The sequence below is a fragment of the Mesoplodon mirus genome (genome assembly GCF_964341445.2).
Source record: "Mesoplodon mirus genome assembly, chromosome: 1".
Classification (NCBI taxonomy): domain Eukaryota; kingdom Metazoa; phylum Chordata; class Mammalia; order Artiodactyla; family Ziphiidae; genus Mesoplodon; species Mesoplodon mirus.
The window spans coordinates 216,283,468-216,355,556 of NC_138976.1; positions in this window are offsets into that span (position 1 = coordinate 216,283,468).

Here is a 72,089-nt window from a genome sequence, read left to right on the forward strand (position 1 = left end):
CTTACTAACCATCTAAAGAAGAAAAATCACGTAAATAGATGTAGGCAGGCATTTAAAAAAATTAAATGTCCATTTATAATAAAATCTCTCAGGAAATAGGAATAGAAGGAAACTTTCTCAACATTCATAGACAATATCTATGAAAACCTACAGGTGATGTTATATTTAATGTTGAAAGATGGAATGTTGTCTCACTAAGATTGGGAACAAAGCAAGGATGTTTACTGTTATCATTCTTATTCAACATAGCACTGGATATCCTAACCATGTGATAAGGCAAGAAAAGGAAAGAAAAGATACATAGATCAGAAGAGAAGAAATAAAACTGGCCATATTTGCCTATGACATGATTGTCTACATGGTAAATCCCCAAGCTAACAAATAAAACAAGCAAACAAAAAAACTACAAAAAATACCTCACAGAACTAATAAGTGACTTCAGAAAAGTTTCAGGATGCAAGATGAACATACAAAAATTAATTTTATTTCTATATACTAGCAATAAAAACATGAATTCCAAAATTAGAAATACAATATAAAGTCACTCAAAAACTATGAAACGAGTGTAAATCCAGAAAAATATATGTGTAGTACTTGTATGCAGAAAACTACAAAATGCTAATGAAATACATTTTTTTAATTCCTAAATAAATGGAGAGACACAGTGTTTATGGATTGGAAGACTCCACATTGAAAAAATTCTCCCTGAATTAATATACAGGTTTAATACAATTCCTATTAAAACCCTAGGAAGATCTTTTTACAGTTATAGGTAAGATTATTCTAAAATGTATATGGGAAGGCAAAAGAGCTACATTAGCTAAAACAATCTGATAAAGAGAATAATACATTGAGAGGAATTGGTCGACTCAATTTGAAGACAATTATATAGCTATAGTAAGTCAAGACTGTGTGGATAGAGACACATAAATAAATGAAACAGAAGCAAGAATGCAGAAATAGACCTACATAAATACAGCCAACTGATCTTTAACAGAGGCACAAAAGAAATTCAATGAAGGAATGATCACCTTTACAACAAACATTGTTGGAGCAATTGGACACAGGCAAAAAAAAAAAAAGAACTTTGACCAAAGGTTCAAATCTTACACAAAAAATAATTTAAATGTATCATAGACTAAAATATGAAACAAAAACTATAAAACTTTTAGAAATAAAAATTTTAACATCTGTGAGATCTAAGTCTAGGCAAAATTCTTAGGCTTGACATCAAATGCACAATACATAAAGGAAAAATTAGTAAACTGGATCTCATCAAAATGAAAAACTTTTCATCTGTAATAGACCCTGTTAAGAGAGTGAAAAGATAAGTTATGTCAAATATGTCAATACTACCCAAAGTTATCTACAAATTTAATCCAATCCTTATCAAAACTCTTAGTGATATTCTTTAACAGAAATATGAAAAACTCATCTTAAAATTCATATGGAATTTCAAAGGACCTGAATAGTCAAAACAATCCTGAAAAAGAAGAAAACACCTGGAGGTCTCAAACTTTCTGATTTCAAAACTTACTACAAAGCTAAGGTAATCAAAACAGTGTGGAACTGGCATAAAGATAGACATACTGATTTACAGGTTAGAATAGCAAGTGCAGAAGTAAACCATTGCATATATGGTCAATGATGTCCAATAAGGGTGTCAAGCCCATTCAATGGGGAAAAGATAGCGTTTTACAAATGGTGCTGGGAAAACTGGGTATCCACACGCAAAAGAATGAAGCTCAACCCTTATTAAAAATTAACTCAATGGGATCCAGACCTAAATATAAGACTTAGAATTATAAAACTCTTGCAAGAAAACTCAAAACTTCATGACATTGGATTTGTTAATAATTTCTTGAATCTGACACTAGAGACATAGAAAGAAAAAGAAAAAAGAAGAATAGACGAATTGGAGTTCATGACAATTTTAAATTTTTGTGCATCCAAAGACACTATTAAGAGGATAAAAAGGCGACCCACAGAATGGGAGAAAATATTTGCAAATCATATATCCAATAAAAGATTAGTATCTAGAATATACAGAGAACTCTTAAAACTCAACAACAACAACAAAAACCCCACAAATAACCAATTCAAAACTGAGCAAAGAACTTGAATAGACATTTCTCCAAAGAAAATATACAAATGGTCAATAAGCATATGAAGAGATGCTCAACATTACTAATCATTAGGGAAATGCAAATCAAAATTACAATAAGATACTACCTCACACCTATCAGGATGACTATAATTAAAAAAAGAAAGAAAATAACACGTGTTGGAGAGTATGTGGAGAAATTGGAACACTTGTGCACTGCTGGTGAGAATCAAAAATGGTACAGCTTCTGGAAAAAAAAACAAACTGTATGGCATTTCCTCAAAAAATTAAAAATAGAATTACTATATGAGCCAGAAATTCCACTGCTGGGAATATTCTCAAAATAATGGAAAGCAAGGTCTCAAGGAGACATTTGTATACCCATGTTCATAGCAGCATTATTCACAATAGCTAAAATGTGGAAGTAACCCAAGTGTCCATTCACTGGTAAGTGGATAAACAAAATATGGTAAGTACAGAAAATGGAATATTAGTCAGCCTTACAAAGGAAGGAAATTTTGACATATGTTACAACATGGTTAAACCCTGAGGACATTATGCTAAGTGAAATGCAGAAGTCACAAAAAACACAAATACTGTATGATTCCACTTACATGAGGCATTTAGACAGTCAAAACCATAGAGGCAGAAAGTAGAATAGTGGTTGCCAGGGGCTGGGGAGAGTGGAATAGTGAGTTATTATTTAGTGGGTATAGAGTTTCAGTTTTGCCAGGTGAAAAGAGTTCTGGAGACGGATAGTCGTGATGGTTGCACAACAATGTTAAATGTACCCAATACCACTGAACTATACACTTAAAAATGATTAAGATAATAAATTTTATATTATGTATATTTTACCACAATAAAAAATTAGAGAAAAATTAACTCAAAATAGATCACAGACTTAAATGTAAAACTAAAATTATAAAACTTTGAGAAAAAATACAAAGATTTTGGTATCTAAGGCTAGGCAAAAGTTCTTAGGCTTGACACCAAATGCACAACACGTGAAATGGAAAATTAAAAAATTATACCTCATCAAGCTGAGAAACTTTTCTTCTTCAACATACCCTGTTAGGAGAATGGAAAGATAAGCTATAAAGTAGTCAAAAATATTTGCAAACTGCATATCCAACAATGAGGACTAGTATCTAGATTATATAAAGAACTATCAAAACTCAGTGGTAAAAAAAACAACCTAATTAGAAAATGGGCAAAACACATGCAGAGACATTTCACTGAAGACAATTTGCAGGTGGCAAATAAGCACATGTAAAGATATTCAACATTGTTGGTCATTAGGAAATGCAATTTAAAAACAATGATGAGATATTACTATACACATATCAGAATCGTTAAAGTGAAAAATAGTGACAAACCAAATGATGATTATGCAGAGAAACTGGATCACTCATACATTGCTGATGAGAAAGTAAAATGAGTGGAAGAGTCACTCTGGAAAACAGTTTGGCATTTTCTTAAAATAAAACCAAACATGCAACTATCATAGTCCTGGATATGTATCCTAGAGAAGTTAAAACTTATGTGGACACAAAAATCTGTACATGAATGTTTACAGCAGTTTTATTCATAATAGTGAAAACCTGGGAACAGCCCAGGTTCTTTCAACATTATCATGGATACCACCCAGCGGTAAGAAGAAACCAACTCTCAATACACACAACAACCTGGATGAATCTCCAAAGAATTATGTGGATTGAAAAAACAAGTCGGGGCTTCCCTGGTGGCGCAGTGGTTGAGAGTCCGCCTGCCGATGCAGGGGACGCGGGTTCGTGCCCCGATCCCGGAGGATCCCACGTGCCGCGGAGCGGCTGGGCCCGCGAGCCATGGCCGTGGAGCCTGTGTGTCCGGAGCCTGTGCTCCGCGGCGGGAGAGGCCACAGCAGTGAGAGGCCCGCGTACAGCAAAAAAAAAAAAAAAAAAAAAAAAAAAAAGAAAAAACAAGTCAACCTCAAAAGGTTACATATTGAATTATTCCATTTATAGAATGTTCTTGAAAAAAATTATAGATATGGAAATAGATTAGTGGTTGCCAGGGGTTAAGAGAGGGTCACAGTAAGGAAGTGACTGTGTTATAAAAAGGCAACATGAGGGATCCTTATGTGATGCAAATGTTCTGTACCTTTACTGTATCCATGTTAATATCCTGGTTGTGATATTCTACCATAGCTATGTATGATATTACTATTTGAGGAAACTGGGTAGAAGGTATAAAGGGATGCCTCTTTTATTTAAAAAAATTTTCTTTTGCTATTGCATGTGACTCTACAATTAATTAAAAGTTTAACTTAAATCAATAGAAGAAATATGTCAAATCTGTTGTATAATATATCTAATGTGATGTCATCAGAAGAACCTGGGACTGGAGAGCAAGAGACATGGGTACAGATTCTTGCTTTGTCTATAAAGAGCTAATGTCATTTAAGACTTTTCTGCACCTCAGTTTTCTCATCTGTTAAAGGAAATACTTATGTTAGATCATCTGTAAATGTTTTCCTATTTCATTAGAGCCATGTATATGATGGGATAGCAGAGAGTTGATAGAGGTTGAGCCCAAAGTGGCCAGAAGTGCCAAGTGTCTTATGGCAACTGCACCACCTCCCTAGTGAAGCCATAAATACTTCAGAGAGCAAGGAAGGACATTCCCACTGATTGAGCCCCTGAGGTGGACCAAGTACATGGTAAGCAGCCCACTGCCACATAAGTGCTATCACTCAGCTCAAGCAGCAATAATGAACATGTTAATAGTTTTATTTCTGTTTTTCCGTGAGTAAACTCGGTCTTAGACTGTGTAATTTTGCAGTGAGTGTATGAGTTGGTAATTACAAAGTATGGATTAAAAACCCTATGTGCCACTTGCCAGCTGAATGGTAAATTACCTAATTTCTATAAGCCTTTGTTACCTTATTTGTAAAACAGAGATAAAAATAGTTCATGTTTCTGATGAAGTTTAGTTGAGATTATGCAAGTGAAGCCTTAATATAAAATCTAGTATATGATGAACATTCCAAAATGTATCAAGATTATCATCATCACGATCTCAGCTAACAAGTGGCAGAGCCAGAGTTCCAGCCTGGGACGTTCTGATGTAATGTTCACATTCTGATCTTCATTCCTGACAGCTAAATTCTCCCTCATCAACCCCTTGAAGCCCTTCCTGGTAGATGGGAAAGGGAGAAGGGAGAAAAGAGTTCCTCAGCTCCATGCATCTCAGCTCCTACCAGCTGTTCTGACTCACCCTACAAATGGTGAGATCCTAGAAATCAGCAGTTCTGCATAGCTCTTCCCATATCTCTCTCCCCTACATCCCTGACACTCATCCCCACCACAGTTGCATACCCTCATTTCATAGATGAAAAAATAAAAGACCAGAGAAAAGGAGAGGACTTGTGAAAGTTACCTAGCTGGTTAGAGACTAGAACCAGGGCTAGAGCCTCAGAGTTCCTTTCTGTCCTTTGTCCACTGCCTCTACCAGGAGCTGGTCTCATGATGAATCTCTCCTGGTGCAGGATGCACCCGCTGGTATCAATGCTGTGCAAGGCAGTTCAGGGAAGAGGAGGAAGATGAACACCAAACAGCTGGGGAAGACTTGGGGAAAGACTTGCGTTGGGTCCTGAATGAACTGAGGACATCTCTAGGTGGAGGTGAGCGGGGAAGACAGTACAGACCAAAGAGCAACTTAAAGAAAAGAATGGAGGTGGAGAGGAGTATATTTGGGTGAACAATGAGCAGACATGGTCCTGGAGCCCCCTGTTCACTTTGATCCCTAAACAGATCTCACCTCTGTGTGTTTTCCCATTTTCAAAACGAGAGATTTGCTCTCTGACTTGCTCTCAAGGCAGTGGTGAAGCAAGAATGAGATAGGAATTGGAGTTATCCTTACAAACTGGGAAGTGATGGGTCCCAGGGAGGGATTGCTGTCAGCAGGAGATGAGGTTGGAGAATCTTGACCACCAAGGTGTGGAGTCTGGACAGGAACCTCTAGGAACTAGGAGAGGCAAAGTTTTCCTCTAGGCGTGGCCAGCTCAGTTCCTGTCAGTAGAGTCCACGGTATCAGGTCCAATACCATGATCCGTGAGATCAGATGGTGGTACAGATCATCATGGCACACAGGGATGTCATCCTGAATTGAATGTCAAAGCCTGGGAGGAACCCTGGCCCTACACTCATTGTTACAATACCCCAGGCTCTCCCAGGCTCCCATATTAGTCCCCAAATAGAATAAAACTGAGGCCTCAGCAGTGCGTTTGAAGGTGCTTGGGAAACTGTAAAGCACTGTCCCAGTGGAAGGGATGGCAGCTTTGGGGAGCAAAGACACCTGGGACGAGGATGGCAGGTGTCAGCTGGTGCCAGCCCTCCTGGCGCTTCTCCTGGGGCGAGCGCTGGCTCCTGTCTCAAAAGGGATTACACTGCCGCTTCCAGAGAAGGCAGAGCACTGCTGCCCAGGCTTAACTGAGCTCACAGGCTGGTATTCTCTCCCATATCTTCTAATTAATAGTCAGGATTAACAGCTGCCGCTGCTGGGCCTAAGCCATCTAATCAGAGCCGCACAGGCTCCTGGGTGCTCAGCATTCCCTGCGCTGCTCCACAGCCTCCCCCAGCCCTTGGAGAAATGCATTCAGAGATTAAAACAACAAAAACAAGAAGAAATCCATCCTCCTCCCTCTCCCTAATGCCTCCTGGGATTGGAATTTTGCCTGCCTCTCCTCTCTCTGAGATGAAAGCAGAAGGTCCCACTCCTCTGGGACTGCTTGGTGGAGAGGGTTTCTGGAAGCTTCTCTGAGAAGGCATGGAGTACCAGCCACGCCAGGACCCAGGTAAAACACACTCTGAGAGAGTGGATCACCTGGAAAATAATGATAATAAAATAATAATGTCATTATTGTTATAGCTAACATTTGTTGAGCGCTTACTATGTGCCAGGAATAATTCTAAATGTTTTACATGAATCAATTATTTCACACACACAAAAGCCTAAGCGATACATATCATTATCATCCCTCTTATGTACACCAGGAACTGAGGCACAGAACAATTAAATCACTTGACCAAAGTAACACAGCTGATTAGCAATGGAGCTGAGATTTGAACCCAGGCACCCATATTCTCACGCAGCGCACTACACCCCTGTGGAAGGAGAAATAGGGGGCCCAGAGACATGTCTTTCAACCTCCCCTTCACTTTCCCGGATAGGCTCTGAGGCACCTCTACAGATCCTGGACCTCAGAAAAACATACTTTGTAATCTCTGTAGAAAGCCCTCTGCTGGTCGTGTCAGCAGGTCTCTGGCTGTTTCCCAGGGTCAGTCCCTGTTCTGCTGAGAGCTAGCCAAGGAGACAGCTGGAAGGTCCGCTCACCACCAGAAACCCTGAGTGAGTGATCAGGGATCCTGGGAAGGTTGCTCTCCCTCACCAGCATCCACACCCACAGAGACTCTTCCTGGTGGCGTCTCCTACCACCACCCATGGGTCACCCCCCTATTTCACAAGCCACACTCTCCATACAGATCTGACTCTGGGTTCCTCTTAAGGGACTCAACCTCCTTTCAGTGCCTCATCCACCTCCCCAGCCCATCCTCATTTTATGCATTCCCTCCACAAATATTCGAGGACCATCTTCCATATACCAGACCCTCTGCTAAGGGCTGATGGTAAAAAGATAACACAGTTCTCTGCCCTCAACCTACATTCCTGCTGAAAGCTCCGATTGTTCATACGCTGCTTCTCTTCCCCCTGCTGTGGCTCTCGGGGCTCCCAGTGGACCACTTCTCAGAAGAGATCTTCCTACTTCTCATCTTGTAGTTTTTATTTCCCCAGTGCCCCTCTGGAACCACACAGTTCTGGGGCCCTGTACCCAGCCAGCACCAAATGTTAGTCATTCTGAGTCACACTCACCTTGTAGACCTTCCTTTCAGTTGGTCAATTTGGCTAGCTACTGGAGCTAAGCTGTTACCTGTCAGTGGTGATTCTATGAGGTTGCTGGAAGAAGCAGGAAAACACAAGATTTGGTGTCAAATAGACACAGGTTTAGAGCCTAGTGAGGCTCCTTATTAGCTGTGGTGAACAGCCTCGAAGAGGGCCCCCTGATCCCCACCTCCTGGTATTCGTGCCGTTGTGTAACCCCTCCTTGCCCTGGAGAGTGGACTAGACTTAACTGACTTATTTTAATGAATAGAATACAGTAGAAGTGATGGGATGCCACTTCCAAGATTGGGTGAGGAAAAGGCTGTGACTTCCATCTTGAACACTCACTTTCCTTCACTTTAGAGGAAGTAGCTGCCGTGCTGTGAGGAGCACATTGGAAAAGCCCATGTGTCAGAGACCTGATATTTCCATCCACAGTCAGAGACCCTGATGTGCATGAGCTTCAGGATGGATCTCTACCACTCCAGCTGAACCCTGAGATGACTACAGCCCTGGGCAGCACTGTAACCTCATGGAAAACCCTGAACCAAGGACACTCAGCTCATCTGTGACCAGATCCTGACCCCCAGAAACTGAGATGATAAACAAGTGTTGTTTTACGCTGCTGAGGTTTGGGGTAATTTGTTATGCAGCAGTAGATAAATAATACACTAGCTGAGTGACATTGAGCAACATTTTTGTCTCTCATTTTATTATGGAAACTCTTCAAAGATATTAAAAAATAGAGAATAGTATAATAAAGCCCCATTCACCCTGTTTCAACAATTCTTCACACATAGTCAATCTTCTTTTATTTCTATCCCCAATGGGCAAATTGTTTAAGCTTTCTTGGCCTTAATTTCTTCTTCTCTAAAATGCTGTGTTTTAAAACTTTTACCCTTCAGCTATGACCTGAGTTAATGCAGGTAGTCTGACTAGTATGGTGACTTGGACATAGTATGAGACCAGTGAATGTCTATTTCTGCCTTTTCTTCCTTTCACATCTTAGATAAAACAATGTGCACGTGGGCCTCCAGTGACAGTCTAAAAGACTGACCCATTCAGACATTCTAGATGACAGCTTACTGGAGGTGACCTTACCATAACATGAGGGCAAAGACCTGGCACAAAGGTTTTGTTCAGACTCTTAATGGGTGCATCCTCATGGAAATTATCATGGAAATGTCATTCTCTTATTCTTCTATCCATGAAGTAATAACATACTTTCAGAATGATTATCCTGCCAAACCTGAACACTGGGTGACCAGGATATGGGCCCTTGCCTCCAAAGAACACAAAGTCTTACAAGGTCAACACACACTTTAGTAACCATTACAGCACTTCTGGGCTATAGGGAGACACACCAAGTCCTAGGAGATTGCCAATCTGAAATACTCCATTGGTACACTTGGAATTGCATAAGGGAAAAGGTGACATTCAGACTTACAGAGAAGGTGTTGCAGCAACAAGCAGAGAGGAGACGTCCAAACAGCCCCCGGGACCTGAGAGTGGGCAAAGTGGATGGCATTGCAGTGAAGTGGTGATGACAAGGAACAAGCAGAGGCAGCACGGAATTATGACTCCACAGAGAGGCTTGAGGCGGTACTGAAGATAGAATGGGGTCGGGCAGGGGGGATGCAGGATGGAAGGGAGGATTCCTCGGGAGTGTGTGGAGACAGAGAAAGAACCAGAGGAGAGAGGGAGAAATCAAAATGCAGGAGAAAGGAGATAACTGATGGGGCAAAGTCCAGAAGGTGACAAGTTGGGTGTCCTTTCCCCTGAGATCACTGTTGTCCTCAGAGTTTGGTGTATAAAGGATTCTGTTTTCCCAGTTAAGTGGAAGGCAAGATTATCTGCTGGATGTGATAAGGGTATCGAGGAGAAGTATTCACCATGAACAGTGAGTGTGAATTAGTTCATCAGGTCCCACCCCTGTGGGTCAACTACACTGTGAACAATGAGAAGTGGCAGGTTCCATGGACTGGGAAGAAGGAAGAGGTACATTGGGAGCCTGAGACCTCCCAGAAAGGTAGCTAGAGGAGAGAGACAAGGTGGGCACAGTACTGGGGGTGAGGATAGGACCAGTTGAAAAGAGAAGGGTGGGATGAATAAAATGGAGACAGGTTACAGGGAGACCTCATTTTCCCACAGAAAGGTGATGTGAAAATATGTCTTAAGAGGTAGCAAAGAGAATGATGCTGTGAACATTTCTAGGGCTTGAAACCCTGGTGACAATAACCCACTCTGGTTGGAGAAGTTGTATGGTGCTGGGAGGGGACCTAGGGGTACAGGACTGGGGTTATGCAGCCCTGGAAGCTGATTTACAGGGTGAAGAGGAGTGCAGGCCACTGCCTCCCACTATGTCTTTCCTTCAGCACTCTGGCACAGATGAGCCCAAGACGTTTTATAACTTTCAATCCTTTTTTTATGATGCTCGGAACTCGTTGCCATCTGCTAGGCAGGGCTTTAATGCAAACCTGAGTTTGCTTTTATGATTTCAATTAACCTAATAATAAAGCAGGGCAGGCAGGCTCCCAGAGAATCTTCTCCTCCCACCCACTTCCAGGCAAGCTTCCCACCCTCCTCCCCCAAAATGAAAGACCGTGATGGTCTCATCCTGCAACTGGAAACCCTTCCCCATTAACCATGTCCTGTCTGCACCAAATTAACCTTATTCTGTCGCTACCACAGTGACAGCTGGGGACCTCCTCAGAGGGGAAATTCACAGCTCCAGGCCCAAACTGGGGTCTGGCACAACAGATGCTATTTTACTACAGAGGCTCCTCAGGCCAGGAGGTGTTTCCTGAAGTCTGATGTAAAGGGAAGATCATGCACCTGAGACTGACATATGGCTTCAGATATCACTTCATGGCTAGACCACCTTGGGCAGTTGTCTGAGCCTCTCTGGGCTCACTTTCCTCAACTGTAATAAGAAGAAAACTACACACACCTTGAAGGATGTTATGAGGATTAATCACCTGACTCCTAAGAAGTCACCTTCTGGTTTCAATGGGAACCAGGGGTTGGTTAGGAAAGCGTGTACAGGATGATCAACTGTCCCAGTTTTCCCAAGACTGAGGGGTTTCCAGGGACTCAGGATGTTCAGTGCTAAAATCTGGAAAGTCCTGGGCAAACTGGAAGGAGTTGGTCACCCTAGAGGGGTTTCCTTGGGACACTCCACTGGTAAGCTGATAAGGTAGGATCCCAGTTCCAAATTCCATTCTCTTGCTTGCCATGACTTGCTTGGAAGTTCCATGAAGCTTTGAGTAATAGAACGAAATTAGGGCTTCCCTGGTGGCGCAGTGGTTGAGAGTCCGCCTGCCGATGCAGGGGACGCGGGTTCGTGCCCCGATCCCGGAAGATCCCACATGCCGCGGAGCGGCTGGGCCCGCGAGCCATGGCCGCGGAGCCTGTGTGTCCGGAGCCTGTGCTCCGCAACGGGAGAGGCCACAGCAGTGAGAGGCCTGCGTACAGCAAAAAAAAAAAAAAAAAAAAAAAAAAAATAGAACGAAATTATTCTCCACACTTTCTTCCTAAACTATAATTTAAAATAACATTAGGACCCTATGCATTTGCCTAGTGCTTCATATATAGTACCATCTGCACTTAACATTTGGGAAACCGGATCCCGGCAAGGTTGGAAAGTAAGCCAAAGCCACGTAGCAGCAAAAGCGCAGGGTTCCTGGTCTCGAGTGTTCACTTAATCGCTCTCCCTCCATTTCCTCAAAAAGGAGCTACATACCTACCTTGGTGAGAGTCAGAGATAATACATTTAAATGCCTTACATTTTGCAGGTGATCCATTAAATGGTGGCACTGGCTCATTATTGTTTTTAACCTAACACAATTGCTATGTGTATCTATAAAAGCGTCTGACATTTGGCCTTAGGTGCTCATTCATCCTTTCTTTGGAGGCAAATGTCCTGGTATTTTCTGCCCTTGTTTGATTAGGCTACTATCAGTTGGCATTTTTTCAAGTAAACACAGCCTTTGATTCTAATTTCCAGATTATCCTTTCTTGAAGCAGGGGTGAAATGTACCCTCCTATTTAAAGCAGTCACCGATTCATTCATTTCCTCTATGAGTGTTTTACTGGGCTTCCTGCTCCCAAAGTGATTTTCCTAGGTTAGACATTCCTCCACTCACCCAGAATACATTGGTCTCTGGTTTTCCTGCTGAAATCACCCCTAGGTTCAGAGTTTCTAGCTAAACAAAGCAGCACTCCTAGAAGGCTGCCACAGGGAGAGTACGGTTTGGATCTGGGAGCAGAGATCAACTTTAGGTCTCTTCTTTTAGTGATTGTTGTAGGTACAGTGCCTGAGGTTCACTATATGTTTAAGGGCCCACAAAAATGTTTTAATTTCTTTTCAAATAGAAAGAAAAAATGAATATAATTCAGCCTGGATGATGTTTGTCTTTATATCAACACAGTTGTAAAATATAATTATATGTATAATATATATTTAAATGTATTTAAATATATAAAAATATGTCAATAATTATAAATTATACTTATATATTTATATTTTAAATAATGATTATTATTTTTAATGGAGGAAGGAGTCCCTGAAGGCGAGATGCCTAGGGCCCACAAAAGTCACTGTGGCCCTGAGCTACGGTCATCTCAAGGCTGGAGCTCTGACCTATGTTGTATTTAGCAGAGTGGCCAGCTGCAGGAGTTATTAAAGTCTCTAAAACATACCTGGCATCCTGCAAATGGAAGGTGCATGGAGGCTGCAGAACAAATGAATGAATGAACGAATGAACCAATGAAGGAACAAAGAAACATTTATGAAGGTGCAAAGATGAATCAGTTGTCAGGTCCAGAGTTAGAGGAGATGTACTGCCCTGAAAATTTAGAGGGAGAGGCGACCTTTTGTGCCCAGGCTGGTCTAGAATTGTTCCCACACTTCTTACCTCATCCTTCTTAACCAGACTTGGAGCTGCTTTTTCAAAATCTTACTCTGAGGTTGGTATTTAAAGCATGCATCTTTACAAGTCACAAACAGCCATTTAGCCTAGTTATGTGTATACCAGCAACTCAGATGAAAAGAACTGGCCCTCAGGCTAGTAAGTGCCAGATCTAAACCCAGGGCTTCTTGCTCAGATCTGAGTCTTTCCATAACTGTAAGCTGCCTTTTGGGAGGCAGGTCTTCCTAAAGTTTTCTTCTCTTGATTCTATACATCATTTCACTCGGCTTAAAGACAAGAGCCAGTTTCAACTTAAAAAGAAAAAGAAAAAAAAGCAAAGCAATGGCAACACAGAAAACAAAACACAAATATTTTCTGAAATGGATCTGTTAAAATTCACAGATCCTTGTTATCAAATGATGTAGCTGAGAAACAAAAATGAAAGCATTTACTTTCCAAGCAGTGATGACACCCAGACAGATGGCAGAGTCTACAAGTGTGAAGAAGAGTTGTTTTTCCCTCCTGTTTGGACATTTGGGCTTCTCCTGCTGCCCCTCTGAGAATCTCTTAGAGACATCCTGCCTACTTACTCACCTGCCCTCTGCCAGGCTCTACCCGGGAACCTTCTCAACGCTAACAGCCCCAAGAGACCAAGGTCTTTGGAGCTGCTTTAGCTTCTGTTTCCAGCTCTTCTCATGACCACTCCTTTCCCTCATATCCCCACTCTTACTCCCACTCTGTTCCAGACCATATTTGGTAAAACTTAGACACCCCAGAAGGCCATGGTGAATGATGCTAACATCTCTGGTGGTAACTAGGCATTGAAAGGAACACATTAAAACTAAATAAATGGACCAATTTGCACTAAAACGCCATTGTAAATAAGCAACTTCAGAAGCGAGAAGGTCAGGAGCTGTTTGTTCTCATTCCTAGTAAGAGTCAGAAACAAACTTGGTGCACATCGATATTCAATAGGTGCTGGAAGTAACAGATTAAGATCTATGAAAATTAAGGGATACTTTAATGAGTTATGTTGAACAGACACTAGAGAAATTGGCCTGGAGGGAGACCTCAGAGAGCTCGGTAGCCCTTCCTGTGCTTGGGTACATAGTGTGTCTCTCAATAAGTGGGCTTGGTGAACAAATGCCCAACTTTCCTTTTAAGAGTTCTTCTTGGGTTAGAACTTAAGAGGCCACCTTTGTGGTTTTCCTCTGCCGCAATCTGCACAGTCTGAACTAAGAACATTATTTTGTCTCCATGTGCTTCAGTTTTGTTATCCCTACAATGGGAACGATTAAATTGTGCTTCATATCTTAAAAGTTTGTGAGGAGGATGAAGATGATAAGAATGCAAAAGAACCATATGAATAGGGGGAAAGTTCCCAGGATTTGGGAGACAACTGTAAAAGAATCCAGGCATGTGACCTACCTTGGGTTATTTATTTTACTTCTGGGGGCTCAAAGTTTCCTCATCTGTAAAAGGATCTCAGACTTGTCAGTGGTTCTCAAACCTGGCTGCACGTTAGAGTCACTTGGGGAGCTTTTAAAAATTACTGATACCTGGGTACCTTCTCAAGCCAAATAAAGTAGAATCCTCCCTGGGGGTGAGTCCCAGACATCAATCTACTTTAGAGCTGCCAGATGATTCTGTTGTTCAGCCAGGGTTGTAAACTGCTGAAATTTTCCCTCTAACATTTTGTGACTCTCTAATTTGTTTTATAATTGCTTGAGATATTGGGTTGGCCAAAAAGTTCATTTAGGTTTTTTCCATAAGAGCTTACAAAAAATCCGAGTGAACTTGTTGGCCAACCCAATATATCAGCCTTGATCCAGAGCCCTTCCCACCTTAAAGGAAAATATCCCCCAGATAACAGTAGAAGGTGGCAGAAGGGTGAGCCATGAAGCCACATGCTGGAACAGTAGATGCCATCTGTTTCAAGACTGTAGTCCATATAAAAAGCTGGACAGGATCCTTGGCACACTTAGAGCCGTATTTTTCAGTATTGTTTCTTAACAATGGATGGGACTTTATATAAATGAAATCATACAGTCTGTAAGCTTTGGGGATTGGTTTTATTCACTCAGCATAATTTCCTTGAGATCCATCCAAGTTTTCCTATATTAATAATAGTTAGTTCCTTTTTATTGCTGACTAGCTTTCCATGGCATACTAGTGGGATATACACAATATATCTAACCATTCACCCACTGAAAAATATTTGGAATGGTTCCAGTTTGGGGCTCTTATGAATAAAACTCCTATGAACATTTGTGTATAGGTGTTTGTGTGAATATAAGTTTTGCATTTTGGGGGATAAATGTCCAGGAGTATAATTTCTGGGTTGTATGATAAGTGCATGTTTAGCTTTGTAAGAAACTGCTAATCTGTTTTCCAGAGTGGATGTACGATTTTATATTCTCACCATCAATATGTGAATAATTCAGTTGCTCTGCATCATCACCAGCATTTGGTGTTGTCACTATTTTTTATTTTAGTCATTCTGTTAGGTATGTAATATCTCATATGGTTTTAATTGCTAATGGCTAATGATGTTAAGCATCTTTCGTGATTTTAATTATTTGAAAAGTTGAGTTTTTTTAAGGATATAATTATCATGTTGAATGGTTCATGGGTGCTCGAAAAAAACCCTGTGTTCTGCTGCTGTCAGATGGTGTCCTATGTATGCCAATTAGATACTGTAGATTGGCTATGTTGATAATTTCTTCTTTAGCCTTGCTCATATTCTTTCTAACTGTTCTATCAATTGCTGAGAGTTGGGTGGTAAAGCCTCCAACTATAATTGCAGATTTTCTATTTCTCCTTTCTTATCTATCAAATTTTTGCTTCATGTATTATGAAGCTCTATTGCCTGGCGCATATACATTTAGAATTTTTATGTCTTCCTGGTGGATTGATCCTTTTATCATTATGTAACGTATTTTGTACAGTAATTTCCTTCTGAAGTCTACCTTATCTGATATCAATATGTTAATTTAGACAACATACTAATATATTTACATAACGTATATTTTATAGCATATTAATATATATAAAATTATCGAGATGATATAATTATAGAGACAGATAATAGATTATGGTTGCCAGGGGTTAGGGAGGAGGATGTGATAGGGAGGTAGCTGTGGCTATAAAAAGATGAAGAGGGATCCTTGTGATAGAACTGGCCTGTGTATTGACTCTGGTGGTCACATAAATTGACTCATGTAGAATTTATACACACTATAAATGACATAGAACCAAATGCACACAGACATACACACAAATGAGTGTACCTGAAACTGGTGAAATCTGAGTAAGTTTGATTGGTTGTATCAGCATTAATTTCTTAGTCATCATATCATTTTATAGTTTTGCAAGATGTTACCACTGGGAGAAATGAGACGAAGGATAAACTGGATCTCTCTGTATTATTTCTTATGGTTGCATATGCATCTCAAAACAAAAAGTTAAGAAAATTAATGCTTAATTAATGTTCTTCTGCTTTTATATACCTTTGAAATTTTCTATAGTAAAACATTTTGAGAAATTGATGGGAAATTAGAATAAATTCTACTCCTTTACGTGTTCCTGTTTATGTTTTCCCCATTCGTTTGGTTCTGCAGATACTACAGGAAGACATTAGCCTCGGACTTTTTGCATTTACCCCTGCTACCTCTGCCTTTTTAACATGCCACGCCAAAATCCTATGCAACCATATGTTAAGTCTCAAGGAGTCCTTGGCCTGAGCAGAGGCCCCACTACCTAAGTAGGCTTCGGTTGGAGGGAGACTTGCCTGGGGACCTCTCACAGCCATGATCATTCCCATTTGGTGCTGTTCTCATACTTACTTCTTTCCTTGCTTGGCTTTCCTTCTCTTTTCACCAAGCCATGTAAATATGGAGGAAAGGACCTCAAGATTTAGACCCTAGAGATGTAGACTCTGGATCGAACCTCACTGCTGAGTCCAGATTAAGCAAGTCACTCGCCTTCTGAGAGGCGTTGTTTCTTGACTGTCAAATAAGGGTTCTTGTACAACCACCTTACAGGGTTGCCTTGAGAAACCAGTGAGGAGTCATATTAAAGAAGCTCACAAACTGCAGTGTGCTGTGAAAATGCACTGTGGTCATTTATGTTTAGATACTTCTCATGACTCTTTTATAAAAAGCTCTTTGATTCCCTTAGCGTGCACAGATAGCCTGGACTGTACTTCTGTAACTTGGGACTATTTGCTGGTCATTGCATGCCTGTTTCCCCAGCTGAAATGGTGCACCAGAGGGATAAAGCCAGGGCTTCTATTTTGGAGCACTTGTGGCAAAGCACATTCTCCTCAAAGCCATGAATAGAGTCCAGGGTGGGTCAGCTTGTGAGAAGTGGCTACTGATCTCCTTGACCTCGGGACTTTCCCAAAGGAACAAAAATGTCAGGTACAAGGTGCTCAGACAATGGGCAGGCTGGGAAGAAAGAGATGCTTTCAGGAGAGAAACAATGAGTTTGGAGAGATACTTAAGGGAATTGGTCCTTAGTGGAAGGCCTGGCTGTGCCCCTGGACAGAGGGAGTGAGGGTGAAGGAGGCTCAGGAGAGGTGTCTTAGGTCCCCCCCTCCGCCAAGGAGAAGCCGATTCCTGTGCTTCCTCCCAGGTTCAGCCCAGCTTCCCCTCCTCACTCTCTCCCCTCTGCCAGGCCACAAGACTGACCACACTGTGTGGTTCTTGCCCTTTGGTGCCTTGCTCTGTACGTGCCTTGAAGGCAGAGGCTGTAGCTTTCACATCTGTATTTCTCTTGCCCAGACCATAGTAGGTACTCAGCAAACATCTATTGAGTGAGTAAATGAATGAATAAACAATGAAAAGGGCAGGGAAGAAATGAGAAACAAGGAAAGACGGAAGAAGAGCAGAGAGCTTAGGCGATCGTGGAGAGTGGACAGGTGGTGGGGAGAGCTGCCAGCTGGATTCTGAAGCCCTCCCGTCTCTTCTGTTGCCCTCTCTTCAGCTCAGCTCAGTGGTGTTCCTCATCTACAGCCCCAGAGCCACTGGATCCATGGATCTCCAGCCAGCTGGACAGACTGACAGCATAACTCACAGTGGCAACTACCAAATCCTCACACCTGGGGTCTGAAAGAGCAGCCACTTACGGGTCCTTCTCGCCCACTCTGTTCCTCCCGGCATCCTCTGTTACCAGGCTCCCCCAGGGTCCAGTGCTCTCCCTGTCCATCCTGCCGCATGTGGGCTCACCCTGAGCCTGGCCCCTCTGACTCTCTTCCTGCTGTGCCCTATGGCTCTCAGCCCCGGGTTCTCTCCAAGCTGAGGCATGTGATCCCTGCGGGGACCTCGGGGCCTCACCCGCATCCTCTCAACTTTAGTAACTGGGTTGGATCTCTTTTCTCTAAGCTGGGGGTCTGCTCACACAGGTGAGCACATTGGTTACAAGCACTGGCCACGCAATTCTAGGCTCAAATCCTGACTCCATCACTGGGTATGCTTGTGACCACAGGCAAATTAAATAATGTCTCTGGGCCCGCTTCTTCCTGTTCCATGGAGCTAATCACAGCCTCTGGTCATAGGGTTGATGTGAATATTACCAGACCTAATGCAGGTAAAGTGCCAACCTAGACCTTTTGACGTAGTGAGCATTCAACTGATACTGATTGCATCATTTTATTGTTATCATTGACATATAGCCCAAAACCATCATCACTGCCTTCCTTGACTGGACATCCTATTGGGGATGGTGATTGGTGACCCAGATGTCCCATAGGAGGCATCACAGCCTGGTCAACCTCCCAGTGGTGAGAACACTGGCCTCACCACCGAGGCTGGTTTTGAGATTCCCCAAATATCACTCACTGACCCAAATTACAACAAGGCCAAAAATGGTCCGACATCAGACCCAAACCAGGCAAAACTCAAAGGATTTTGCAAGTCTCCTCCTCACTCCACCCCCATACACACACATGCATGCAGCTGTGCAGGGCTGTAACCTCGTAAGGAGGCAAAGGGGAGCGTGGGTTTTAGGCAGAGCCTACTCCAAGGCAGTGCCTATGCCCGGATGTGAGGACAGACATAAACAGAGGAGGCAGGAGAGGGAGGAGCAGGCTGTGTCCACTTGCCCTGGTCAGGAGAATCTGTCACTAGAAAATGAAGTGATTCAAAAGGCTGTGAGCCACAAGAGACTTCACTTCTAGGGGCTGTTGGGAGGAGAAAATCACTCCAAGAAACCTGCTTGTTGGACAGCTAGCACAAAAGCCGAGTGCAGGGGCGCAGCGGCCCGGGACCCCCAGTGCCACCTTCAGAAAGGAAGTGGAAGAAGAACTTCCTCCCTTGCACACACCCTTTTTTTCCTTCCTCTGGACAAGGTGAAGTCAGAGGCTGGCTCCCTGACAACAGGAGCTGCTTTCCATGACAACCCAAGATGCTGCCATCACATCAGAGCAAGAATTACCATCCGCTGACGTAGCCTCGGGCAGTGCGTAAAAGGAAATCAACACCACATTAAAGGGAAATGAGTATTTGTTTTGAAATGTATTTAAAAGCTCTGGCTGGTTAACTATTTAAGGACCAGAGGGTATCTCAGCTACCATGGAAACCTCTGGCTCTGTGATTCCTTCCTGGACCCATTAGACAACCGCCTTCAACAACACACACAGACACACTCACACACACATTCACATATACTTACACAGGTGCACACTCTTACACACATGCACACGTTCACATACATGCAGTCACTCACACAGACACACTCACATACTCACTCACACACACACACACACACACACACACACACACACACGGTCTGTCAACCCCTTCAGGAAAGGACAGTCTGAAATGCTGTGTTTTCCATCTCTCACTTTGCATGTGATGCTCAGAGAAGCCACAAGGACAGGAAGAAACCCATGACTTTTGCAAGATGTCCCGGGGACATCCCTTTGATTCCAAGCAAGTTGCAAATAGAGTCGGGCACAGAATGTCTCCCTTTCCAAACCACAGCCAGACACTCTTATGGACAGGTAGTACAACTGCCTCTGCTACCTTTCTGTCACAGAGCTTAGGGTTATGGAAACAAGGGACCAGACATGCTAGGGACTAGAATCCTAACACCCCTTAGTAGCTGTGTGACCTTGGTCAGGTTCCATAACCTCTCTGAGCCATAGTTGCCTCATTTGTCAAAAAATAGAAAAACACCTTTTTTATTTGGATTATCTCCTTTGATCTTCTGAACAAGCCTTGAAACAGGTGTCATTTCCATCCTCATTTGCTAGGTGATGAGGAAGCCCTAGTTCAGAAAGCATGAGAAACTTCCCCTAAGTGATACACATGAACCTAAGTGTTTCACTGCCAGAGGCCACATCTCTGTACCGCCTGCTCTCTACCTACGGATTGCTGTGAGGACTCTAGGCCCTGGCATACAGAGTGCGGGTCTCTCCTCCCCTCCCTGTCCCTTTTTTGTCCTGTAGGGTATGGAAGTATACCCCATGCTCAGGCCGGAGGTGGGTGGAGCCTCACGCTGGCTTCAGAGGAAGGGGTCTCTGGCTCAGAGAGCACTCAAGTCCAGGGCCTAAAGTTTCCTTTCAAAGGAACTTTCCAAGAGCCAGAGTGATGTGCCCCTCATACACTGCTGTGGCCCTGCACCACTGAACTATATAATTGCATATTTGTTCCTATTGGGTCTTGAAATATTAGGGCCCAGTGTATAATTCCAGGGCTCCTGCACTGAAAATATGGCCATGTAACTACAAAATAAAAAGACAAATAATGTGGCCAGGGCTGCAGCCTGTACCACACTCCTTAATTAATGGGAAATTGTACTAAGAACAGATAGAAAATGGTCAAACCTCTGGTGACCAGCCTTCTCAGAGGATCCTTAGAGGGATGGTGATGCCTCTTGAATAATCCTGTATCGAGTTCTACTGTGTCTTTCATCCTGCCTTGTCTGTGGGCATCTTTGATGATTTTGTGCTTGGCTAGCAAGCAGTGGGGTGGGGGCAGGGCTACGCTAGCAGGGCAAAGGCTGAGATGATGTCACCAGGGAGATGTTGGGCCAGCAACCTAGTGGGTTTTCATGTGTCAGGGACCTTCACCTCCAGACAGAGAACACAACCAGGGGTCAGAATGCAGGAAAATGGAGAGAAATCATTGTGCACGTGGATGTATGAGGTCCAGAGAAGCAAATTACTGAAAATCTCATAGGCACAAAGAAAAGAGCCCCAGAGTCTAAAGCACAGAGGGAAGCAGGGAGGTGAACTCTGATCAGTAGGGGGAGGCAAGGAGAATGAGAGATGAGAGCAAAGCAAGGGGATTCGAGCCTGAGCAAACACAGTGCCAGCCAAGGAGTTCATTACACTCTCCCTACTGGAGCCCCGGGGAACCCCGCATGTGGCTTTTCAAAGACCCAAGACCAGAAGGATTATCTACCTAGGAAGTGAGAGCAAGTGTCCAGAGAAGGAAGCAGTGGCCAGGATCCTGCATGGCAAGACACAATGGGTCAGAGAGTCATTTATCTATGTATCGCTTCAATAGCCCATTCTGGGTACCAGGCACTACACTGAAGAAGTTACACATATAACTCAATCAGCACACCATCCTGCCACGTGTGTTCTATTTCTGTCTCCAGTTTACAGGTGAGGAAGCCAAAGCACAGAGAGGTTAAGTAGTTTGCCCAAGGACACATAGGAGGTAAGTGGTCCTGCTGGGAAGGAAACCCAGCAACCCGGCTTCAGAGTCTGGACATCAAAGTCAAGAGAGAACCATATGAGATGCTCCCAAGGGCAAGTGGATAGACTGAAAGCCGTGCCTCCTGTTGACAACAACCTGGACACATGGAGGGGTCAGCACAGGACAGCCACTCAGGGTGATGGGCAGACATAACACAGCCTCTCTCTCTCTCTCTGTCTCTCCTTCATGCAAGTAACGAGAAGGAGGGAAGGAGGAGTCGAGGAAATACATGACAGGCCTGCGAAATCGCATCTAACTAGATGTTTCGCAAACTCGTCTATACCTTTCAGCAGCTATTTCCACCATTTAGGCTTATGTGGCACATGTACTGGGTGTCTGTTAAACGAGTCCTGAAATGCACCTTTCCTCACTTAAGAGCACCTGTGGGAAAATGCAATAGGGGCTCCAGTTTGAATCTTGCTGCCTTTTCTGCCTCGGTTGAAAAGAAGAGACAACTTTGTTCTGAAGACAGTGAATTGCTGGGTAATGCGGTGTTGGGACAGAGTGGGGTGTACAGCATCATAATCCATGGCTTCTGTGTCCCCAGAAGAACCTCACTTGCACAAGCTTTCCTCATGGGTCCCTCATCCAGCACGGGCCCTGCTAGTTGTGGAGGTCACTAGGGCAGGAGGATCCCAAGGTCACTGCTGTGCAGTGAGGTCAGGTCTCCAGGGAGCTGGCAGTGCAGGGGGCTGGAGAACCTTGTCCCATGGCAGTAAGAGTATCTCTTCCTTCCTCAGCTGGTGCCTGGATGGGGCCAGGGCTACCTTCCCATTTACTGAATTATATATCTAGAGATAATCCCTTGGCCTCTCAAGCTTTCAGTCTTGGGACATCTCCTGAGACACCTGAGGGAAGATGCCCAAATGCAACCTAAGATGCTTAAGAACTGCTTTGATCTATTTCATAGATTAGGTCCTCCTACTCACAGCTTTGCATAAGGTTATCCTGAATGATAATAGCACTGAGATATCACAAGTAGACTTCTTTTCAGGGCTAAACTCTGTATCTGTGTGTGTGTGTGTGTGCATGTGCAGGTGTAAGAACACAGATGTGTATAAGAATGGAGAACACACTGAGCTCTGCATGGGAAGACCTGGATTCCAGATCTGTGTCTTGTTCAAATGATTTCCTATGTCCACTTTCCACCTCGTAAAATTAGCTGCCTTATGAATTTCTCAAATATCTCCTTTAGGTTTTCAGGAAGTATCTGTTATTCTAGTGAAACCACCAGGTAACCACGTCACTTGGGCCATCTCCCTAACATTTTCTAACTTCTGTGTTCTGATCTGTAAAATGGGGCTGAGAGTATTTACCACACAGGACTGTAGTGATGAATAAATGTACAGGAATGTCCTTTTTTAGCCATAAGTCAAGAGAAAGTGCAGCCTGGGTGCCTGCCTATGTGCTCACACAGATCTTCCCCGGAGACCCAACAATTCCGGTCATGCCTGGCAAATTTCAATCACAGTGTCAGGCACTCAAGACCAAGCACCAACCCTCAGCTCGCTTAGTCTCTATGAGTCTCTAGACCAGAGAGTTGACATCTGAAGCTAGTGACCTCCTATCAGGGGCCAGGGATCCTTCTTCCTAAAACTGGGCCAGGAAGGCCCTTCTCCCTCATTTGTACCCAAAAGGACCATTTCTCCCAACGGAGAAACTAATGGGGGAGAGAAAGGCATTTGTGTGGGGTAAAGGAGGGATGTTTCCTCATTCTCAAGGATCCAAACAAGTCCTTTTATTCATAATGAGATCCCTACCCCCTGCATATCTCTGTTTTCATCATCTGAGGTCTTGTTGGCCCTTTCCCAGAAGCAGGTCACGTACTCAAGTGAAAATACCTGTACAAGTTACTAAACAAAAATCCAATTAATTAAGCTGCTGGGTGAGAAACGAAATTGTTGTGAACAAAGTATGTCAACTCTACGAAAGGCTATTTTTAAAAAAGGTGATGGCTCCAGGTTTTCATGCGGAGGCTCAGCTTGCCAAGGCTTTTAAGGGGCACAGGCACAGTTCTTCCAGGAGGCTGAAATCTTAAAGGTCATCAGGTCGTTCTGGTTCCAGGGGAGGAAAGCACTTACATGTTACAGGCCCTCCAGGGCCCTGAGACGCTGGGGGTAGAATCAGCACATCCTCATCCAGACACAGCTCTGCCCTGTTTACACCTCAGATGTCTCCCTTGACAGAGAAGATGCATATGAAAGGAGAGCACGGCAAATTATTTGTCAGGTCAGTTCAACAGGGCCCGCAGAAGCCCTGCGTCAGAGACCTTTTCCAGGTAGTGTGCAGACGTGAGAAACCACATGAATAATTAAACACTTTGTATTGAAGCTCCTTGTTCTTTGATGCTTCAAGCCTTTTTTCACACATGTTAATTCCCATTCATTTCTGCACTCTTCCTTGGAGCCAGTGCGGGTCAAGAACAAACAGGATTCGCTCCATTCTACAGAGGGAGAGAAGGAGGCACACAGTAGAGAGGCAGAGGGCTCACAGTGACCCAACCATACAGGACTGTACAGTCCAGGACTTAACCAGAAAGCACAGCCTAAATGGGCCCATCCACAGTTGTATGCATTTGGGTAGGAAGAGAAAAAACAAAAACAAAAATGTCATGGAAACATCATGCAAAATTGTGTGAACCCTGAATGGGGGTGCAAAGGGGCCTGAGACTATAAAAGCAGTGAGGGGTCCCCTATGAGTAGGAAAGGGTCCCGAGGAGGTGGACCACGTTCTAGCTCCCCTCTCACCCTGTCCCTCTTATTCTTTCTCCTGGAGTTTTCCTCCAAGTTTCTCTCTACCAACAATGCCTATTGAACTCAAAATTCAATCAAAGCTTCCTTCTCCCAGAAAGCTCCTTTCAACAGAAGTGGGAAAGGATCTATAAAGGTTGGCCAGCTGAGTAGCTACCCAAACAAACTTAAACCAACCCTGCGGGCCTGTGCCATCCAACACAGTAGCCATATGTGACCCTAGAGCTCCTGAAACATCTGAATTGAGATGTACTCTGTGAAAGATAGCCCAGATTTCCAAGATTTCCTATGAAAAAAAAAGGATATGAAATATCTCAATCACTTTTGTATTGATTTCACATTGCACTGGTAGTTTTGATATTTTGTATTGAATAATATGTATTAATCAAGATTAATTCCACCTGTTTCTTTTGACTTTTTAAAAATGTAGCTATTTGAAAAGTTAAAAAGATGTGTGGCTTGCATTTGTAGATGGCATTTCTTATTTTTTTTTTAATTTTACTTTATATTGGAGCATAGTTGATTAACTATTTTGTGTTAGTTTCAAATATACAGCAAAGTGATTCAGTTACACAAATACATATATCTATTCCTTTTGAATGGCACAGCCCTAGGTGCTTCTGCCTAGTCTCTGAGAAATCAGTGATCAGATCTCCCCAGGGGCAGCTGATTTGTCTGGGTCAGCCCATTTTATCTAGGTGACTCCCTGTGATTCGGATGGAACAGTAGTTTCCATCCTCAGTGAAAGAGAAAACCAGGCTCAGAGACACAGAGGAGCATGCTGGAGGCCATGGAGTCCTGGAGGTCAGACCAGGGCTGGGTTTCACATTTCCTGGCTCCCAGACCTGTGCTTCTTTCCACCAGACACAGGATTTCCTTTGCTGTTAAAAGTTTGGCTCTTGGGCAGACTGGTTCAAGGTGGCAGAGTAGAAGGACATGTTCTCACTCCCTCTTGCAACAGCACCAGAATCACAACTAACTGCTAAACAAGCATCAACAGGAAGACACTGGAACTCACCAAAAATGATACCCCACATCCAAAGACAAAGCAGAAGCCATAATGAGATGGTAGTGGGGGGAGCAATCACAATAAAATCAAACCCCATAACTGCTGGGTGGGTGACTCCCAAACTGGAGAACACTTATACCACAGAAGTCCACCCACTGGAGTGAGGTTCTGAGCCCCAGGTCAGGCTTCACAACCTGGGGGTCTGGCAACGGGAGGAGGAATTCCTAGAGAATAAAACTTTGAAGGCTATCGGGATTTGATTGCAGGACTTCGACAGGACTGGGGGAAACAGAGGCTCCACTCTTGGAGGGCACACACAAAGTAGTGTGTGCATCGGGACCCAGGAGAAGGAGCAGTGACCCCATAGGGGACTGAACCAGACCAACCTGCTAGTGTTGGAGGGTCTCCTGCAGAGGCGGGGTGTGGCTGTCTCTCACTGTGAAGATAAGGAAACTGACAGCAGAAATTCTGGGAAGTATTCCTTGGCGTGAGCCCTCCCAGAGTCTGCCATTAGCTCCACCAAAGAGCTGGGTAGGCTCCAGTGTTGGGTCACTTCAGGCCAAACAACCAACAAGGAGGGAACCCAGCCCCACCCATCAGCAGACAAGTGGATTAAAGTTTTACTGAGCTCTGCCCACCAGAGCAACAGCCAGCTCTACCCACCACCAGTTCCTCCCAACAGGAAACTTGTTCAAGACACTTAGATAGCCTCATCCACCAGGGGGCAGACAGCAGAAGCAAGATGAACTACAATCCTGCGGCCTGTAGAACAAAAACCACATTCACAGAAAGATAGACAAGATGAAAAGGCAGAGGGCTATGTACCAGATGAAGGAACAAGATAAAACCCCAGAAAAACAACTAAATGAAGTGGAGATAAGCAACCTTTCCAGAAAAACTACTAAATGAAGTGGAGATAGGCAAACTTCCAGAAAAAGAATTCAGAATAATGATAGTGAAGATGATACAGGACCTTGGAAAAAGAATGGAGGCAAAGATCGAGAAGATGCAAGAACTGTTTAACAAAGATGTAGAAGAATTAAAGAACAAACAAACAGAGATGAACTATACAATAACTGAAATGAAAAATTCACTAGAAGGAATCAATAGCAGAATAACTAATGCAGAGGAACGGAGAAGTGACCTGGAAGACAGAATGGTGGAATTCACTGCTGTGGAACAGAATAAAGAAAAAAGAATGAAAAGAAATGAAGACAGCCTAAGAGACCTCTGGGACATCATTAAATGCAAAAACATTTGCATTATAGGGGTCCCAGAAGGAGAAGAGAAAGAAAGGACCTGAGAAAACATTTGAAGAGATTATAGCCGAAAACTTCCCTAACATGGGAAAGGAAATAGCCCCCCAAATCCAGGAAGCGCAGAGAGTCCCATACAGGATAAACCCAAGGAGAAACACACTGAGACACATAGTAATCAAATGGCAAAAATTAAAGACAGAGAAAAATTATTGAAAGCAGCCAGGGAAAAATGGCAAATAACATACAAAGGAACCCCCATAAGGTTAACAGCTGATTTCTCAGCAGAAACTCTACAAGCCAGAAGGGAGTGGCATGACATATTTAAAGTCATGAAAGGGAAGAACCTACATCCAAATTACTCTACCCAGCAAGGATCTCATTCAGATTTGATGGAGAAATCAAAAGTTTTACAGACAAGCAAAAGTTAAGAGAATTCAGCACCACCAAACCAGCTCTACAACAAATGCTAAAGGACCTTCTCTAAGAGGGAAACACAAGAGAAGAAAAGGACCTACAAAAAAAAACTCCAAACAATTAAGAAAATGGAAACAGGAACGTACATGTCAATAATTACCTTAAACGTGAATGGATTAAATGCTCCAAACAAAACACACAGGCTTGATGAATGGATACAAAAACAAGACCCATATATATACTGTCTACAAGAGACCCACTTCAGACCTAGGGACACATACAGACTGAAAGTGAGGGAGGGAAAAAGATATTCCATGCAAATGGTAATCAAAAGAAAGCTGGAGTAGCAATACTCCTATCAGATAAAATAGACTTTAAAATAAAGAATGTTACAAGAGACAAGGAAAGACAATACATAATGATGAAGGGATCAATCCCAGAAGAAATTATAACAATTATAAATATATATGCACCCAACATAGGAGCACCTCAATATATAAGGCAACTGCTAACTGCCATAAAAGAGGAAATCGATAGTAACACAATAATAGTGGGGGACTTTACCACCTCACTTACACCAATGGACAGATCATCCAAACAGAAAATTAATAAGGAAACATAGCTTTAAATGGCACAATAGACCAGATAGATTTAATTGATATTTATAGGATATTCCATCCAAAAACAGCAGATTACTCTTTCTTCTTAAGTGTACACAGAACATTCTCCAGGATAGATCACATCTTGGGTCACAAATCAGGCCTCAGTAAATTTAAGAAAATTGAAATCATATCAAGCATCTTTTCTGACCACAATGCTAGGAGATTAGAAATCAATTACAGGGAAAAAATGTAAAACACACAAACACATGGAGGCTAAACAATACGTTACTAAATAACCAAGAGATCACTGAAGAAATCAAAGAGGTAGTAAAAAAAATACCTAGAGACAAAGGACAATGAAAACATGACAATCCAAAACCTATGGGATGCCAAAAAAGCAGTTCTAAGAGGGAAGTTTATAGCAATACAAGCCTACCTCAAAAACAAGAAAAATCTCAAACAATCTAATCTTACACCTAAAGGAACTAGAGAAAGAAGAACAACAACAACAAAAAAACCAAGATTAGTAGAAGGAAAGAAATCATAAAGATCAGAGCAGAGAGAAATGAAAGAAGACAAACAAAGAAAACAATAGCAAAGATCAATAAAACTAAAAGCTGGTTCTTTGAGAAGATAAACAAAATTGATAAACCATTAGCCAGACTCATCAGGATGAAAACGGAGAAAACTCAAATCCACAGAATTAGAAATGAAAAAGGAGATGTAACGACTGACACCTCAGAAATACAAAAGATCATGAGAGACTACTACAAGCAACTATATGCCAATAAAATGGACAACCTGGAAGAAATGGACAAATTCTTAGAAAAGTACAAGACTAAACCAGGAAGAAAAAGAAAACATGAACAGACCAATTACAAGCACTGAAATTGAAACTGTGTTTAAAAATCTTCCAACAAACAAAAGTCCAGGACCAGATGGCTTCACAGGAGAATTCCATTAAACATTTAGAGAAGAGCTATCCACCAACATACCCCTGTCTTACTCCCAAGCTCCCTAACTTAGCATTGAGTAGAAAGATAAACTAGATTCCCTTCATGTATATGCTGAGATTCTGAGCTGTGTGTAGCTGTGGTCTGTGGGTCACCAACCTGCTGACCAGGCAGAGTTCTGCCAGAGGAACAGGCAACCAGCAGCCAGCACCCTTCTATCAAGCACCCGAACCTTTGCCTGGAGCCTTGAACATCTGGATACTCTGAAAAGAGTACAGACAATGCCCTTGGTGGCTCCACCTGCCCAAGGCAAGGGGCAGCTGGGACTTACAGGTTTTTCAGCAAGCTCCAAGGAGCTCTTCATGAGCTAGACCGTCATACTCAATTATATACATTCTAGTTGGTGGGTCCTATTTAAATTCCCAGAGTGACTAGTTTTTATGCTGCCAAGACTCACTGCATCAGCTCTCTCTTCCAGGACGACCCTTTCCCCACTGGCTGGGACAGGAGACTACAGTATGTTGACTACTGTTCTTCCAGGTAAGTTTTCTGAAGGCATAGATGAACACATTGGAGAGTCCACTCTTCTCCAAGAATGCCTCCTGCAGAAGCCTGACCTAGTTGATTCTCACAGCAGTCTGTCACCACTTCTACCATCAAAAATTATCATTCAGGAGTAGACTGAAGAAGTTATCCCATTCTCCCTAACGATCAGAGACTGCTTTGCGGGAATACATAAGAGGAATAGATCATCTCTGCTCTTCAATTCCATCAATGTTCTTTCTGGACACCCACCCAGGAGGAACAACGACCAGAATCCTGAATTTCTGAATGCACCAGAAGACTGGGAGGGTGATTGAACTCTTGGAAGTATATTTAGTCCATCTGAAAATGGTGAAACACCCATGTCTACCTTGTAGCTCACCTCTTCAGAGAGAGGGTAACCAAAGAAATGGAGTGTAGAGGAGATGACCACGTACCCAACCAGTGAGTGACTATACAGGAGAAAATGAATAGGCTCGTGAATGCCAGGCTGAATGTATCCAGAGAGGAGTGAAGTATCACAGGAGGAAATGAAGTAAAAGAAGGACTTAGATTGTTAAGTCTCTGAAGTTGACAGAAAGAGACAGGGGGAGCCTGTTGGAACCCCTTCCAGGGGTTTTGAAATATGTTTAGAGATTCTCAGGGCCACAGTATGCTCAGTAGTCACAGACAGAAAGGAAACTTAGATTATTGGAGACCTTGCTTAAAAGTCACTTCCTTTGTGACAACTTCCAGACCCACAGAGAGAGTGAGTTGCTGTCACCCCTGTCATACACTCACAAAGTGCTTCTCCCTGCCTGTGCATAGCACTCAGCACACTCCTTTATGAGTATCTGACCTGAGGGCTACTCGCCAACCAGATGATCAGAGGGTAGAGGTCACGGCTAATTGATCTTTATATCCCCAGTGCTAGGCACACTGGAGGTATTCAGTGAACGCGTGTTAAATGGATGGAGGAGTTCATGGAGTGACCTGCAGTGAATAGCCAATGGTAATAGAGCCAAGGAAAGAGCAGAGGGTCTCACAAACAGGCGAGGCAGGGAGAGAAAACGCAGCTCCAGGACTGATGTGTGTGTTTAGATAGAGTCTTTGTGTGAGGGAAACTTCTGCAGGCTGTGTTTCACAGCTGGCACTCTCAGGAATGATCAAACCTTTCCAGGAGGGTAACAGCAACTAAAAGGAAAAAAATATGGTCGTCCAAAGAAAATTGAGAAAGGACCAGAGCCAGGGAATCTCTATCCAAATTTCTGTCTGGAAGGTTGGCAGGAAGATACACATCACCCAAAGTTTGACAAAAATGCTCTAGAAAGGGAGAGGGTCTGATTCATTTTTCCAGGGTTCAAGTGAGAAAGCAAGTACCATGTAGACAGTATAATTTGAGAGAAGCTTCCTGTTCCAAACATCCTTTTCTCCCAAGTCATGTCTACCTCTTTTTCTTTGTGTGAACACATATGTATTAATTGAGCACATGGGGACCCAGCTCTGTTAGACATAGCAGGATACAAAGAGGAGGGGGATACCCTCTGCTTTTCTATTGCTTACAAACCCCCTCACCTAGCCAGACTCCTTCTACATCAGGAAAAAAGAGGATACCTTACCATCAGAAGATCATTTACAGAAAAGGCAGGGACGGAGTAGAATCTCTTCTCTCTTCTTATTGGTGCCTTACCTACTAGTTTAACAGAGTCTGAGGGTATAATTTGTGGTGGAGAAAACTCTAGTGCCAATTTCTGCTTAGTTGGGATCCATATAGTATATTAGACAGGGAAGGAGCAGGCTCTAAATTTGCGGTAGACCCAGGATGGGAGATGGTGAAATCAAGATGAAGTAGGTACTGTCTACTTGAACAGAGTAGCAACTTCACAGTTGCATCCTGGGTCTTCCTACTGAAATCCCATCACAGAGCAGATCAGGAGAGTGCTGCAAGCTGTCTCTCCATCCTAACACTTCCCAGGTGTATGGTCCTATGTTCATTCAACAGATGCTTCTTGAACACCCAGGATGTGACAAGTAAATTGTAGGAGCTGGAAATACAGGTGTGAACAAAACAGACAAAAACATCCACCCTCATGGATCTTACACTCTAGTGAGTGGTGATAGATAATGAACAGATAAACAAGGGAAGCCTTATAATGGATGAGAGGGTGATGAGAACAACAGAGAAACACATCATGGGGCAGGTAGAGAGGGAATGGAGGGTGTGGCAAATTTAAAAAGAGCAGTAAGGCCAGGCTTTGCTCATAACATGACTTTTGAGCAGGGACATGAGGAAGTAAGAGAAAAAACCATAAAACATGCAGGGGAAAGAGCAACTCCAGGCAAAGGGAACAGCAATGTAAATAGAGTACCCAGGCCTGATGCCATAGAAAAAGGATTTGCGTTGAAAGTAGCCATTCTCAAGGTTGAGAGATTATAATGATATTCTACTCTTCATAACAACGAATTTAAAGTATTCAACCATCATCTCATGTCTCCCAGAACAATCCAGTCTCACTTTCTCAACTCTCCACCTTAGTTCTTCAGACCCTGCTGGACCAGGCTTCCAATTTTTTTTTTTTTTTTTAGTTTCTGCTTTATAACAAAGTGAATCAGTTATACATATACATCTGTTCCCATATCCCTTCCCTCTTGCATCTCCCTCCCTCCCACCCTCCCTATCCCACCCCTCCAGGTGGTCACAAAGCACCGAGCTGATCTCCCTGTGCTATGTGGCTGCTTCCCACTATCTATCTACCTTACGTTTGCGAGTGTATATATGTCCATGCTTCTCTCATTCCACCTCTAGGTTGCTATCAGGGCCATTCCAATGCCAGTCATGAAGCACAATCATTTGAAGATAGAATTGGGCTCAGATGTGAGAGGCAAAGACTGGGCCATTAAAAAAGACTCTACAAGAGGAATCTGACCTCAGAAACTGATGTGGGAGGGGGAAGGGTAAGCTGGGACAAAGTGAGAGAGTGGCATGGACATATATACGCTGCCAAATGTAAAATAGATAGCTAGTGGGAAGCAGCCGCATAGCACAGGGAGATCAGCTGGGTGCTTTGTGACCACCTAGAGGGGTGGGATAGGGAGGGTGGGAGGAGATGCGAGCAGGAAGAGATATGGGGATATATGGATATGATAGCTGATTCACTTTGTTATAAAGCAGAAACTAACACATCATTGTAAAGAAATTATACTCCAATAAAGATGTTAAAAAAAAACAATGAAAGCTGATATGGGATCCAGTTTCCCTCTCACTGAGTCTATCTATCCCTCCAACCCCATTCACTATATGCCCTGCTGCTTCTTGCTCCCTGGATACAGGTAGGACTTACCTGGCTCTATAAAGTCTTCCAGCTTTAGCATTCTGGCTCCTCAGCTAGGACTAGATCTGGTTCTGCATTTTCTCCCCATCCTCAGGGCTATCACATTGTTTTTCATGTATCCTTTCTAATCCCGACTCACTTAACCAATTCAACACGTGGTCTTCATTTCCATCTCCATAACCCATTTTGATTCCTCTTGATTTCAAGTCCATACTAATAGAAGCCACCTGTTAGAGTTCATTCTACCTGTGTACATTTGGGCAGGCAATTTCCTCTTTCTTATCTCCACATGCTTCAACCAGTAGAATGAGAGTGTTGGACTTGAAAATGTTTAAGTTCTTTTCTTGTCCTGCTACTCTCAGATTTCAGGTCTAATTCCCATGTTCACTGTTTTGCTCACACTGCTTTCCGTCATTCACTCCTCAATCTTCATGAAGCCTCTGCTCTGCACTAGGCACTGAGTCATGCCCTAAATAGATGAAGATGAACAGGACACAGTCCTTCTTCTAAGAGAGTGCACCAACAAATCAGCCACTGATAGGACATGGCACACTGAGTGCTATGAAATGGGGGAACACCTGCTATGGGAAGGAAAGAGAAGAAAGTGTTTGGGCAAACTTCTCCAGTGATGCCTGAGCTGTATCTTTGAGGCTATGTAGGAGAGAACTAAGGAAGTAGAGAGAAGAAGTTGTTCCAAGCAGGGGAGACAGTTTATGCAGACAGACATGAGAGAACACTGACTATTTAAAGAAACTCCAGTAGAAGAGAAAGCTTGAGGCACAAGGTACATTGGAAGAGATGACATTCAAGGGGTAGGCAGGGGCCAAATCATGAAGGTTCTTGAACGTCATTTTAAAAAGAGTTTGGTTATTAACTTAAAGGGAATGGGAATCTTTAATAAGGAAGCTGGTAGGGGGCCAGTGGCAAAGAGAATAGTTAGGAGATTTTTTGTTAGTTATCCAGGTAAAAGTAATAAAAGCCCAGACAGAGAAGAGACCAGGGAATTAGACAGTTTTTGAGCTTTTTAGGAGAGAGAGAATCAGTAGGACATGGTGACCAGTAGGCTTGGGGGCAGAGAGAAAGAGAAATCAGCTTTCCAGCTAAGTGACTAAGTAAATACTTACTGCCTGTAAGAGACAGGGGTTGTTACAGAATAAAGAGAATGTTTCAGTAGAAGAGATTGAGTTCAGATGTATCCATGCTAAATTTCAAGAACATTTTCCTGCCTGTAGCCTTCCTACTTTTTACTGCATTGTCCCTGACTGTCACCTGAAGGTCACACTCTGGTAACTATCATTATCTCTATTCTGTTAGCATCTGGATATGATTCGTTCTTTTCTTTTCTTTTTCAAAATGCATTTTACTTTGTTTTGGTCCCATATGTAAATCTTTCTTGAATCTTGGGGAGAGCACACTGTCTGCTTCAGCCAAAATCCCTTACTTCCAGGTACTGCATGGTACCCAGTACAGGGTTCAGCCCAGCCTGTAGCAAACACTGTCTAAATCCCTGCCTTGTCAGTGCCCCAGGAAGGGCTGGCGTCAAAAGCCTCAGGAGATAATGTAGGCAGGAGAGACAACACTCCCCACCCCCACCCTCCACCCCCCGCTCCTCACTTCAAGAACACATGTCCCCTAGCTTGGAGGGCAGAATCGAGCTGCTCATTTCATGTTCACTCTTTCAAGTTGCCAGTTTGAAATTTGACGTTCAAAAGCTCACAGGCTGTAGTAGGCGATCAATCCAAATGGAAATATATGAGGGCTGATGGAGCAAGGAAAACTTGTTTCTGAGGGTCGGGATTTTTTTTCCTTATGATTTTTCTAGCGCCACACAGAAGTATCTTTCTAATAACAGAGAGAAAACTTGTGAAGATGGATGGGATGATGAACTCCACTCTCTCATTTGTATGAACAGGAGTGGAGCTACTTGAATGTGAGTGCCTGGGCGGAGTGAGGGCTGTGCCGGCAGCATGTGGGATCTGGTGGGGAGCAGCAGACAGGTACATCTTAACTCTGCAGCCGGCATGGGGGGATGGGAGGGAAGGGAGAAGAGGGTAACAGACATTAGGGACGGGGGGAAAGCATGGGAGGAGGAAAAGAAAGAAGGGGCACTCTGAGCGACTAGGAAGGGAGGTGTTTGAGTCTGTGTGTCCCTTCCGAGAGGGAGAGAAGGGAAAGGAAATTAACATGCACTGAAAAACTGTTCTGTGCCAAGATCTCATGTATACAAGTATTTAATTCTCTCAACCACTCTGAGCTAGCTTTTGCTATTATTACTATGTCATTATCATCATCATTATTATTATTCCAGGATGTCCTCAACTGCTTTCTCCCTCAAAGGGTCTCCAGCAGGCTTGATTCAGGCACCACCTCACTCACTTTGAAGTTTATGTCCCTCTGACCGTTGGCTTGGGCTGATAGTGTGTTCTGCAGCATCGTAAGGCAGGGGGAAGATGCCCATATGGAATCATTCATTCGGGGAATGAGCAAAGTCTGAGGCCAAGCTCAGACCACAGTCACTCCCCTGAGTGGCTGTCAGAGGAGGCTCCGGCTGCCCAGGGTGGCTGTCCATGCAGGACCCCCAGGGAAAGGACAGCCAGTCCCTGTGGGCAGTCTGACTTACAGCCTCTGGATGGCTTATGGGACCCTTGTGGGACCCTGCTACCTCCGGGTTTTGCTGGGGACCTGGGAAAGGACAGTCCTCCAGCTCCCTCCATGGCCTCGTGATGACCTCACAGCCCTTAGACTCCACAGTCTTACCCCATCCCTCTTCCTCTCCCTTCCAGAAGCCTTGGAAAGTCCAGCAAGAAGGTCTACCCTCTCCACCGTTTCTCTAGGACATTGATCTGTACCCACCAATCCCATTCCTGTCCCTCCTCCACAAAAGGTCGACATTTGTCCTCTGTAGACCTTCGCTGGAGTGGCCCAACAGTGATGGTGATTGATCAAAGGCATTGAAAGATAGAGGCAAGAATACTTGAAGGTTTACATATTACACATGGAGGGCTTCTCAGGAGCTGTGCATGGCAGTGACACTCATTGGTGGAGGGGTGTGTCCCCAGTCCAGATTTCCACAGTCACATTGCTGCTGCTGATATTATCACATAGGGTAAAGATTCTAGTAGCACCTGGACGAAGCTTCCTTTGCCCTCCCATCAGAGCTGTTTATCCTCTGCTCACCTTGCTGATGCTTCTGGAAACTGTGCTTCCCACCTGACTGCTCACCAGGAGCAAGTAAATAGACACAGCTCCAGCACATGGGCAAGTCAAAGGTCATGTTTCCAAGGTCAATTTCCAGGGTGCCATCACGACCCAGCAGGCCCCAGCATGGCCCTTCAAGAATCTTATTCAGACACCCCTGATGGCCTAGGAAGCCCAAGGCCCTACTAAGCCTGAAGCAGCTTTTCTTGTTTCTTCAAAAGCTTGGGGGATTTAACTTCCAATCTTCTGATAAAGAAGAGAAAGGGGAAACAATACAAACTATTCTTTAAAATTCTTTTGTCGTGGTGGTAAAATGTGCATAATATAAAATTTAACATTTTAATCATTTTTAAGTGTACAGTTCAGTAGCATTAAGCACATTCACACCTTTGTGTAACCATCATCACTATCCATTTCCAGAACTTTACCATCATCCCAGACGGAAACTCTATATCCATTAAACAATAACTTCCCATTCCCCACCCCACCCCAGCCCTTAGTACTACCATTCTACTTTCTGTCTCTATGAATTTGACTATTCTAGGTACCTCATGTAAGTGGGATCATACAATATTTGCCCTTTTATGTCTGACTTACTTCACTTAGTACAATGTCTTCAAGCCTAATCCATGTGGTAGCATATATCAAAAGTTCATTTCTTTTTAAGGCTGAATAATATTCCATTGTATATCACATTTATCTATTCATTCATCTGCTAATGTTGGGTGGAGTCTACCCTTTACCTATTGTGAATAATGCTGCCATGAAATTGGTGTATAAACATCAGTTGCAGTCCCTGCTTCAATCTTTTGGGAACATACCGAGACAAGGAGTTGTGGTATCATGTTGTAAAAGTGTGTTTAACTTGTCAAGGAACTGCCATACCGTTCTCCATAGCAGCTGCACCATTTACATTCCCACCAATGGTGCACAAGTTGTCTGGTTTTTCCACATCCTCGCCAACACATTATTTTGGTTTTTAAAAAAATTTTTAGAAAAGCCATCCTAAATGGTGTGATAAAGCATTTTTAATAATCATATCTCACATGCTGGTTTTATTTTACAAATGAGAAGATTAAGGCTCAGCGAGGTTAACTGACTTTCCTGCAAACATCAAGTTGCCAAAAGGGTAGCAAGAGCTCTTTTTGACCCTACAGGCCCCTACCGGACCTGTCGAGTCTCCTCTCTGCTTAAGCCTTAGTTAGAGATTTAGAAGGTCTTAGAAAGCGTTCAAATAGAGATTTGAATATAATATGAATACAGTATGTATATTATCCACACATTTCAAGCTAGGTTGTCTTCTGAGCAGAGCCACCACTCAACAGGAAACAACTTTTCTTAGCCAGCAGATGATCTAACTGTTGGTGAAAGAGAGATAGAAAGTGCTCATTTCCCACCTAAGCCCTATGGAGCTCCTCCTCAGGAGACTAGGCAGTGCCTCTCCCACCACCAAAACCAAAAACAGATAGTGAAGGGGCATAGAGGTGACCTGCTCAGCAAAGTGGTACTCTTCGTCCCTGTTGGGTGATTGATAAAGACGTGACAAGTTCTAAGTAGCCATGTGGAATGGTGCCACTTATGGAGCTTCTACTAAGTGTCCAATGTCTCACCTCAGTCCTATAATGCCACTCTGGCAGGCACCTTTATTATCTCTGATTTACACATGAAGACAACCTGTGCTCAGAGCAACGGAGCGACAGGTCACAGCACTTGATGGCAAAATGGAGCCAGGATCTGAGCTCTGATCTGTCTGGTTCTGAAAGCCACTTTCTTTCCATTTCACCACTCTTCTTGCAATGGGGCATGCGTAAACCCAGGAGCACCAAACTGTGGGGTAGGAAGTAAGCAAAACCATGGGGTCAGCATCATGGGGCTTCCTGGAGCATCCTCTTCCCTCAAAGTTTTGAGAAAAACAGCAAAATGCGAAACATTACTTTTTATGTTAAAAATATACATTATGGAGTAGAATGCAAAATTCACAAAAATTTTCTAAGATAAAACACACGACTTCACCATTAATATACAATATTTGTTTTTCTCTTTCTGACTTACTTCGCTCTGTATGACAGTCTCTAGATGAACCTGTTTGCAAGGCAGAAATAGAGACACAGATGCAGAGAAAAAAACCTATGGACACCAAGGGAGGAAAGCCGGGGGTATGGGGGTGGGATGAACTGGGAGATTTGGATTGACATACATACACTAATATGTATAAAATAGATAACTAATAAGAGCCTGCTGTATAAAAATAATTTATAAAAATTAATTTAATTTAATTTAATTTAAAAAACATGGCTTCAAAGAAATTTTACACTGACAGCTAGCTGCCTTAGGCAATACTCCCAGACCCCTGGGGGTATGTGTTCATGCCTCTGCTGTTAGGGTTCCTTCCATGGAAAGCTTGGAGCTATGTTGCCCTACATTAGGGCGTGAGAAGTTGGGTTTAGGAGACCTATCAGCCTGGGTTTGAAGGCTGGTTCTCATTTGCCAGCCACAGGACACTGAGCGTTGTTTTTTTGTTTTTGTTTTTCCTAAACATCTTTATTGGAATATAATTGTTTTACAATGGTGTGTTAGTTTCTGCTTTATAACAAAGTGAATCAGCTATACATATACATATATCCCCATATCTCCTCCCTCTTGTGTTTCCCTCCCACCCTCCGTATCCCACCCCTCTAGGTGGTCACAAAGCACCTAGCTGATCTCCCTGTATTGAGCATTGTTTTTGAAATCTTAGGCAATTTAACCTCTTTGGGTTTCATTTTCCTCATCAGAAAAATTGTGCAAAAATACTACAATTACTTCATACAGTTATTCTGAGGATTAAGTAGGGATTAAGTAAGTTACTATGAGGATATATATATGTATATATATTTGCGCACGCGTGTGTGTGTGTGTGTTTATAAAGGTGTCTGGAACATAGTAAGCACAACATAAGGGTTCTTCTTATCATTGTTTACTCTGAGCCTGTTTACTTATTTATAAAATTGGAAAACTATCATATACCTTGTAAGAGTGTCATGAACATTAAATGAGATATTACATCCAAAACACAAAGCATAATGTCTAGCAGATAGCAAGTACTCCACAAATGGTAGTTATTCTGATTACTATCACATCAGTATTGTTTTGATGGCATTGGACCACTATTCTTGGGGAAGTTCAAGATACAATCCTAATCTGTTGATGTCAGTTTCATGGATTTCAACTTGCTTAATATTTCACACACTTTCTAAACAGGTATATATAGAAGATAGAATTCTTGGCTCTTTGAATCGTAGATTTGAACAACTTTGGCATGTCTAAAATTGTTCTGAGAGGTGGTGTTTTCTGTCTGATGCAAAGGAGAAATATCAGGCAAGACATGCCCTTAGTCCTATCTTTCCCAAACTTCCAGGGCCTTCTCAGCCTTCAGTCTCCTCCAGGAAGACTTACAGGATGACCCCTCCACCCCTTGTCACATACAAAACCTTTTAAAGCTGTATGTGATCATGTACATTTTCTTTGCATCTGTCTTGTCCCTTCAATTTGGTTGTGAGCTCTCTATGGAAGGAATAGAATTTTCACCTATGGTACGCAAAGTAGGGATGGAAATCCCCAAACCATGAGCCCTTTTTCTAATTGGTCAGCACAAAGAAGGGGTCATTTTTTGTAATTTTTGCCATTTTTCTGGCCCAAGGGGAGGCCTCCTTCTAACCTGCACTAAACATCCTACATAACAGCAGAGATAACAGAGTTGACAGTGCTGGGAACACTTGGAGTGCTTCATAAATATTTAAAGATGGAGCCCATCAGTTCTGAGTCTGGGTTTTGGATTCCTTTAGCATCATCAGAAACCAAAGGGATAACAGGCTAAAAGCTCACAAGATGTCCGGGAGGGAGCAGAACCCGAATCTTCAGACTGGGAAGCCGTACATCTTCCTTTGGGGATTATCACTATGAATGAAACAATAATCTAGAATTGAATGTCTGGGGCTTCACCACCTATGGGTATAAGTGGACAGGACCTGTCAACAATAATCCCCAAGAGGCGGTGGTGATTGGACCCTGACTGCAGGGCACCATCGCGTCTTCGTTCTTGAAAGTCTTCCCGTTGTACCTGAGAATCCCTAGAGTACACCCCCCCCAACCATGCACAGGAGCTGTTTCACCTGGGAGAGGTGCCTCAATTTCCCTGTGCAGCTTGGGGGAGACATCTGCTCTCTCTGAGCCTGCAGGGTGCTGGGGCTGCATGTGGTCTGGAGGGACCAGGTGGGTAATGGGAGGAAGAATACCTCATACCTAAACCCCAGGCTTCTTAGCAGAGCTATCTGAATCCAGATAGACAAAGTTCAGCCTCTTTAGCCTTTGGATCTAACTGCCCCCTCCTCCCTTACTGAAAGTCAATCACTTGACATCAACAGGAGGAAAATGGACCTGTCTCCACTGTTCTCTTCACCACAGAGGGCCCGTATCTCCTCTGGTGCCCTGGCCCGTCACAATAACAATAAGAGATGCAAAAACAAAAAGCTGGTATCTAGAAAGCGAAGAAAATTCTTTTCTCAATATTTTATAAAAAGTCCTAATATGGGGCAAGTATGCAAACTGCAGGCTCCCCGGACCCTCATCCCACTGCTTTCACAAAGACCAAATAAATCCGGGCTCTGCTGGGCCACTTGGCTGCAGTTAATTTGTTTATCCATTTCCACCCCAGAAAACACATATATTATCTCAATTGATTCTTATAAGAACTTTGTGTTGAGGTCAGTGTTTTTCTCCTACGTACACTGCTCAGAGCATAGAAAAGAGTATCAAATTAAGGAGGCTTAAGCGTCAAGTGCAAAGGACAGTTCCCAGATGGGAGCTGGAAGTGTCTAAAGCTTATGCAGAAATATCAAGGGAATGAAGTGTTTGGCTCCTGGGCCAAATGTGCATGTGAGCATGTGTGTGTGCATGTGTGTATATATACATGTGTGTAAGTGTGTGTATATTTGTGTGTGCATGTGTATATGTATGTTTGTGTGCACATATGTATGTGTATATATGTTTGTGTGTGCATGGGAGCAGGCGTCTGCATATGTGTGTGAGTGTGTGTATGCATGTTTGTGTGTGTACGAGCAGGGGCACTGAGGTCTGGCCGAAATGCCCTCTTGGAGGTCTACGCTGAGAATGGAGAAGGTAAATTGTAAAGAATCCGGGGCTTAGAGTGGTTTCATTGTTTCCTACCATAACAAGGGCCCTCAAAAACTCCTGGGCACTGTGGCCCCCTTCCTCTGGCCAGGGGACAAGCAATCCTGGCATGGTTTACCTACCTTCTGGTGAAGGTTCCAGGAGCTGTTTCTTCACTGACCGTCTTCCCAGTTTCCATCCAAGAGAGAGGCCAGATGGAGGAGGTCAGTGGAGGGGCAGCCATTCCTTTGGCTGTCCTCCAGGCTGTCAGCCTTAAACGATCAACACAGAGGAAGGAGGAAGAGCTTTAACTAAGACGATGTCAGATGCTCGGGGAGACGGTGAACAGGGGAAGGAGTGGAGGAGCCTGTCCCCTGCTGTGGAGCAGGTGTTGGCTGCCATGTGAAGGTGGGGAGAAAGGGCTTGAGTGGGCATCTCTGAGAGGCAAGGCAGCAGAGAGAATGGCACGTGCTCAGCATCCAAGGGCCCCACCTGCTCCTGAGACCCCCTGAAATCAGTTTATTTTCTCCCACATCCTTCCTAGGATGGGGAGGAACCTTCTGATGCCAGATGGCTGACCATCAGGACCAGCAGTGAGGATACACAAAGCAAGTCCTAGGACAAGTTACAGAATAAGGGAAGAAGCAAGGAAATAAAGGTGGAACGTGAGAGCAGGTCTTGTTCTTTCCACACCCACCACCTTTCCTGGCAGTTATTAAGCACTTAATGAGGGCTGAGATAAAGGGCAGTGAGTTGGGCCATCAGGGAAACTCTAGGAGGTGGGATTCAGGATACAAAGAAGAGGAGAGGGAGGAAGGCAGAGAAGAAAGGACATGTTGAAAAAACTGCAAGCAAAGCAAGGGGGAGTTGTGGGGGAAGTACAAAAAAATAAGGCAGAGAAGAGGTGTGTTGGGCAGGCCTTCAGTGGTGAGCTGATCTAGCCTTTAATCTGATAGAGGAAGGTACCACAACCCACAGCAGTGAGCACGTGCAGAATGCTTTGTGATGGAGAGACCACGGACACTGGAATTCCCATGGAGCCCCTTAGCAGCTGTGGGACCTCAATCCACTAACCTCCCTGAACCTCAGTTTCTTTAGCCATAAGATGAAAATTGAAGAACCCCATCTTAAGAGTTACTGTGAGGATTATGAGACATCATGGCCATGTAAGTAATAGCACAGAACAACCCTAAGGCAAGGGTTCAAAGGTCAGCTCAGGCATCATGTTATGTTTCCAATGCCACATAACAAATTGCCATACATTAGTGTGTTTAAAAACCACTTACAGGACTTCCCTGGTGGCGCAGTGGTTGAGAGTCCGCCTGCCGATGCAGGGGACACGGGTTCGTGCCCCGGTCCGGGAAGATCCCACGTGCCGCGGAGTGGCTGGGCCCGTGAGCCATGGCTGCTGGGCCTGCGCATCTGGAGCTTGTGCTCCTCAACGGGAGAGGCCACAACAGTGAGAGGCCCGCATATCACACACACACACAAAAAAACCCAAAAAACAAACAAATAAAACATTTATTTGCTCACAGTTTCCATGGGCCAGAACTTCTAGCACCACTTAGCCGGGTCCTCTGTTCAGGGTCTTGCCAGGCTGCAGTCACGGTGTCCGCTGGGGCTACAACCTCATCAGAGCCTGGGGTCCTCTTCTAGGCTTGCTGGGTGTTGGCAGAATTCAGTTCCTTACGGTTGTAGGACTGTGGCCCTCAGCTCCTCGAAGCTGCCCAGAGTTCCCTGCCATGCGGCCCTCCCCACACTTGGCAGGGCCATGCAGGACTCCTAAGACAGAGTCTTATATAAGGCGGCATAATCATAGAATGACATCCCATCACCTTTGCCATATTCTATTGGTTAGAAGCAAGTCTCGGTGTGTTCCTCCTTGGGGAAGCAACCTAAATGTCCACTGACAGAGGAATGAATAAAGAAGATGTGGTACATATATACAAAGGAATATTACTCAGCCATTTAAAGTTATTAGCCATAACTAATAAGAACCTACTGTATAGCACAGGGAACCCTACTCAATACTCTGTAATGAGCTATATGGGAAGATCATCTGAAAAGGAGTGGATATATGTATAACTGATTCACTTTGCTGTACAGCAGAAATTAACACAACATTGTAAATCAACTATACCCCAATAAAAATTAATTTCAAAAAAAGAAGCAAGGCATGGGTCCCCCTGCACTCCAGGAGGGGGGATTATACAGGGACGTGACTCTTAGCTGTCACCCTAGGGTCAGTCCCCGGGCAAGTCAACCTTCTTGGGCCTCGTTTTCCTGCTTTGTAAAGTGACACCATAAGGCAGTTACTATAGTTAAATGAATTAATATCCATTAAGCTCTAAGACAATGACTGGTCCATAGTTTGTATTGCATGCATTTATTAAATATTTTAAAAATAAATTAAAGTTAAACATATCTGTCCTGCAGCAAGCATTCAAAATAAAGGAGTGATGTCTGAGGTCAGGTGGCTGTGCTAAAGGTGGGCCCAGAAACCAGCCCCCCTTGGATATGTGCTCCATCTCTCCCGGCTGCTCCTCTCTTAGGGAGCAGAGGGCAGAAGAATCTGGGGATCTGAGGTGAGGCACGTACAGGGTTTTTCTCCTTTTGGTCAGTTGTCAGAGTGCATTCTTTCCTTCTGGGGCCCCAGGATTCTCCCGCACACTCCGTGTGTGGGCTCAGAGAACCCCTCCCCAGCCTCCCCCAGACCCTGTGGACACAGCCCCCCACCTCCCTACCTCCCTTTTCTTTCTGAGACAGCCAGGCCCTGGCCTCCCAGCCCTTCCCTTCCCATCCCTCCAGCAGAAGGTCAGACAGCCCCCTCCCCCAGAGCTCTCCCTCTTTTTAATCTAATTTATGCATAGCATTTCTCATATTTGCAAAACACACACACCAAAAAAAACCTTAAAACGAAGAGGCTGTTTTCCATTCCTGAGGTGGGCTTGGCTTGCTGCCACGCACCCTCCCATGCATATATTTGAACAAGTTTGATTCAGTGTAGCTGACACAGAAACCACTTAGCTGTTTCTCCTACATCATCCTAAGTTAATACTCCTGACAGGCTGCAGGAGGCCTTTCAGCAATTTTTCTATTTCAGCTTTTTTCCTCTGCCTCCCTTCCCCCTCCGCAGCCTCCCGCACTCCCTCCCCCTGCTGGAAAATTTGCTTCCACTCAAAAGCTGACCAAAGCTTTGCAATTTGTAGCCACTGCATCTTAAGACCAAATTGAAAGGCAAGCAGCGGCTATAAATGGGAACAGCACAGCCCCGCCTTAAAGGACTGGATTCTATTTGTGCTGGAATGGCGGGGCGGCTGGGCGGGGGGGTGGGATTTAACTGTTCCAGAAAGATAAGAGATTTGCCCGCTCCACTCCCTTCACTGGGGAGCTCTGACTCCGGGGGCTGCTGCAGCCTTAGGCAGTCTCTAAAGTTTACCTGCTTCAGCTTCCTTCCGAGCTGGTCTGGCCTTTGTGTCCTGCACTGGGCACTCGGAGAGATTTCCAAAGCCCAAAGGGAGAGGGCTGAATGGTGCTATGTAAATACGTCTATATTCTCCCTGTGCATCTCTCTCTGTCTCTTTATCTCTGTCTTTGTCTCTCTCTCTTCCCCCATCTCTTCATCTATTTAGCTCTTTCACACACGCACACGTGCGCACACACACACACACACAACCAAGCCTTGTGTAGGGGCCCTGATGCACACTTTTGCCTTCACTCCTTCCATCCACCCCTGACCCGTTCTCATTTCCCAGTGCATCAAGCTGCCCTCAGAGTTCATGTTCAGCAGGATAGTCTGTGTGTGTATGGGATGGGGGTTGGTTGCAGATCGACCACTGAACTCTGGTTCACCCTAAAGTGTCGCCTCTTGCCTGGAGAAAGTGGCTGTGGCCCTGTCGGGGCCACTGAGTCCTAGGCTGGCCCCCTTTCAGCCCTGGCTGAAAGCTGACCCCTGACTCCGTAACCCCACACCAGGAGGCCGGCTTTCCCAGGCTGGGCTGCCAGCAGGGGGCAAGCTGGCCTCACAGCCGCTGGCTCAGGAGACAGTGACAGGGAGCAGGGAGGCAAGGGGAGTGGCTGCAGCTCACCTTGTGCCGGGCAGGCAGTTATTTAAGGACCAAATTTCTCTGCTGCTGACATCGTATTTCCTGAGAAGGAGGCCTAAGACTCGGGGCCAGTCGGGAAGAAGCCTGGTTGAGAAGCATTAAAAAGGAAGCATAAAATCAGCACAAACTGTCTCTGGGATGCAGTGTCACGTTACAGGTGCAGGGCCTGGGCCACCAGCCTCCCCCAGAATAACAGTGAAATACAAAGAACAGCTACCGGGATTTAACTTCCATGCCCATGATCTCCTTTCTTCCACCACAAACATAAGCCTTTCTATTATCTCCATTTTGAAGATGAGAAAACTGAGTCTCAGAGATGTTAATTAACCTGCCGCGAGTCACATGGTCGGGAAAGGATTTGCTCTAGAACTAGCTGACCTCTGCTCCTCTTCATAGGTGAGAATCCAAGGCATCCTCCTCCCTGATGCAGGGGCTATCTTGCCCTCAGCCAGCTGTCTGCTCATCCCTGCTAGTTTGGAGCATACATGAAAGGTGTTACCCCTGTAGAGTATTCTCACTTTCAGAGGGAGTTCAGAAAGCCTGGAAAAGGTCCATACTAAGGATATAATAACGCTTTGGGGAAGCTGCTTATTGTCATCTCTGCCTCTATGGCTCATCTAAGAAATGTAGAGATAGGACTAGATCAAGGGGCCTTAACCTGGGGTCCATGAATGGGTTTGGGGAATCCAGGAATTTCCTATAAATTAAAAAGAGGATTCATGTGTATGGTTATTTTGTACACGTACCTGCAAAATAGTTGGTAATTTCCATCAGATTTTCCAAGGGGTCTGTGAGCAGAGAAAGTTTGAAAATGAATCTACTAGATGGCCTTCAAGTCGCTTCCAGATCTGACATTCTGAGACAGAAGAGTGACTGTTTATTGAAGGAACTTCAGGACATGGTAGGTGAGGTATCTGATACCTACCTGCCAGATACCTCATCTGCCTCAGATACCTCATCTTCCAAACTGTAATATTTAGGTGGATGGTCGTCCAGATGTGAACAGAGCCATGGCCTCAGGTAATCACTACCATCTCTGAGCCTCCCTGCTTCTCGCTGGATGACAGATATTCTTACACGGGTTTGTGTTGCTAAAATAACAGGGAAAAGCACTGCTCACAGGGTACTCTGGTGAATGGAGCACCCCCAACTCAGCCCACTGGGGGCAGCAGCCCACTGGTCATGTCAGCTGAATTCCATTTCAGCTGCCTGTCCGTCTCACATGGACCAGGGCTTTCTCTAGCTAGATCACCAAAGATACCTGTAGGGTCCTCTGCAGAAGTTTCGGAGAGTGCTGGAAAACACCCACATCTTGGGGAACCAGAATCCCATACCGTGTTGGGTGAGAGGAAAGTAAATCCTATTTTTCTTTATCCCAGAAAAAGAAACATATGTGTTCTAAGAGCAGGTCAGGTTAAAATAGACGTCATCTTTATCCCTCATGAGAAGGAAGATAGAGGGTTGTCATAAATTAACATCAAAGTTAGTTTAAGAATGTAGGAAGTGGATGTGGAAGGAAAGGTTGGTTCTGTCTACTTTGTATTGTGATGGGGGTAGTTATGAACCTAAAAGTCTCAAATGTATTTGGTACCACAGCCTTCAACCCCAGGCACCATGCCTGGGCATTTTCAGAAGCTCAGTGACTGAGAGCTGCAGCCAGACAGCCCACTTTTGCCATCCTAGCTCCTCCAGCCTGGTCAGTTTCTTTGATCGGTCCTGCATATAACCTGTGAGAGGTCTTCTCTGCATCTCTCAGAAGACATTCTCTCCATGTCTCTGCAGTGTCCAAGCACAGGATAGGAGTTGGAGACATCCTCAGGTACCAGGAAGCTCTGTCAGACAGGCTGGGGCAATGTCTGGACCATGAGGAATGGCTTTGTGCTATGCTGCTTTCATTAATGTAAGCGAATAGGATATCATTTCATAATGACTTGACTTTCTCTCTGATTTTGTAAATATTGGTGGATATGAAGTTTGCTCAAGCTTCCCTAAAATGTATGTTTGGATCACTTGGGATTTGAAATTGAACTTCTTAACAGGGCTCCAAATCAGCCAATGCCCACCCATCTAGGGAGCCCCGTGCAGCACTGGCATAAAAGCTGAAGTTGAGAACAGGAGAATCGAGGATCTGTAGACATATTGTGAAGCTCCAGGGTTAAGCAGGCAAAAAGGAAAGGGTCTGATTCTGAAGGGTATGGTAAAAGGAGATGGACAGTGTTCAGTATCAAGAAGGAGCTGCCAGGGTCAATGGGCAGTGACATGGAGAGGAGGTGGGGCAGCCTATGACATGGGGATTCAGAGGCTTCCATGTGTGAAGGTGAAGATGCAGATACGTGCTCATGACCAGAGAGGCCTGGCTGGACACAACAGGGTCCCTGGGGTTTAGGTGCAGAAACTCAAAAGATTGGTAAAGAAAGTGAGGTAGGGACCCAGGCTTGAGGCAACAGAATACTGGACAAGTCATCTAGGTGAAGACTCCAGTCCAGACACTAGAGCTCATGTATATCAGGAAAGGCTTGGCCTTGAAAACCAAACTAAAAATGCTTCTGAACCATAGCAAAAGGTCAAGGTCACCGTGATGCTGAATTCTGAGGCTGGAAGTCCAATAACATGGTGCTGGTTGATTCAGCACCATGGTGAGAGCCCTCCTTCTGGCTTGCAGACAGCCTCCTTCTTGCATGATGAAGAGATAGCCTTTGTCTCTTCTTATTAAGGCACTAATCCCATTATGGGAACACTAACCCTCACCACCTTGTCATCTAACCCTAATTACCTCCCAAAGGCCCACATCTCCAAATACCATCACACTGGTGGTTAGGACTTCAATATATGAATTTGTGGGGGACACAATTTACTCCATCGCAGGCATTACACAGCAAGTTGGCTCAAGTGGCTCCTGGTGGTGGACCTGTTACCCCAGCTCCAGGGAGAGGAGACAAGTAAAGGTAAGAGTTTTATCTCAGGAAGAAAGTAAAAGAAAGCAAAATAATTGTCTTGCCACATAGAGGTAGAATCCAGTGTAGTTTCTGGTGAGCCATTCTGAGTCCTCCATGGCTAGAGCTGGACAGTCAAGAAAGTTTGACCAAGGTGCCAATCCCAGTGATGCTCCACCATTTGAGATATTTCCAGAAGACACAGGCTTTCTCTCCAAAGGAGACATACACATGTAAAAACTCCAGAGAGGCTGCAGATACTAATTTCTGGGGTAAGAATGTGGAGCCAGGCCAGGCTGCCCCAGGAGATGCCTACAGCAGAGGGAGAGTGAGTATGGGCTGGAGGCAGGGTGATGCTCATATAGGCTTGATTCTGCTTGGGCTTCTCAGGGAGCTTCCCAACCCATAGTTGGCTACCCAGCCAACACACTGGTTACTTTCCAATGAAGGTGTTACAGAGATGATTAGGTTTCAATTATAGGAGTGAGTGGATGAGCTTTTTGCCACCCTCTCCAGCCCTGGCATCTTAACCTTTCAATGTCCCTTGGCTGAGATCCAAGAATCCTTGTCTTCACCTGGCAATTGAGCAGTTCTGGCAACAGATGTGGTGGGAAGAACATAGACTTTAGAATCACACTGGAATTCCAATGCTGACTCTCCACCAACTAACTGCAAAACCTTGGAACAATTACATAATCTCTCTGAGCTTCAGTATATTAATTAATGTAATGGGAATAACAAAAAAATAACAAAACCTATCTCATGGAGTTTTAATCAAACTTCGCTAATAGTAACTACAACAAAAGCCACTGTGCATTTACTGTGCTCCAGGCACTGCTAAGTCACTTAGGTCCATTGTCTTTTCCAAATGGACTGTGAGCTTCATTTCAGTCCCCTTAGTTTTCTTTGCCTGGGAAGGGCCAGAAATTGGCACGTGAGCACATCAGGCAATAGCTGCATAATTGCAGGTCTTTTGTCCACAAGGCAATGACGAGTCCCTTAGGGGCTGGCCTGGCAAATCTGATTCTATTCCATGAAGCCAGACGTAAGGGTCAAGCAGGTGAATGTTCTCATTGTGAATTTAGGAAATCACTGGCAACTGCATATATACCAGGAAAGGGCTGGCCTTGGAAACTGAACTAAAAAGGGTTCTGAACCATGGCAAAAGGTCAAGGTTACCTTGATGCTAAATTCCGAGGCTGGAAGTCCAGTATCATGGGGGTGGTTGATTCAGTTCCTGGTGAAAGCCTTCCTTCTGGTTTGGAGACAGTCTTCTTCTTAAGCGATAGCCTTAAACATGTACCCGAGTCCCTCACTCTGTCTCAAAAAGACCACCACAATCTGCTTGGGATTGCCTTATTCTTAGCTCCCTTGACCCTTCCCTTTCTTTACCTGGAAAGCTCCCTCAAGAGTCAAGGCCTTGCTTAAACTGTATGTTTTCATGGGGTCATCACAGATGCTCTTGGCCTTTCCTCTTCTGCTCTCCTCATCTATTTGAAACTTCTGTTTTAGTCCTCATCACATTTGGTCTTATCTCAGCCATTTGTGGATGAATCTTCCCCCCACACCTGACTCTCATCCTCTGGACAGAGCAAATAGTACCTTATTTATCCTTTTTTTCCCTGCCCTCTCCTCTAAGAATGGAACCTAGCAGAAGATACAATGAATGTTTGTGAAACTGCAGTTAATTGAATTGAGATCAGTCTCTATGTCTCCTGACATGTCTTGGGGTGGAGGAGGAGAATATTTTGGAAGGTTCCAGGGCTAGAGGGGCAGGGCCAGGCTGGCCTCAGATTCCTAAATGAGATGAGAGTCTTGGCAAGTCCACTGGCCTTGCTAGGGAACAAGGACCAAGAATGTTCTATTCTAGGTTGGCTTTGGACAAACAGTGGGCTTATCATCAGGAGCCTCCACTTTACTTTCTAGACTCATTTTCCTGACTCCATGCCCCCATCACCTCTTGCTCCTCTAGTGCCCCCCTCAAAAGTCTTCCCTAAATAGTATCCCAAGCTCTAGAATATGCCATCTGCTCTGATCCTAAAACCTACTAAAAACTTATTTACCTGGTTTGTATCTCCTGAGAGCTTTATTTTATATGAAACTGGATCTGACAATGAGGCCAGTCAAGTGGCATCTACTGTCTTTATGTAATACTCCTGATCATGGGGGTGGGCAAGAAAAGCCTTGGAGGGAACCTAGCCCCCTCCCACAACTTCCCTCACCTCCGAGATCTCCCCAAGGGGTCATAGTAACTGCTGGATTGGAAGGACAAGAAGGGGCAATCCCTGAATTTGAATGGCAGAGCTCCCTCTCTCCCACATTCCCCCTCCCCGTCCACTTGAGGACTTGGCTCTTCCTGACAGTGACACAGACTGCTCTTCACACCCCCTCCCCCCTCCCCCCAGTGACCAGCAAAGAGCTGGGGCAGAGCCTGGTGCTCTCAGACAGAAGCAAAGCTGGTGGATTTTCTCTCCCAACTCATCTCCCATGGTTTGGACAGATCTGCCATTGCAACTACCATCTCTCATCTGTGTCTTCTAGAAGAGAAGATATTTTGTTATGAATCCCACCCCTCTTTCTTCTGACACTAACAACTTGAATGATACCCTCCAAGTAAAAAATAATGTGTTTGCTTGCTGAGCTTTGAGGCAAGTCCCTTTTCACCCCCTCCCCATCCTTCCAAGCTTCCTGTTGCCCCAAGCCTCTGTCATCACCATAGCCAACATTCTGGAGCTGGCTGTCTCCAGGGCTCCAACCCAAGGGAGTGAGTCTGGTGGAGATTTCCAATCTGAAACAGGCTCATGTGTGGGAGCGGGGATTAGAGGACAGAGAGTGTTGCCAGAAACTGGGGAGAAAGGTGCTAAGGAGGGTTGAAATGTACAAAGAAATGGAACCTTGGACAGAGAGGGCAAACTCAGCTGAAGCTTGCCTGGCCCCACATTGGCGCGCACGCCTCTCTGTGACACCACCACTCAAGCGTGACAGCTTGTGGCCAGAGCCAATAGGATGCTACCGGCAGCCCCGTCCTCAGCATCTCTCCTGCTCTGCCCTCCCGCATCTTGCCCTGGTAGCTCATTTGCTTTCAGCAGCCTCTCATTTCCCTGTGTTGGTTTAGTCTCAGGCCCAGACCCTGTTCAATATTTGTCTCCCGGGCTCCACTATTTGCTCTCATTTCCATATGTTTAACATACATATTAGCCGCCTCCAGCCTTGTCCCATAGCTGTCACTGGATCTTTCCGCCCCAGGCTGGGTCTCAGGATCACTGGGCACCCTAGTTTCTGCTGCTTCCCTCTCCTCCCACCAGGAGAGTACTGGGGGCTGCGGCCCAGAGCCAGGTGATTTGTGCCCACTCATCACTCCCGTCTCCAACCCCCAACACACAGGGGACCCAAGTCTGGTCAGCAAGGCCTCGGAGCTCTCCCCTGGGCTTCTCCCCCACTCCCCAAGTTGTCCATTTTTGCTTCGGGCCACATAATGTTGATTGATATTCTAGAACTATCATTTTTCCTTTAATGAGAAGTCGTGGTAAGAATACAATTAAAAGTTCTAAAAATGGACTCTGTTGCCTGATTCTGACTGTCCCTTTCCTCACCACAGCCATCTTCTACTAAACTCTTTAATCCTCCCCACATCATCTAGGCCAAGCTGCCTTCCTCATAGGAGTTCAGAATTATCAACGCTTCGAAATGAACCTTAGAGGTCATCTACTTCATCCACTGAGCCATGGTTTGACTGCTCCTTCAGTGATGCTCCCAGCATTCTCTGAGCTCCTCCTGTGTGCCAGGCCCTGGACCAGGTGTTGGGGATACAGGATGACGGGGACTAGGCCTTGCCTGGAAGAAGCTGACATCTAATGTAGGAGGCAGAACATTCTAACTGCAGTGAAGGACCCTAACTCAACCAAGGGCACCAGCAAAGGGTCCCTGCCATCCTTTAGTCATCAGGGACCTCAGGTTATGGGGAACTCACTGCTTCCCAAAGCCTCATTCTTTCTCTTTCTAAGTCTTGACACACATACTTGTTTCTGTGAATATGTTCCTATTGCCTGCAATTGGCAATCTAAAACTTTAGTGAAAAGTTTCATTAGCTTTGAATGAATCCCTCTGACTCAATGTCCCCTTCTGTAGAAAAAAGAAAATCAAACTCAGTGATTTCTAGAACTCCCAAGTCCTGTTGTTTCTATAGCAGATTGTTCTCAAACAGGCCTCCTTCTCCATCCTCCCTGCCATGTTCTAACCCCACCCTTGTCACCTTTTCCTGGCTTTTCAGTAGTGTCTTGTCTCTTCTCACTTGAGCCCACCTCCATGCTTCTGTGTTATCTTCCTTAAAGGCTGCTCATCATGTCAGCCGGGCTCCCCATTGCCCCTAGGAGAAATCTACACTATTTAGCTTCAGATGTATTCAGGGTCTTTTCTAATCAGGCCCCAGCATACCTTCTTCTTGCCATCTGCCACCACAAGCTGTCTCTGCCATGATGAACTTCTCACAGTTCTCCAAACATGAGAGTCCATTTCAAAACTCTGTGCCAATGAGTGCAATTTCCCCTCAACTTGAAGTGCAGCCAAATTGAAGTGCTGAAAAAACCCCTATTTTTACTCAAAGCTCAGTCCAAAGCCTGTTCACCCGAGGCACGTTGTTCACACTTCCATGATGGCAGTGTAGCCACTCTCCACGTTGTTCCACCATCATCCTCTTGCCCTTGTGTTGTCCCACCTGCTTTGAACCGGGCTGACCGTGTAGCCAATAGGATGTGATGTGACAATGTGACAATGACCCTAGATAGTTATGAAAGACATTGCAGCTTCCACTTGCCCTCCCTCTGATCGCTTGGGGAAGCCAGCAGCCTGTGGGGAGGCCACAGAGGGCAAGAACAGAGGCCTCCTTCTGACAACCACATCAACTTGCCAGATCCTATGAGTAAGCCAGTCCTCTAGCGAGTCCTCCAGCCCCAGTCAAACCTTCAGATGACTCGACCCCAGACGACATCTTGTCTGCAACCTCATGAGAGACCCTGAGCCAGAACTACCCAGCTAAGACACTCCCATTCCTGAGCCACAGAAACTGAGAGATGATAAATGTTCATGGGTGGTTTAAGCCACTGGGTTTGGGGGCTCTTTATTACTCAGCATTAGATAACAAATCCAACAACTTTTACCCTGTTGCACTAAAATGGATCTTTTTATAAACCTCTCTGTCCAGTCTGTCAACGTCTTTGAGAACAGGGCAACCGGTCTTTCATTGTTAGGTCTATAGTAAAATCTGCGTGATGCAAGAAGTAGGCTATATGTAAATCCTTGTCTAATGTATTAATTAATTACTAATTCATTTTTTAAACCCTAAAGATATAATCTGTTTCTCTTTGTTCAACTTCTTGATACTTCAATTTGTCTCTCTTTCAGGGTCAATCTGCCCCCTATTTCCACCTCCATATGCTACAGGTCTTTACATCATATATGCAGTTTGTAAAAGAACTTTTATATGCTGGTTCATTCCTACAATGACCTTCTGAAGTTGGCAGAGGAGATATTATTATTAGGCATGTTTTACCTATAACTGAATGGAAGTATAAACAAGTTAAGTTGCTTGCCCCAGTTTGTAAATGATAGAATCCCAGTTTTCCTGACCGGGAGCCCAATTCAATGTCTGTGTGTAACATTCTGCCCACGATAAGTGAGCTGGAGGCTGCATGTGCCTCTGCTGCTTCCCCCTAACAGCCCATTAGGGGGCCTCTGAAGGAGCCCAGCCCCACTGCTCCTAAATAAGGGTGAAGGCAATCATTCATGCTTAGAAGGGTCCTCTGCCGGGACGTCCTCTTCTTTCCAGGCCGGGAAGCCAATCCATCTGGGGTATGGAGAGACAGAGCCCAGAGCCTGGGCTGGGACTTAGTGTTCTGGTTCCTCTTTATCACCTACTAACGTTGCTGAAGCCTGTCGGTCTGCACACACACACTGCAGCCTTCCTGCAAGGGCTGTGCTTGTGTTTGCTTGGGGAAATTATCTGAAAAATGACCTCTCTCCCAGGTATCTAGAAATAGTTCTTGATGCTATCTTAAAAAACAATTTTGGAACCATGATATAGAAGAAAGCTGAGGGCCAGTAAAGGCCTATCTGGCTGCTTCCAAGGGAGACCAGGAAGGATTTCTAGAGCAGCCAATGCCACATGTTGCTGTTAGCACGTGGAGCTGAAAGACCACTGGCCTGAGCAGCAAAAGACCTGTTTCCAAGTCCCAGCTCTGGTCTCTAGTAGCCGTCTGGTGACACGTGAGGCACTCTACCTCTTTGAGTCACATCTTTTTCATCTATGGATTGTCAGTCATCCTACTTTTCATATTAAATCGCAAGATGAGTGAGCGGATGGATAAGTGGAAATAATACTTGCCATGTACTACATACGTAATATGCACTACACACTATATTAGGCATTTTGCATCCCTTAACCATTTAGACTTTGCAGCACTACCATGAACTAGGCATTTTCCCTACTTAGTCACTAACAGAAATCTAGAGTGGCTAAGGAAGCTGTTCCCCATGCAGTAAATCAGTGTAGAGCAAGGATGCAAACCTCAGCTCTTTCACTACACCGTGATGTCAAGTAAGAGACTATATCCTAACACGCTTTAAACATTCATTTAAACATCCTTTAAGAAAAATGAGTTGACATAACAAAAGGATCTCATCATTGGAAGGAACCGGGAATCTGGAATTAGACCCAGTGATCTGTGCCATTCTTCATAGTTCTCCTCCGTCAACTCCCTGAAGCAAAGACTACACCCTAGAGACACAGAGGGAGGAAGCCCTCCTCTCAACCTGTGCTTCTGCAGTTGAGGGTGATAGGGCAGACCCCCTCACAATACCCCTTCCACAGATCAGCAGAAGCCCTCTTTTACCTTCCAGTCTGCAACTCACCCTGGACCCTAGACCTTGGGGAGCAACTGAGATTCATGGTCTTTCTGCGAATCTACAGACGGCTCATTTCTGCAATAGTCCCATTTCTTAAAAGTTCTGCCCATGAATTTTATAAAGTAAAATTGATTTAAATTGACTCTATTTAAATTTTCTTTTATTTTAAAGGTTTCACCATGCCTTTTAGGATAACTGCAACCTCTTTATGTGTTCAAAAACGGACTTGGGATCCTGGATTGAACACACATACAACTCCTTGTAGGTCATCACAAAGATTTTTCTTTCCAACTTTAAAATTCTAAATCCTGTCAATCCCCCACTCTCCTCTTATGAACTCTGGGAATGGCACAGAGGCCCAAATCACACCTACTTGATACTCAGGACAGAATGCAGAATTCAACCCTTCACCTGCCAGACATTTTTCTCCCAACCCAGAGTTCAGACCTCATTTGTACCTCTGTTTGTCTGTCCAGGGCTCCCCAAACAGAGAGCAAGCTCTCTTCTTAATCTGGCCACCATGACTTTGAACATGTAGCTGAATTCTCTCTGTGCCTCAGTTTCCTCTTGATGATAACTGCCATAAGCCCTTCCCACAGCTCTCGTGACAGTGAAATTAAAAATGCCACATAGTGAGCCACACCATCCATGCTTTTTGCAGTCACTGTGCTGAGTCTTGGAGTCACTCGGAACTAGACTTTTGTTTGTTCCCCAAATGCTAAGTTTGGGGGAAGGACTCAGTCGACCACTTCAATTTTCCCTGCCTAGTTTTCCTGGCCCTCATCCTCAGCCCAGCCCCATCCTTCACCTGGCTAACTCATTCACCTCGTATCCTGGTTCTACTCTACATGTCACTTCCTCCAGGAAACTGCCCTGGTCACACCCAGTCTGGGTTAGGTCCCCTCCCACAGAGGTCACACAGCATCCTATCACAGTCCTCAAACTGGGTTGTAGTTATCTATCCATCAGTCTCATCCCCCAAACTTTAAGCTCTGTGAGAGTCAAGAAAACATCTGCCTTGTTCATCACTGTATGCCCAGAGCCTAGCAGAGTGGCCAGCACCTAGTACCTGCAGAAAATACACAAAATAAGACCACTTGCCGTGCCACCTTCCCCAGGCTGTGATGGGGAGTAAGAGGAAATCTTTCAGCCACTTTATGTCTCTTGGCTTCAACTTCCTTATTGGTGAAAAGCATAGTTTGAACTAGATGTTCTCTACCATTCTTCCTGCACAATAATCTATAATTCTGTGATTCTAAATAAGGTAATTCACTAAAAGAACATGGAAAACTGTCGCACTTCAACCAACAGAAGGATTATGTTTAATGTTACTATTACTATTCCATATGGTTTTTCTGAGCTGTTCATCCTGGCAGCTCATGCTCAGAAGAGATGCAGCCTTCCTCCCAGGGCCAAAAGACTGGTGTTGCCCACAACTGCCCACAAATCAACAGCAGCACTGTGATGGGCCCCTATGGGTCCAACCTCTTCTTTCTTCCTTCCTCAGAAGAGCTTTGGGAAATTTGTGACAACTCCTTTATCTGCTGATATCTGAATATCAATGAGACAACAGTTAACTAGCTAAGACTACATGGACCAAACAAACGGATTCAGTTCTGTTTATTCTATTTTATGGGTTTGTTAACAAAGCATTTTTGCTAACCTCTAAACCTTGGTTTATCAGGTCATACCTAGAAACTGGAATAAAACCTCTCAAATGGCAAGCAAGCAAGCAAACAACAAAAACAAAAAACAAACCAAAAGAAACAAAATCCAGCCCTGACCAAACTGAATGGATCAGACCTTGCCCTTTCAGACTGTAGGTGAAGAGTTCACTGAACTTTCACATTTGGCCTGTTGGTTTTGAGGATCGCTTTCTTTTTACAGCAGCCTTATAAAAGGAAATGATCAAAAATCAATAATGCAAAAAAACCACCAAAAAACAGAAAATGATAAAGGAGAAGAGAAACCAGACAGTCAGTGGGCCTGAAGTTTAAATCAGAATACAACGGTTTAATGCTCTCAAACACCAGACTATTGTTTCTTATCAGATTTCCCCTTGAACGAACAATTGTGAAGCCAGTCTGTCCAGAGGAAATGAGCTGTCACTCTGCCAGATGAGCAAACACCATTGATTTTAATGTGTGTGAGGGAAACAACGTCCAGCCCTCCCTCCACCTGCCCTGTGCCTGGACACTACTCAGCGGAAAATGACTCCCTGTTTGGTTAAGGCTGAATCTGAATCTGACCTCTGTATACTGAATTAAATCTCGGAAACAGAGTTTTGGGTGAAGTAGAAAAGAATAGCTTTATTGCTTTGCCAGGCAAAGGGGGCCACAGCAGGCTAACAGCCTCAAAACTGTGTGTCCCAACCCTGGGGTGGGAGTGGGGGGCAGGGAAGCAGTTGTGAGGAGTTTTATAGTCAAGGGGGTGGAGTTACTGATAAGGATCAGAGTGTGGCAGGGCCCACTTTCCTTCAATCCAGAGATCATCTGGCGTCAGGTGATGATGGGCAAACTGTGACCTTCTCTCTGGAATGAAGAGTGCTTCATCAAGTAGTTAGCACCTTCCATTGGGTGGGGGTTTTAGTTCTGCAGAAGAGCTCAAGGATAATGTTATGTGTATCCCTTGAAGGGGAGCCAGGACCCTGCCCTAAGGCTGCACTATTGTTTCTTGACTGCTCCATCCTTGTCTCTGTATCCCCTCCCTTCCCTGATTGGCAACTTGTTTGAACTTGCCCTTTGGAACTCAGGGAAGGAGATACAGAAAGCCTTTTGTGCCCAGGAACCCCACAGGTTTCACGGCTTGGGGGGTTGGTGGGGAGCATTAAGCAGGAGGTGACCAGGGAGGGTCCCAGCGCAGGACGGAGGGGTACTCCATCAGACCGTGCCCAGGGAGCCTCCAGGGACAGGGTGAATGCTGAGTCATGGAATGTGGGCTGTGGCCATGGAGATCCAATGGTGGGAAGGACCGGGGAAGGGGTCCCAGTCCCCCATGAGTGTGTGGAAAGGAAAAACGAATGTACCATCTCCTGGAAATCTGTGACAGCCACCAGCTGGGAGGTCTGCACTGGCCAGAGCTGGACAGGGGGTGATAATTAGGGCCAGCAGCTTCGTCAGGGCCTGCTTCAGGGGCCTTGTAATCCATGCCCAGCCTCACTGCCTCCACCCATGAGAATGGATGGGTTGAAGAGTTTGTGTTGGTTGGGAGCTTGGCCAGCGATAATCCATGATCAGAAAGGAGAGGCCCACCACTCAGAGAGATAGAGGCAGTTCCCTAACAACCAAGGAACCTCCTCCACATTCCCACAAAAGGATTCTAGGGCTTATCACTAGTCATTTCTGCTGACCCAACACGCAAGGGGTTTCTCTTCAAAGACCATGACTTCAGGTCTGTGGCCTTCTCTGTTTATTTGGTTAATTAGTAGGCGTCAATAAATATTCATACCACTCACTGACAGATGTTCTGCACCAACTGGGGAGCAGAGAGCTGAAACAAACTTGTGGCAATAATACGAGAAGCAACTACCAGGTAGCAGATATCCAGAGATCAGTCATGTAAGGGGCTTCCATGAGCCCAAATAAAGTCTAGACAGAGAATATTGGACACATGGTCAAGTAAGCATTTCTTGAACTTCCCTACAGTTTGCTGCCCTCGCACTCAAGGGAGGGAAGAGCAGTCTTTGTAGTGAAAAAGGCTCCTGTCTGGAAGCTGCGCTCTGAGGTCTGGTTTTCTTAACAACTCAGTGATGACATAGGCCAACGTTTGAATAACACTTGGTGGTTCTGAAAGTTTTTCCATCTACATTTACAGTCTGCAAAGTGGCGACCGTGGGAAACTGAGAACCCCAAGAACTTGATGATGAGGGAATATTGTTTTCCTCTGAGAGTTAAACCTAGTAAAATCTATACACAATGGAAGTGATTAGGCAACTGTGGAAGTCAACAGAGATTATCTGTAATTGTGGGTCTCAAGTATTTGGGAACACCCAAAACTCCATTCAAGGTGGTCTGGGAGCAATCTCAAGGAGATAAAATTGGAGTGAGACTGTAATTTGGTAAGAAGAAAACTAATCAGTTGTATTGTGTCCTCCTAGGGGAAGGACCATTTCAAAGACTGGCTTGTCAGGCTGATACAAGTGTCCGTCCATCTGACAGGCAAATACCTGCTGTGGAGACAGATGTGTCAGGCTGTTCCAGCCAGTAAACATTTGAGTCATAGAATCATTTTTTCTGCTTCTGATTCCATGATCCTTGAACCCCCTTCTGATAATTTTCTTTTGCCCATAGAGCTTGCTGGCAGAGAAAGAATGAGCTGGAGAAGCCAGGGCAACTTCAACTCCCCTCTCTCCGCATGTGGAGAACCATTTCTACAAATTCCACTGGACGCTTGTTAGTGTGAATCCGTCCAGTTGACAGGGTAGGGCTGATAAGGTTCTGGACCCAGAAATGGGGGGGAATCTTCTAAGGAAAATGGCAGCTTTCCCAGACCGCACTCCCAAGGAAAGATAGGTGTTGAATCAACCTCTTCTTTCAGAAAGGCAGCAACTGGTCCTCTAAACCCCACATGTATGACAGAGATCTTATTATTATCTGTCCTATTTACAGTGAGGAACTAAGCTCAGAATAGCTCAAGGTCATGTAGCACGTGTTGTTTTGACTTTATATAATCCAAAGGCTCCCTTGGTACAGACAGGTCTTCACATCATAGAAAGAGCCACAGATGATTTCCAAAATCCCCACCAGTCTTTTTCAAAATCCCAGGCAAATGCTCCCCACAATCCTATTCAAAAGGGCTGACCAGATGGAGGAAACCCCATCAATCAGATTTTCTTTGTAAAGACAGATGTCAAAAGGAGGCCCACTGAAAACACCCCCACTGCCTACTGTTCCACATCTTGGCTGCTATGGCCTCTGCCTCTTTCTGGGCCCTCAGGTTCACTTCCAAGATCCTGGGCAATTGGGTTCCTCTTGCTAAGGACCAGGAAGCATGGCCAGGAGGGATCCATCAGCTTCCTCTGAGCTGGACCCTTCTCCCTCATTGTCACATATGGACCTGGAGCCCGTGAGTGGAGAACAGCATACAGACTGGTCCCGAGCCAGTGGCATCAGGCATTTTGGGGTAGGCAGAAGAGCAGATCTGCTCTCCCCCTCCTAACTCTGCTGGCCAGCCGGACACCCACTGGCCAGTCTCCCAGGGAGATATAGCCACAGGGTCACCTCTTTCCACAATCTCTGTAGCTGTGTTCTTAGATAATTAGTGCATCAGGATCACCTCCAACATCCAGGCTTTCTCAGGGCCACAGGCCATCTGAATGGTGCTGGTGGAGGCAGCACAGGCTTGGGATTTTATGGGGCAGATTAGATTCTGAGTTGTGCCTTGAAGCTTTTCCTTCTTGGTCCTGATTCCCCACCAAACCCTAAATCTGCCCTTTACTCCAACCAGGACTCTTGCTTACCTCCCCACAAAGCTTTTCTCTCCCCAGAAGAGGTCCTTCTCTTCCCTCGTCTCAGCAACTCTTTCCAGTCTACCAGCTCCCTTCCGCTCACTCCCTCTGGGAAATGTTTCCCTTTTAAATCTCTATCACCATCATTCAATGTCTGTTTCTGCTTCCTTTTTTTTTTTTTTTTTTTTTTTTTGCGGTAGGCGGGCCTCTCATTGTTGTGGCCTCTCCCATTGCAGAGCACAGGCTCCGGACGCACAGGCTCAGCGGCCATGGCTCACGGGCCCAGCCGCTCTGCGGCATGTGGGATCTTCCCGGACCGGGACACGAACCCGTGTCCCCTGCATCGGCAGGCGGACTCTGAACCACTGCGCCACCAGGGAAGCCCTCTGCTTCCATTTCTTAAAGCCCCAGGCAGACCCCCAAATCCAAACCCCAACCAACCAATGTCCCTGCTCCCTGCACTCCTCTTTCCTCCTCTCCTGGTCTTAGCACTCACTCTACCATCTCTTAAAGCATTTGTGCTTGACCTGCAGGAGAGCTTCCCTGTGCTTGGTTTATTTCTGAGAAATGAGGTTCTAATTATGGCACATCAATGCAGCAGAATGCTATGTAGCCATTTCAAATGATGGAGTAAGAAGAAAACGTAATGAGGTGGAAAAATTGTCCACAAAAATATATTCAGTGAAAAAAAGAGGCTACAAAACGGTGTGTACAGGGCTCGCGTTTTTTGCAAAAACCAAAACAAAGCAAAACAAAACAAAACAAAGCACTGTGTGAACTTACACATACGTGACTGAAAGGATATGTCCCTAAATGTTCATGTGGTCATCGGAGCATCTGAGCTGTGCTATGAGTGCAAATGATATCTTCTAATTGGTTTCTCAATGAGGTAAGATTACTTTTGTAACAAGAAATAACACAATAAATGTGTATTGTTTGCTTGAGACACCAGTAAAATACCTCTCCATCCCCTCTCTCCTCTGTGACCTTTTTGGCTTCATTCACGTTGGCAGGTAGGCTTGTTATTCTCAGCAAATGAGCCAATTGAAATAAAACTCAATTTATGTGAGCAGACTGTGGCTGTTTGTAGTGCAAAAAAAAAAAAAAAAATGGGGCCAGCACCAAGTAATGGTTCCTCCAATTGTCTGAAAGTCACTGTCTTCTGCAGTCTGGCTTGCTCTATACTTGGACAGGCAATGTTGCCATCAGAATTCTTACATATAACTAGAATCCTCTCTGCCTCCACGAGGTAGCATTATATAGGGGTTACTGGTGTTGGTTTTCTTATTCCTAGATTGACAACAGCTCTGCCACTTACTGACTGACTATTGACTTTCTGAGCGTTAGTTTCCCCATCTGGAAATTGATAATAATGACAGCACCCACTTACAGGGTTGTTTTGAAGACTGAATAAATATAATCAAGTGCTTAGCACAATGCTTGGAATATAGTAAATATTTAACAAATAGAGTCATTATTAACCCCTGAAAAACCTTATTCCTTGGAGAGACAAGACTTTGAATTGTTTAGTCTTGTATGCTTGAGCTTGAAGAAAAGACATAAGAGCAGATTTTGACAACTTAGAGAGGACAAAGTGGGGATGTGTGGCTTGAAGTGGATGGTTCTGCTCCCTTGCTTTTATTTCAGAAATATTTACAGACACAGGGTCCCAGGCCATAAGCAGTTTAAGTTTATTCAAAGAAGCCGTCTTTAAAAAGATCACTTTTGACCAGTCTAATATTGCTGGGCCCTGAGCAGGAGACCACATTCCAATAATGATCTGCTTAAAAATCAACAGAAATTCTGTCCTTTGGTTCAGGGGAACAGAACCTGAGGGTTCAAAGGAACCTTAATCCTCATGCAGTCCAACCTTCAACTCGATGGATGTTTGAATATTTCCTAAAACATTCACACTATGTCACCATCAAATCTATGGTTCACAAGTCATGCCATGACTGGACACTGAAAAAGTAAACTCTGAATAGGAGTTCTTCCTTGTTTTAAATCTAAATCTGTGTCTTTGTAGCTTCCAACTTGTTGAAAGCTACATTTCTAACACTTGGAATGAAAAGAAAAGTCTAATCCTTTTCCCCCATGGCATTCTTTTAAATATTTGCAGCCAGGGACTATGTATTTCTCTCAGCTTTACTGTTTCAGACTAGAGAGCACCAATTTCCAAGATAATTGCCTATGTGTAAGGCTTTCTGGATCTCCACCATTCTGGTTCCTCTCCTCCAGACTTGGTCTAGCAAAGTATAGCATCTAGAACACATTCCTCCATCTGTGACTCCACTTACACAGGATGTGATGAAATGGTCACCTCTGTTACTTTACACACTACAGTTTTGTTCATGTAGCCAAGAGTGCATTTGCTTTAGGTGACCACAATGCACTTACTCTCAACTAAATCCTAGGTATTGTTTGATTTCCTTTATAATTATATTACAATCATCCCATCCAATGATTGTTAACTCCATTCCTAAACTCAATATAAGATATTACATTCTCCTTGGTTAAATTTCATCATTTTGTATTCATTCCATTCTTTCAGCTTGTCAAGAACTTTGGGGACCTGATTCTGTCATCCAGCATATTCACTAACCATCCCAAATTCATGTCATCCACAAATTTGATGACTATTGCTTCTGTCTTCATAGAAGTCACAGATTAACATTTTGACTAGCACTGAGGTAAGTTAGAGCCCTGGGGAATGTCACCGAAAACCTCTCTCCAGTTTATCACCGATCCAAATCTTTGGCTCTTTCACTAAGTTATTATCTGTCTAAAATCCTTTTTATCATTTCTTGGTACCTCTTAGGATAGAATAGACTAAGATAGGATAGATAGGATAGGACAGGATAGGATAGGATAGAATGTAATGTGATGTAATAATTTTTTTCAGAATGTCTGAATGAAATCCAGATACACATTTTCCTGATCTACTAATCAAAATCCTTACTTAAAAAAGAAAAACAAACAAACAAAATACACAAGTCTGACATGACATGCTCTGGGAGAGCTCACTCTGGAATGTAGGATTCACTGCTTCCTTTCCTGGATGGTCTCAAGATATGTTTTTCTATAATCCATTTTGAAATTTTATTTTATTTCTCCTTCCTTTATTGGAAATTGGCCTGACACTGGTCCTCTGATCTCCTGACAATTCTGTCTTCTCCAAGATTCCTCAAAGATCACAGCAACCTCAGGAATGTGATTTAGACAATTGTGAAGTTTAAGGTTCTGAGTCCAGGAGGTTTATATATGTTTAGATCAGTCAGACTTTGGTCACAATTTTTTTATTTATAATTAATGTACCCATCAAGAGCTGAGAAAAGTAAATATAGAAACAAATAGAAAAAAAGTTGAAAAATAAATCTGTTGCTTTGGGTTTGGAATGATTTCTTAACTGTAATCCCAAAGGCACTAAAACCAGAAAGTGAAACTGATGGATATTACTACATCAAAATTAATTTGGGACAACTCTGAAGGACCATCCCAAGCTTCCTGTGGGCTGGCTGAGGCTTCTGCTACAGCCGCATCACAGTATGCCTTCCCCCTCTGCCCAGTCCTGCATCCCGTACTCCCTTCCAGGTATGGAGCCTGAGAGCACTCCCAGAAAACCTCCTGCACACAAGTCTCCATCTCAAAGTCTGCTTTCAAGGAGCCTGACCTAACACAATTGGTATCAAGAAGCAGACTTTAAAATGGGATTTTAGAGTTGTACCACTGTGTAGATTCAGCTGTAAATGAGGCCTGTCACTGGTGGTGGCTGGAGTCCTGGCATCCCCTGAAATGCTGTAGAGGGAGAATTATTATAATTTTTACCAGGTGGTGAACTGGGATGAGGTACCAGTGGAAGGGGAAGCACCAGAAGGTGAGAAATCTTAGGCATTTGAGAAGTGTCAGGAAATAGTAACTTTCAAGCCTATGGGATTGAATGGCTGTTGCTGAGTGGTGTTGGTGCATTGGAGAAAGACAATGAAGGCTGAGGGTGATTAATCACCAGTTTAAGGCAAAGTGTGAAAGTCAGAGAGCCTCCTTAGCAGCATATAAAAAGGGTCCTCTTCTGCAGCAGGAGGCAGAAAAGGCTGAGCATCAGGCCACAAGCTTAATTATAAGGGTAGCAAGACATTAGAAAAGTTTGAATTCTTGACCTCAGCAAGTCTGCTACACCAAGGTCAGGGATGTGACTGGAAGACAATGGAAACATGAGAGTTAGGATGGGGACATATGTGTTGAAAAACTCAACTTCTAAACCCCATATTCCCTGAATTCTATAGAAGTGGCTCACTCCTCCCTATTAGAAGCTGACATTCTCCCTCCTCTTGCTTAAAAGTGTTGCAGAGGCCTCTTATTTGCCAAACACACACCTCCCTCAGGATATAACCCCACCCACCTGGCCTCTTTGGTACAAGGCCTGTAGTTAAGGTCATGGCTTAGTATAAGGTAATTGGGGAAGTTCAGGGACCACCAAGGGAGAAAGGGGACCACATGTCAAAGGGGCTATGAGATCTAGTCTATGTGTAGCAGCAGAAGATGGGACTGACTCCTGAGAGTGTTGCGTCAAGGGTGGCAGAACATAAAGTTGTGTAAGAGAGAGTTTATTCGTATGGGTGCATCTGTCCAGGATGCAGGACTTAATGTCCTGGCCAGGTTCATAGGAAACAGTGCTAATACATTAAAAGGATGCATCTTGGAAGATTGGAAAAAGAAATGGCCTATGCTAAATGAAGTAGAAATGCCAAAGTTGCAGTGACAGATAATGGAAGAAGCTAAGAGAAGTGGCCATGCTAGAACAGGTCCACTATATAAAGCAGGAAAAACCCATCAGCTGACTAAGTTCCATGGGAGAGCCTGAAAGGCACTTCATTCATCAAAGCAGTAAGGAATGCACAGGTGACAGCACGGGTGCTATGGACTGAACTGTGTCCCTCCAAAATCCATATGTTGAAGCCCCAAACCCTAAAGTGACTATATTTGGAGATAAGGTCCTTGGAAGTAATTTAGGTTAACTGAGGTTATAATGGTGGGACTCTATGGTTATAGGATTAGAAAGCAAATTCTCTCTCTCTCTCTCCCTCTCTCTCCATGGGCATGCACTGGGAAAAGGCCATGTGAGGACATGGGACATAGTGAGAAAGTGGCCATCTGAAAGACAAACAGAGGTCTCACCAAAAACTGAATTGGCTAGAACCTTGATCTTGAATTTCTAGCCTCCAGAACTATGAAAAATAAGTTTCTATTTAAGTCACTCAGTCAATGGTAGTTTGTTATGGCAGCCTGGAAGTTGCTAATACAGAAAGGTACCAAAATTGTTGAAAAGTTCAAGCCTGGCTGTCCTTTGCAGGCTAGAGCTTATAAGAGAAGACTCTGTTATAGAACTGAATTCCCTAGTAGGAACAGGGATGACAGAGTCATGAAATAATAGAGGCCAAGGAGTGGCATTTAACCATCCAAGGCAAGGTGGGTACAATGTCATAATGATTGACAAGGTCACTGTGGCAGCCAGGTAAAGGTCTGACCTGCAGAGAGCTATGAAGATTCAGGGACTTGTCATATCAGTAAAAATTTTAGGAGTCCAGTGTCTGGGGCATGCCAGGAGATCCCCTTCAAAGAGCAAATGATTATTTTGCCCATGCTGCAACAATAAGAAGGAAGCAAATGCTTAATAAGCCTTCTGATGCTAGAGGAAGCATATGCTACACAGGAGAGTCCATGTCATGACTGAAACGGAAGGCCTCCAGGTTTGAATGTGGCCTAGAGCAGGAAAGGGCTCTGTAGCAGGTCAGGCTGCTGTGCGAGCTGCTTTAAAGCATGTGCCATAGACCTCACAGACCCTATGGTACTAGAGCTGTCTGCAGAGAGAAAAGACACCACGTGGAGTCCATAGTGGGTCCTCATGGAAGAATCAAAATGTATCAAGGCCATACCATCTACAACAGAAACTACTGTAATACACCATTTGAAAACCAGCTACTAGCTTGTTAATCATAGAAACTGAACATCTAACCATGGGGCATCAAGTGGCTATGCAGGAGAGCTGTCCTTCAGAAGCTGAGTTCTATCAGTTCTACCAAGTAATAACTTTAGGCGGACTCAGCAACTACCCATCAATCCATTTGGAGGTTGAAGTAACTCCACATCAGACACAAGCAGTGACCCACAGGGGCTTTTCTTGACACTTTTCGACTCATTTGACTATAAATGGACATGTGCTCCAGTTACAGCCCAAGAAGGGTTTGATGACCAGAAGTTTAAATCCCTTAAGGTCAAACGTATGGGTCACTCCAGTCTGTAAGTCTCATAGACCAGCAAAGGTGCTGGCTCAGGGTAAGAGAAATTTAAAGTATATAACAATTAGGGAGAAAATAGGTTTCCTGGGGAAATGAGAACAGCCAGAAACTTGGCGAACACAAATCTCCATCTCAGAATCAATTTCCAGGGAACTTGACCTAAGATCGTGTTCGTTGTTTCGTGATGATTATCAATCTACCCACTTCTATGCTTTTCTCCTACTATGCTCAACTGCTCAGGAGTGAACACAGAAAAGGTGGGTTGTTTCCTTCCAGATGAAGGTTTTTCAAAGTAAGTGAAATGGAGAAAGTAAGGAACAAATGGAGAAAGTAAGGAACAATTGCTTTGAAGTTATTTAATAAAAAATACTAAGGTGTAAAAAGCAGGAAGTGAACATGGAAAGGGACTGATGGATAAAAATAGGGTTCAAAGGCTTTAAATTTTGAGGTCAGAGTACCCATGCATGGAAGTATTTGAGTAACTGGGATAGAAGGATAGCAGATTTTAATATAAAGTGAATGTTCAAGTTCATGTATTTTGGAGGCAAAGCTTCTGGTGATGATGTGGTCCAGCATCTGATCCTGGAGCAAATGGCTCAATAATAAGGTCACTGAACATAAGAAATTCAAGGAATCAAGAGAACAGGTGTCTAATGTGTGGTCCATGTGGTTGTTGACTTTGCCTAAGACAAGGAAGGACAAGTATTGAAAAGTAGAAGATGATGAATCAAGTGTTAAATCTTAATAAATAAAGAAGCATGACAAGGAGCCCCTCAAGTGATTATTAGGGGAAGGGGGAGAAAGAGGTGTGGTCATTTGGTTTGAGCCCTAAAGGCTACGGGCTTTTACAAAAGGGAGGGAGGAATCGTCTGGAAGTGGCCATGGGAGACAAAGAGAATGGTTACCAAATACCCCAACTCTGAGATACGAGGGGTTTGAGAAAAAAGACCTGAATTTGATAAAAGTCAGCCAAATTTTAGTTAGAGCAAGAGACAAGAAGGGAGGAAGCATGGAGTTTAACATTATTTATCCAGAATCACACAGACTGCAATTGATAGAATCAGGATCCGATCCCAGGCAGTCTGATTCCAGAGTGCCTTCCAATGGGTTGTCACAGAAGGGAAATTTAAAGAAAATGAACAAATTATACCTTGCACTCCTATTGATGTTGCATCAATTAAGTACACCTTTATAAGTGCCTGGTGGTCAAGTACCTTTGAGAAATGTCAATTAAGCTATTGCATCATGGAATCAAAGACACTACTGTGTAGATGATGGAGGTCTTAGCATCATAGAGAAGATGGATAAAATGCTTCACGAAATACTTTTGTAATGCATGTAAAGACCCAATCTCAAAAACATATATGGGCTTACTGTTGGCAGACTCAGACCTCCTTTTGTATTCTCTATCTCCACTCTCATGGGGCAGAGAGTCCTCAGACTGCTAGCCTGGGTCACCCACTCTGGTCCCTGGTCTGTTATTACCTCCTATCCATAGCACTCTGTACTCTGAAACTTTCTCTGTTTCCATTCCATCAACAACTGTTGGTCAAAGTGCACACTCTCCACGCATTGCAGGTGAACTAGCTTCCTAAGACTGTAGCATGTGATTAACCATTTAATCACCATTTTCCTTTAAGACAGGAGAGAAACTATATTACAGGTAACATATACAACAGTTGTAAGACACATCTGATTTATGGATCTTAACGTGTGCAAGCTAGTACTTTTCCATTTAAGAGAGTAAAATACAGTATTTAACAAATTTTATCTTTTCCTTTTTTATAAATTGAGACTATTATTGATATCACTTGGGATGCTTTATATTAAAATCATCATGCATATGTGAAGGATGGTGTGGATATTAAATGACATTTTTAACTAATAACAGACAAGAAAAAAAATATATATATATATGCAGGATCCTTTAAATGCCTTAATGTGTTATCCCACCGGGAGGTCAGGTCTTGAAAAGAGGTCACCTATCACTCGGTGACCAAAAGTGCAATTTCTCAGAGCAATGAATATGTGATCCTGGGGATTTTAGGCCACACTTCAGAACATAGAGGATTTATGTTTTAGCAGGTCAGACATTTATTGTCGTCTTAAAATCTTACCAAGGAGATATTAGCCAGGCATCTCCATACGTATCTGGGATCCATCCTGCCTCTTGCTTCCTGCAGTCACTCCGTCCCTTCAGATGACAAAAGAGGCTGCCCAGGGCTGCAGAAATGAGGTTCCACCTGGAGTCACTTTGGTTGTTTGTTTATTTATGCTCATGACATGGGCAGTGCCCAAGACTGTCATGGGGTGAAGCCCAAGGTCTCAGCAGTCTTCAGTCTGTGCTGCTCCTTTGATCAGCAGAAGCCTGGAACAGCACAGGCTATGATCCGTCTTCCACAGCCAGCTGCAGCCTCCATACACCGTCTCACAAAGGAGCCTGCAGCTGAGAGAGGGGGCTATGCCTGCAGCTGTAGGGATTGATTGGCTGTTAATGCAAGGGGACAGCTGCATTGTCTCACCTTGCTATTTAACATCCTCAGGGGCAGGCACTGTCACCCAACCACACAGCTAATGAGGCTTGGCACGCCCAACTCAGTCTACCCTCTGAATATTAGTTAACGGCAACGTCTGCAAGCACAAATGCTCAGGAGGTCCACGATGGTGTGGTATGATGTAGAGTGACTCTTGCATATGGAGGTGGGGCCCCTGGAGCCTCCGACATTTTGGAGAGAAATCCATGCTAGGCATGGGGGCACCAAGGGGAGCAGAGAGATGAGCATTTCCCAGGCCTTCCTCATATAGAGTTTTGCATGAGAGTTCTAGAATGGATCTCAAAGCACTTTTTATCAGCCCTCAAGCCTGGAGGTGGGGCAGGGGTGACTTGGCTAAAACAAATATGGACATAAAAAACTTCACCCCAAGGCTTCTGGATCCCTAGGTCACTGCCTCTTCCCAATAGAAAAGTCCTTCACCTAGAGCTTATTCCAAAAGAGGATGATACCTTGATTTTACCCAGGCTTAAGCCATGGAGTCATTCTTAATTCCTCCCCCAGCTTCCCCTTACCCTTCATACACACTCAGTCACAGTTTCCTGAGCTGAGCCCCATTCAGCTCTCCTTTGCTTTCCCACATTTGCCTTGGTTGAGTTCTCATGACCTCACTCCTTGATCATGGCAATAGCTTCCAAATGGTCTCTCTTCCCCCAGGATTTCCTCCACCACTTTCCCTGCATGCCACTCTTAGTTTCAGTTTCTGAAAATGCCTTTTCTTACAGCCTTTCTCTGCTCAAGAACCTGCTATGGCTCTCCATGGCCATTGGAATAAGGATCACATACTAGGTTAACATTCAGACCTAATGACCTTTCTTATTAAATCTTCAACTGTTTCCTATGCACTTCCAATCAACATGGGCACCTCATCATCTCACCAAAACTGTAAGCATTCTCACCTCCGCACTTAAGTATTTCCTCCTCCTCCCATTTAGAAGTTCTCCATTTCTTTCTTCTCAGGCAAATACTACACTCTTTCAAGCCCAGATCAAGCTTGCTTCCTGCACTGAATACTGCAACTGCTCCATCTCTCACTCCTCTGGCCTCTGACTTCTTATTGTCTTTACTGAACTTTTATACCTTTGTTATCCTATACCTACATTTTTAGTTGCAGTTGTGCAACTGTGTCTTTTCAAGCAATTTGTAAATTGCACAAGGAAATTGTATAAGTATGTCTCCACTTTGGTCTCCCATAATGTCTAATAGAGGACTATACCACAACAGGTGCCTCATACGTCCTCACTCTACTGAACTGTAAGCAAAACTCAGGTGCACTTTTTCTCTCCAGCCAGCATTTATTGACTCCTCCTCCATGCACCCTCCAAAAGTTGGCACTGACGCTACAGGAAAATATCCTATAACTCCTAACACCAATTATAGGTATCAAGTCACTATTAACCATAAAACAATTCAAAGCCCATGTATTTCAAACAACATGAGGCTCAATCAAAATCCAAAGAAGAATCAAGAAAATTCTCTCAAATTTATTATAATGGGATTGGTGTACATGGTGAAAGCACTTCATGGTTTAGTCTAGGACATTGTGTAATACACTTGAAATCAACCAGAGCTCAGCCCTGTACTAAGTTATATAACATTTCTGAGCCTTGGTTTCCGTATCTGTAAGACTTGGTAACATCTTGCTTCTAACAGAGTGGAGGATTAAATGTACGAGCATGTGTGAAAGCTCTTAGCATGATCTCTGGATATGGCAGGTGTTATTACATCTTTTGTTTTCTTCCTTGTGATTGATCATCCGCAGAGAGCACTGAGGAAAGAGATCCGTGCACCATTAGCCGTCCCATGTTGTGCAGTGGGGTCAAGGTGATGAATAAGCACCTGAGTCTTTTCAGAAGGACAGAAAGATTCACCAGCCTCAAAATGTTTTCATTGATGATAGCACAGTAGGCCCTAAAGCAAATGATTTTTCCCCATCCCATGTCCACCTATCTAACCCTTTTCTCTAATTTCTGCAATTAGGTTGACCAGCCTTCAGACACTGGCAGCCCAGCTCCCCAGAGCCTCCCAGGTCCTCTCTCTGTCTTGATGTTCTCTGCTTCAGAGTCTGGGCTGGGGCTGCAGAAACAGGCAGGAGGGCAGGCAGCTGAGCTGAGTGTTTGCATTTCATTCCCCACCGTGTGCCCCTTTGAAGGCAGGACTCGATGCCCACCCTGAATGGGCCTTGAACAGAATGTCCTGTTAATTCATTATGTATTCATAGAGCTGTCTCTAGAAAGAAAAAATTATAGTGGATAGAGGCAGTTCAGAGATTACAGGGAAAAAAAAGGAGAAAAAGCGTTACTTTTTCACGTCAGTGCAGCCAACTGTCCTCCCAGGACATCTGGACCTCGGTGTGGGTGTGGTACCCACTTATGCAGACCTTTATAAAATGGCTTTCCTTCTCCGCTTTGCAACAGGAGGGAATAGAACAGGCCACATCTGTACCATTCACCACCAATGCCCCTGGCATCTCACAGAGTTCCTTCTTTCTGGTAGGAAGATGACATTTCAGACTTGACAGCTTCTCTCTCAAGCTATGTGCCTTGCTTTGATGAGTGATACCACCAGGGCTCCCTCAAGGATAGGTTGTTATGAGCAAGGACTGCTCAGATAAATCAGGGTGATCTAGGGGAGAGGAGTGGGATTGGGGAGACTGTTTGGCCTACTCTCTACCAGACAAGCATTGCTAGGAGAATCATAGCAGGGAAGCCAAGGGGTCCAAGTGACCGAGCACAGGAGTCGTGTCAGGGGTACAGCAAATCTGATCTTTCTCTGCCTCATCAAGACAAAAAGCATCACTACCTGGTGCTCTGTAAAGCAGGATCCCTCAGCCCTTGCTGCTTCTGCTCTTGCACCAGGTTTATCTCCATAAGTTTACAGAAGTAAATCTTCTCTCTTCTGCCCCCACGAAAACTGCTTAGGATGAATGGTCTAACCAAGAAAGCAAGCTCAGAAACCTGACTTCCAGAGCAGGTGTAACTACATTGTTGTAGCTGGGGCAGAGGGATTAGAGGAAGCAGATTTCAAC